The sequence below is a fragment of the Chionomys nivalis genome, chromosome 2 (genome assembly GCF_950005125.1).
Source record: "Chionomys nivalis chromosome 2, mChiNiv1.1, whole genome shotgun sequence".
Lineage (NCBI taxonomy): Eukaryota > Metazoa > Chordata > Mammalia > Rodentia > Cricetidae > Chionomys > Chionomys nivalis.
Window position 1 is genome coordinate 84,165,286 of NC_080087.1, and position 60,948 is coordinate 84,226,233.

General features: G+C 50.4%; 6 protein-coding genes across 8 annotated transcripts; 3 read left to right on the forward strand and 3 right to left on the reverse strand.

The window, feature by feature from the left end:
- Positions 1-14,528: 14,528 nt before the first annotated feature.
- LOC130866224 (TYRO protein tyrosine kinase-binding protein-like) lies at positions 14,529-18,805 on the forward strand. Of its 2 annotated transcripts, XM_057757442.1 has the most exons (5): positions 14,529-14,667; positions 15,132-15,158; positions 15,287-15,427; positions 16,099-16,142; positions 18,568-18,805. In XM_057757442.1, exons 1-5 carry the CDS (start codon positions 14,607-14,609, stop codon positions 18,631-18,633), a joined length of 339 nt encoding a protein of 112 aa, XP_057613425.1. In that variant the 5' UTR covers positions 14,529-14,606; the 3' UTR covers positions 18,634-18,805. The 2 variants fall into 2 exon arrangements, with proteins under 2 accessions (XP_057613425.1, XP_057613434.1); XM_057757451.1 differs by lacking the exon at positions 15,132-15,158.
- Tyrobp (transmembrane immune signaling adaptor TYROBP) lies at positions 14,607-18,633 on the forward strand. Its single transcript, XM_057761180.1, has 4 exons — positions 14,607-14,667; positions 15,287-15,427; positions 16,099-16,142; positions 18,568-18,633. Exons 1-4 carry the CDS (start codon positions 14,607-14,609, stop codon positions 18,631-18,633), a joined length of 312 nt encoding a protein of 103 aa, XP_057617163.1.
- A 109-nt stretch (positions 18,806-18,914) lies between the features above and the next one.
- Hcst (hematopoietic cell signal transducer) lies at positions 18,915-20,277 on the reverse strand. The gene is made up of 4 exons (XM_057757599.1): positions 20,183-20,277; positions 19,818-19,841; positions 19,279-19,410; positions 18,915-19,047 (listed from the first exon to the last, which is right to left on the reverse strand). The coding sequence occupies exons 1-4, from the start codon at positions 20,226-20,228 to the stop codon at positions 19,007-19,009; spliced, it is 243 nt and encodes an 80-aa protein (XP_057613582.1). The 5' UTR covers positions 20,229-20,277; the 3' UTR covers positions 18,915-19,006.
- Positions 20,278-21,311: 1,034 nt separating this feature from the next.
- On the forward strand, positions 21,312-31,095 carry Nfkbid (NFKB inhibitor delta). The gene is made up of 14 exons (XM_057752136.1): positions 21,312-21,329; positions 22,510-22,611; positions 23,054-23,136; positions 24,159-24,285; positions 24,448-24,508; positions 25,246-25,460; positions 26,165-26,352; positions 26,457-26,562; positions 26,665-26,811; positions 26,927-26,978; positions 27,076-27,224; positions 29,305-29,421; positions 29,639-29,803; positions 30,535-31,095. The coding sequence occupies exons 1-14, from the start codon at positions 21,312-21,314 to the stop codon at positions 30,586-30,588; spliced, it is 1,584 nt and encodes a 527-aa protein (XP_057608119.1). The 3' UTR covers positions 30,589-31,095.
- A 6,947-nt stretch (positions 31,096-38,042) lies between these two features.
- On the reverse strand, positions 38,043-48,524 carry Aplp1 (amyloid beta precursor like protein 1). Of its 2 annotated transcripts, none has more exons than XM_057756689.1 (17): positions 48,256-48,524; positions 47,273-47,416; positions 46,206-46,338; positions 45,913-46,025; positions 45,596-45,729; positions 45,321-45,511; positions 44,857-44,987; positions 44,186-44,260; positions 43,401-43,559; positions 43,195-43,323; positions 41,707-41,806; positions 40,210-40,317; positions 39,302-39,325; positions 39,056-39,126; positions 38,835-38,897; positions 38,565-38,708; positions 38,043-38,452 (listed from the first exon to the last, which is right to left on the reverse strand). In XM_057756689.1, the coding sequence occupies exons 1-17, from the start codon at positions 48,400-48,402 to the stop codon at positions 38,354-38,356; spliced, it is 1,965 nt and encodes a 654-aa protein (XP_057612672.1). In that variant the 5' UTR covers positions 48,403-48,524; the 3' UTR covers positions 38,043-38,353. The 2 variants fall into 2 exon arrangements, with proteins under 2 accessions (XP_057612672.1, XP_057612671.1); XM_057756688.1 differs by having other exon boundaries at positions 39,302-39,328.
- Positions 48,525-50,190: 1,666 nt separating this feature from the next.
- Kirrel2 (kirre like nephrin family adhesion molecule 2) lies at positions 50,191-59,526 on the reverse strand. The gene is made up of 15 exons (XM_057756656.1): positions 59,397-59,526; positions 59,048-59,197; positions 57,661-57,810; positions 57,321-57,481; positions 56,495-56,645; positions 56,276-56,381; positions 56,040-56,188; positions 55,690-55,817; positions 55,466-55,598; positions 55,121-55,221; positions 54,760-54,979; positions 53,320-53,418; positions 52,982-53,082; positions 52,279-52,344; positions 50,191-51,113 (listed from the first exon to the last, which is right to left on the reverse strand). Exons 1-15 carry the CDS (start codon positions 59,446-59,448, stop codon positions 50,778-50,780), a joined length of 2,103 nt encoding a protein of 700 aa, XP_057612639.1. The 5' UTR covers positions 59,449-59,526; the 3' UTR covers positions 50,191-50,777.
- Positions 59,527-60,948: the final 1,422 nt, after the last annotated feature.

Here is a 60,948-nt window from a genome sequence, read left to right on the forward strand (position 1 = left end):
TTACTGGCTGGCTTCCCATGGCTTTCTCAGCCTGCTTTGTTATACACCCGGGACCACCTGCCCAGAGACTGCCTCATCCACACACATTTGATAATCAAGAAAATGCCCCACAGGCTTGCAGGCCAGACTGTTGGGACATCTGAGGTCAGGTTGATTTAAAAAAAAAAAAAGACAGAAACAGATGGGAAATGTAGTCCAGGTGTGTGTGTGTGTGTGTGTGTGTGTGTGTGTGTAAGAAGACAGATGGGAAATGTAGTCCAGGTGTGTGTGTGTGTGTGTGTGTGTGTAAGAAGACAGATGGGAAATGTAGTCCAGGTGTGTGTGTGTGTGTTTGTGTGTGTGTGTAAGAAGACAGATGGGAAATGTAGTCCAGGTGTGTGTGTGTGTGTGTGTGTGTGTGTAAGAAGACAGATGGGAAATGTAGTCCAGGTGTGTGTGTGTGTGTGTGTGTGTGTGTGTGTGTAAGAAGACAGATGGGAAATGTAGTCCAGGTGTGTGTGTGTGTGTGTGTGTGTGTGTGTGTAAGGAGACAGATGGGAAATGTAGTCCAGGTGCACTGGAAGGCATGAGAGAATGAGTTCTTCCTCTCTTGGCCCTTATATTGGAATACACTGCTGAAAACCATGAAGAGAGGTGTTGTTTATACATTAGATTTTCCTTCCTTCTTTCCTTTCTTCTCTTTTCCTTTATCCTCTCTCATTCTCTCCTTCTTTCTCCCTTCCTTCCTCCCTTTCTTTCTTGACAGGTTTTCTGTTGCCCAGGCTAGCCTTGAACTTCCCACGTTAAGGAGAATGACCTTGAATTTCTGTGCTGGGACTCTAGGTTTGTACCACCACAGCCAGCCCTAGGAGTCCTTTCTGAGAGGAGAGCTCATTCAATAAATTGGAAAAGTGTTGTATTTTATCATAGTCACAGTTAATCTCTCAGTGCCTGATTTAAACCTTATTACAGATTTCTATGTGTGGGAAAAGTCATGGTATCTATAGGGTTCATTGGCTGGCAAGATGGCTCAGTGGCCAAAGGCAATTGTTGCTGAGCTGGAAGACCAGAGTTGAGTCCCCAGGGATCGCATGCCAGAAGGAAAGAAGGGCCTCTCCCAGGTTATCCTCTGGTCTCCACACAAGTCACACACACAAGCCGGGGGCTGGGGGACTGGAGGGGGATAAACTGTAGAGTTTAATACTGTCCCAGGTTCCAGGCATCTCCTGAGGTTTTGGAAAGCTGCACGGCCAATAGTTGAGGCCTCTGCTTCCCTCTTTGGATGCCCCCCCATCCCAAGGTGAGTGCCCTGGCCTGACTGGTGTAGGATGGCTCCCACCACATGTGCATTGCAGGCAGTAGGAATTGGATCAAGAAAATAGGCCCGGTTCTTGCTAAACACAGATGAACTGAGAAATGAAATCTTAGCCTTAATTTATTCTGCCCCGAGGACTGAACGGTTGCCTCTCCTGTTACTCTCCAGGACAAAAGACCAATGGATAGCAGAGAGGTCAGCTCACAGGGGAGCAACCAAAGGGGAGCAAGCTGGACTTCTAGGTTAATACAGTTTGTCTGAGTGATGCTGGGCATGCTAGTGCACATCTGTCATGCACAACGGAGACTTGGGCCGGACAGTGAAGCCATTCTGGGCTCTATACAATGAGAGTCCACCTCAAAAAACAAAACCAAACTACCAAAGTAGAGAGAAATTTAATGAAACATTAAGGCATATAGTCCCTGCCTGGCAGGAGACTTCTTTCTTTGTATGTTGGTGTATTTTCCACACATTATTAGCTCCTTGAATCTTCACTCACTGTGGCAAAAGCAGGGGAGATTAAATATACAGATTTTATAATATTTCTATAAATATGATTTATATATTTATATCATAAATTAAATATAAAAAATTTTAGCCAGGTATGATAGTGCATGCTTTAATCCCAGGACTGGGGAGACAGAGGCAGGAGGATCTCTGTTAGTTTGAGGCCAGCCTGGGGTACAGAGTGAGACCCTGTCTCTAAATAGATACTCAGACGTCTGACTCTTCATGAAGGAAGAGGTCATCAATGTATTCTAGAAAATTCTCTTTTTTCTGTTTGTTTGTTTGTTTGTTTGAGACAGGGTCTTCTATTTATTTTATTTTATTTATTTATTTTAATTTTTCGAGACAGAGTTTCTCCGTAGCTTTTGGTTCCTGTCCTGGATGTAGCTCTTGTAGACCAGGCTGGCCTCAAACTCACAGAGATCCGCCTGCCTCTGCCTCCCGAGTGCTGGGATTAAAGGCGTGTGCCACCACTGCCCGGCTAAGGGTCTTCTTTTTTAAATAATTTATTTTTATTTTATGAGCACTGGTTGGTGTTTTGCCTACATGTATGTTTGTGTGAGGGTATCAGATCCTCTGGAACTGGAGTTACAGACAGTTCTGAGCTGCCACAGGGTTGCTGGGAATGGAACCCGGGTCTTCTGGAGGAGCAGCCAGTGCTCTTAAACACTGAGCCATCTCTCCAGCCCCGAGAGACAAGGTCTTTCTATGTAGCTCTGGCTGTCCTGGAACCCACTTTGTAGACCAGACTGGTCTCTAACTCATGAGATCCACCTGCCTCTGCCTTGTGCATGCTAAAGGAGCACTTGGGTTTAAGTGGAGAATTCTTTTTTTTTTTTCTCCTGGTCTGGTTTTTGTTTGTTTGTTTGTTAGGCTGGCTGGTTGGTTGGTTGGCTGGTTGGCTGGTTGGCTTGTTGGCTGGTTGGTTGGTTGGTTGGTTGTGTAGTCTTGGCTGTCCTTGAACTCACTATCTGCCTCTTCCTCCCCAGTGCTAGGATCAAAGGTGTGCAACCACCATGCTGAGCTTTTTTTAAGACAGGGTGTTGATGTGTAGGTCAGGCTTGCTTTGGATCATGGAGTCTTCCTGCCTCAGTCTCCTGGTTGCTAGGATTGCAAACATTTGCTATCACATCTGGTTCTGATGGCCATCAGATAGCTACTAAAGTCCAGATGTTAGCTCTCTCTCTTTCCTTAAGATTTTTACTCTCAAATGTACTTCCTAAACACCATAGTCTAATTTGAGCTACTTTTAAATTCTCCCATTGTTTTTTCAGTGCTGGGGATAGAAGCCAGGTCCTTGGGCGTTCCAAGTCAGTGTTCTTCCACGGAGCTCCACCCTTAACCCCAAATATTGTGTAAATAGGAACCACACTGTGTGAACTTTTTGTATAAAGTTTATTCTTTCATCCAACATTATCTTTGTGAGATAAATCCAGACTGTGGTAAAGAGCACAAGAGTGTTTATTCTGCTTGCCACACAGTGTTACAGGAGGCCACTTATTCATTTCCCAGCTGCTCAGACTCCTGAAATAATCACACAGAAACTATGTTATTTAAATCACTGCTTGGCCCATTAACTCTAGTTTCTTATTTGCTAATGCTTACATCTTAATTTAACCTATATTCATTAATCTATGCATCACCATGAGGTCGTGGCCTACCAGCAAAGTTTCAGCAAGTCTATCTCCAGTTATGGCTCCATGGCGTCTCCCTGACTCTGCCTTCTTCCTCCCAGCATTCTGTTTAGTTTTCCCCACCTAACTCTGCTATAGGCGCAAAGCAGTTCCTTTATTCATTAACCAACAAAAGCAACACAGAGACAAAGGAACCTCTCACACCAGGCCAGCATAGAAATCATATTTTGTTGTGATCCAGCTGCCCTCACTCCCCTTGACCGACAACGGAACTTCCTTGTGGTCTGTAATTGACAAGGATGTTTGTGTTCTTTCTGGTCAGTGGTTTTCCACAGAAGCAGTCAAGATATAAAAGGCTTTAGCTGGGCAAAATAAAGGTTGCTGTTCTTCCACCTGAAAAGAAGTCTCCATGCCTCAATCCTGGCACCCCCTGCCAGTCTTGGCATCCAGGCCATGCTGGCGTGGCAATTTTTAAAATTACATTTATTTATTTATTGTGGGGGTGGTAGCATACATGTGAGTGCTCATGGGTGTGCATATGCCCCAACATACACGTGGAAGCCAGAGAACAAGTGGAGTTGGTTCTCTTCATCCAAGTCTTGGAACTTGAACCCGGGTTGTCAGGATTAGCAACAAGTGCCTTTATCTCCTGACTTTCACATCCATGCTGTGGCATGTGCATGCCTGGGGCACTTACATATATGAACACACAGACACATGAATGTAGAAATCTTTTGATGAATCTAGATTCTCCATTTTTTTTTTTTTGAGACAGGATCTGTATAGCCCCTACAACCTGTTTTGTAGCCCAAGCTGGCCTCAGAATCAGAGATTCACTTTGCTGGGATTAATGGCGGGTACCACTCCACCCAGCTATAAGTTCCCAATGCTACCTAGTCAACGCATCAAATGATTATATCCAGTATTTAGGGTGGGGGGCTTGATTCAGAACTGTTTGTTAATTTATTCTAAGCTAACCTTATTTTTTCCTTTTCAATTATAGGTCCATAATCTACCTGTAATGAATATATGTGTTGGGTACAATATGCCCACACATGTGTGGACGTCAGAGGACAACTTAGAGCAGTTCTCTCCTTCCACTGGATCCTGGGCTTGAACTCAAGTTCAGATTGTCAGACGTGGCAGCAACTACCTTTACCTGCTGAGCCATCTCCCTGCCCTAGTGTCATTTGTAACCATTTGCCCAAACTAGCTTAGCTTGTTTACTGAGAAGACTGCCTTTCCCTTCAGTGAGGAGGTCACATATACATAAATTAGACCATGTTAATTCCCATAGCTTTATTGTAGGTTCTTTTGTGTGTGTGTGTGTGTGTGTGTGTGTGATGTCTGCACATGTGTGTGTGTTCATGTATGTAAGTGCCCCAGGCATGCACACGCCACAGCACGTACATGAAAGTCAGATGGTAACATTAGTTGTCAGTCCTTGCCTTCTACCTTAAGCACTAAAACAAAAACATACTTTATTTTTAATGTGTGGGTGTGTGCATGAGAGTGCTGGTGTTGGTGGAGGCCAATGACATGGGATCCTCGAGAGCCAGAATTAAAGATGGTTGTGAGCCACTGATGTGGGTTCTGGGAACTGAACTCTGGTCCTCTACAAGAGCAGTGCATGGACTCAGCCATCTCTCCAGCCCCTTGCTTTCTTGTCTACAAACTTTCGGGGACTCTCCTGCCTCTGTCTTCCACACCTCCATAGGGAAGCTAGAATTATAGAAGCACATTACCTCATCTGGCTTTACATGGGTTAGTGCTTTGGTTTCCTGTATGCTATGAATATGTGTTATTTATCATTGGTTGATAAATAAAGCTGCTTTGGCCTATGGCAAGGCAGGATAGAGCCAGGTGGGAAATCCGAGCAGATATACAGGTGAAGGGTGGTGTCTGGGAGATACCAGCTAGCCGCCTAGGAAACAAGGCATCTAGAAAATGAGGTAATGCCACTACCATGTGGCAATACACAGATTAATAGACATGGGTTAATTTAAATGTAAGAGCTAGCTACTAAGAAGCCTGAGTCATTGGTCAAAAATATTTTATAATTAATATTAAGCCTCTGAGTGGTTATTCAGAAACTGGCGGGTGGGAAAGAAACCTCTGCTTACAGGTTAGGGATCTGAACTCTGGCCCTCATGCTTGTATTCCATGCTTTGTGCCCAAGGTGCCATTTTCCCAAGCCTCCAAAAGGTCTAGGTATCAGGTGGACTGAGACCCTACCTGTTCTTCCAGAGCATCTTTGCTGTACTTGAGTCCATATTTCTGTGTAAAATATAAGTTCCCAAGAGAAAAAGAACATTCCATTTGGATCATAAAGACACCAAATACATGGATTGAAACTGACATTAACCCAATAAAATGATATAGCACACTATTTATTTAGGTTTTTTAATTTAAAAAGCTTTTTTGTATAGGCTTTTCATCTAGTTTATTAGATTTATAACTAGATATTTGACCATCTATGATGATATAGATGGTTATTTTTTCTGCTCTTGTCTGGTTATGTGGCCAGTACATAGAAATAAAATTGGTTTTTGTATATCGATTTTTGAAACTCATTAACCTACTTAAACTCTGTTATGAATTTTAAGAAGTTAGTCTACTGAGTCTTGTAAATTCTTCTATAACACGGACTTTATCTACTCTGAATAATGGCACTGGACACTTTCACCTTCTTGTCTATTTTTATTTTATGTGTGTGGGGTGTTTGCCTGCATATCTGTCCATGCACCATGTGCATGCAGTGCCTGTGGGAGCCAGAAGAGGGCATCAGACCCATGGGACTGAAACTACACATGGTTGTGAGCTGACACATAGTGCTGGGAATTGAACCGAGGTCCTCTGCAAGAGCAGGCAGTGCTCTTAACCATTGAGCCATCTCTCCAGCTCCCACTTTCACCTTGCTTTATGATAACCTTAATGTGTTCAGGATAAAACCAACAAATAGTCTTTCTCATGCCCAGTTGTAACATGAAGGGGGCCGGCTTATTGGGGTTTCTGTCCTGCCCAGTACCCCACAGCCAGTAAGCCCCAAAGAAAATCACATAGAGAGTGTCTATAAGTTATAAAGCTGATTGGCCCATTAGGTCAGGCTACTTATTAGCTCTTGTAGCTTATATTAACCCATTATTCTGATCTATGTTAGCCATGTGGCTCAGTACCTTTTTCAGTGGGGCAGATCACATCCTGCTGCTTCAGTGGTCTGGGCAGGAGTGGGAGGAATCAGCTTCCTTCTTCCCAGAATTCTCCTGTTTTATTGCATCATTTCTACTTCCTGTCTGGTTTTCCTGCCTATATTTCCTGCCTGGCCAATCAGCGTTTATTTAAAACATGATTGACAGAATACAGACAATTCTCCTGCACCACCCAGCCTCAGAAGAAAAGTGGTTAGAATCGAGCTATTAAATGCTTCAATATTTACATAGTAGTGTAAGCTATAGTCCTCAGAATGCTAGTCATCAAATCAAGAGGTTCACAATTCTTCTAATTTTGCTGTTACTGTTTTTGAAGCAGGGTCTCAAGTGTCCTGGGATGGATTTGAACTCACTATGTAGCAAGAAGGACTTTACAATGGTCTTCCCATTTCTGTCTCTGGACTGCTGGGGTTACAGGCATGTGCTGTTGTACTCAGTTTTGTGAGGTGCTGGGACCAGACTTTGTACATGCTAGGCCAGCCATCTACGAGTGAGATACACCCTCAGCCTGTTTGCCGAGAATGTTAATCTTAAGTGGATGTTGCATTCACACGATGCCCTCACACTTTGCATCTGCTAAGTAAGCATATGACTTCCCTCATTGTGCTGATAGGCTGCTCATTTACATTTCATTACATAGGCTGCTGACTTTCCCATATTGAACCAAGCTTATTTTTTTAAAGTCTTTATTACAGGACTGGAGAGTTGGTTTGGCCATAAAGAATCCACTTACTTCTCCCAGAGGACCCAGGTTCAGTTCCTAGCATCCATGTTGGGAGGTCTGGCAACTCACAACTGCCTCTATGTCCAGCTCTAGGTGATCTTCTGGCCTCCGAAAACACTGCATTCAAGTGTGCAAGCCCATATACAGTTACACACACATGTAATTAAAGACAATAAAAATAAAAATTTTAGGGATTGGAGAGATGGCTCAGTGGTTAAGAGCACTTGCTGCTCTTTCAAAGGTCCTTGGTTCAACCCCAGTACCCACATGGCAGCTCATAAATGTCTCTAACTCTTGTTCCAGTGAACTCAACACCTTCTTTATCACCACTGTATGCACTAGGCATGCACACGATGCACAGACATACATGCAGACAAGATTAGTTGCATTAATTACCTTAGATAATGGGTTCCATGCTGCTTTCATATGTGTATATTTGGTCATATTCACCCTCTTCTTTCTTGGATCCTCCTAATCCTGATGAACTTTCTTCTTCCCAGCTAGTCCTTCTATTTTAGTTTATTTTTTAAGATTTATATTAGCAGGGCGTGGTGTTGACTGAGGTTTTTCTGTCATTAAATCCCAAAGAAATCACACAGAGGTCTACATTAATTATAAACTGATTGGCTTAGTATCTCAGTATCTTATTAACTCTTATAACTTATAGTAGCCCATAATACTTGTCTGTGTTAGCCAGATGGCTCAGTACCTTATTTGTCAAGGCAGTCACATCTTGCTTCCTCTGTGTCTGGGTCAAAGCTGCAGACTTAAACTTCCTTCTTTCCAGAATTCTCATTGCCCCACCTCTACTTCCTGCCTAGTTGCCCCTGTACTTCCTCCCTGGCTACTAGCCAATCAGCATTTTATTAAAAATAATACAAGTGGCAGGATAAAAGACCATTGTCCCACAGCACTCCCTCTCCTTTTTTTAAACGAGAACTCTGAATCTAATATCCTTGGTTTAGCTTTTCTCCTGACCATTATCCATAGCAACTTGTAACCAACATTCTAAACGAAGGAAAATGTCCATAGACCATTTTTTTGGGAATGTGGACATAGTTTTCCAGGATACTTCCTGCTGATTGGGGGTGCTGATAATCTTATGGGGACCTAAAGAAAATTTAGAATTATGATCAAGTTGTAACTAGAGTATCCTGTGAACAGCAGTCTTTGAACTGTTCTGGATGTAGAACTCAGACACCTGAGCCATTCCTCCTATCGGAGATTTCTCAGGGGATCTTCCTTGATCAAACCTGATTTTTCTTAACCCAAATGAATCCACAGCTTCTCATTTCCTGTGGAAACAAAAGCAAACCTCTTCTCCAAAGTAACACTTCTTTTGATTTCAATTTTGAAGTCAAGGCATTTTCAAAATACCTATCTTAGATTAATGCAACAGCATTTATAAACACATATCTTTCAGCAGCTGTTGCTCCTTCCTCAGCATTCAAACTATTCAGAGAGAACCTAATAACACATAGTATCCAGATTCTCTGTGTGTTTCCCATATTTACATGGCTTTATCTTAAACTCTATTTCTTTTATTTTTATTTTTACTTTTTTAATTTTTGAGATAGGGTTTCTCTTGTGTATCTTTGGTTGTCCTAGAATTTACTCTGTAGATCAGGTTGTCCTTGAACTCACAGAGATCCACCTGTCTCTGCCTCCCAACTGCTGGGATTAAAGGTGTTCCACAACACTTCCCCAGGCTTTCACTTTCCTTCTACCCCCTCTTCAGTAATGTTCTTTGGGCTTAGATGTGCTGACACAGAGGTCCCCCTTAGGGTGACCACCAGTCAACTGGTTCTCAGAACTTCGATCAGTTACATCTCTTTGGTAAACTATAGCTCACTACAAAAAAGCTACTGTGACCCCCAATTTACAGACATAAACATGGTGATTTAGAAGGCAATTTGGTGAGCACACCGAGCCAACAACAAACAGTACCAAAACAACAACAGTACTTTACTAACTACAGTCCATGGCCTCCCCTGATTTTGAATAGGCTTCTCAAACTGAGCTCCTGTCTGTGGAGCAGGCACCAAATCCAATCAGAAAGAGTTTGGTTATGCACAGAATGGTCAGGCCACTATTGCTCCTGTGGGCACAGCTTGTCTAACAGCCTACAGTGTAACACACTGGTCCCACAGATGAGAAAGACACTGAGACTCTTTCTGGTGCTATAAAAGCTGACCAGCAGGAGGAAGCTTCCAGCTCAGTTCTAACTTGGTTTTTCTATGTCCTGCAACACCCATGTGTGGTGTCTTCAGCAACTGGGTTTCACCACACGGTTCTGGTTGGCAAAGGCCTGTATTGTTTGGGGGCGGAGCTCAGAGCTTTCCACGGTGAAGAACTCATGGTGGGTAGCCCACAGCTGGTATTGTGGCCTGGCAGTCTTGCTGTAACCTGATTATGATCTGTTTGACTATTGCAGCTGCCCCATTCTTCTGTGAGTATGGTGAAACAAACTAGACATGCTCTTCTATCCCATGTATTTTCCATATTTTTTGTCTCTACTGAATTTTAGACTAGCCTTTTTTTAGAGTATTCATTTCTGTTAAATATATCCTTTGAATTTTAATTTTGGTAATTGTACTTTTTGTTTCTAGAATTGCTTTTTTGGCATCCCCTTTGCTTTTTATGGTTTCTAGTTCTCCAACAAGACTTTTTATTTGTAAGGTTTATTTTTATGTTCTAATTGTGTATGTGTATGCACATCTGTGTGTATAGCATGGGAATGCAGGCTCTCATGGAAATCAGAAGAGGGCATCAGATCCTTGTAGCTGGAGCTGTCTGCGGTTGTGAGCCGTCTGATGTAGATAGGTGCTAGGAACAAAGCCTGGGTTCTCTGCAAAAGCATTATAACTCTTAACTGCTGAGCCATCTCTCCAGCCACTTGACAATGTTTTTGGATTTGTGGTTGTTTGTTTTGAGACAGGGTTTCATTGCTGATCTAAAATTTGCAAAGTAGCTGAGGGTGACCTTGAACTCCTGATCCTCCTGCCTTTGAAATCAGAGCTACGCTCCACCTCACCCTGTTAATAGTGCGGGGGCTCAGACACAAGGCTTGATAATTGCTAGGCAACCATTTAGCCAACAGAGCTACATCCCCCAACCCATGGCTTCTCATTACTAGTGTCTTTGGTGCTTACAGTTTCCATTTCGCTAACACTCAAAAACATATTTTTTTAAGGCAAAATCTCCCCATGTAGCCCACACTATGGGGTCAAACTGGCAATGCCCCTGCCTTTGCTTCCTCAGGACTCAAGTTACAGTCACTCACCACAGCATCCACTCGGCTCCACACACCTTCATGTGAACCTGTGATTTCATTTCTTCTGGGTAAACAGTAGTGGAATTTCAGAATCACTGGGAGGTAAATACTCAGCTTTATGAAAACCTCCCAAGCCATTTTGCCAATTGTTAGCTCCCTTTCAGTCTCCTGCCAGCTGAGACTTCGAGCTCCACATCTTTGTCGCCATGAACGCTGTGTGGTGGTGTCTCGCTGCTTCTCACTGGTGTTTCCCTAGTGACTAATGATGGCTAATGTGTCTTCACCTCCTGCTGACTGGCCATTAGTGCCTCTCCTTTGTGAAGTGTCTTTTCAAAACTCTTGGGGCCACTCAAGTAAAGGCAGGTCTGGTAGCATGCTCCTGCAATTACGGCTCTTGGGAAGGAGAGCTTCCAGGAAGATTACGCCACGTTTGAGGTAATCTTGGGCTCTGTAGGTTGAGATACTGACCAACAAACCAAAACAAACAAGTAAGCAGAGCGGTTCATGCCTGTGATCCCAGCATTCCAGAGGTGGAAGTCGAAGGGTCGGAAATCATCCTTGACTACATAAGTTCAAGGCCAGCATGGGATACAGGAAAAAGAAAATTAAGCCAGACAGCGGTGGTGCGTGCCCTTAATCCTAGCACTCAGAGGCAGAAGCAGAGGCAGGAGGCAGAGACATGAGTTTGAGGACAGTCTGGTCTACATAGTGAGTTCTAGGGCAGGCTCCAAAGCTACACAGAGAAACCTTGTCTCCAAAACAAACAATCAAAAAAAGATAAAGAAAATCAGGCTATTTGATTTTTTTCCTTCAGTTGGGCATGGTTATTGAGCATTTTACCACAGAGCTACAGTATGGGCCCGTTGGTCTGGTTCTCAGAAGCTTCACAGGGTGCCCAAAGGACGGATGGACAGCGCGGCAGCAGCCACAGACCTGAAAAACTGCCTGGGAAAGTTGGTTTTTACACTCTGCAACTCTGGTCTACTGTCTAGGGAAGTTGGGCCATTGTACAAACCTCAGTCCAGCTTCCTGCACCCTGGCACCATCGCAGCTCAGAGCCCATCAGAAGATGGCTTGCACCACCTCCCCTTCCTTCACCCAGAGTTAGAACCCAGCCCACCATCTAACCTAGGGACCAGCACAGGCCTGCTCTCCGTGGCCTGCATCTGCACGGTGGTCTGAGCTGGTCATGGCGGTTCAGACTTAGCACTGGCGTACGGGATGCTAAGCGTGAAGATTGTGGGCTCAAGGCCAACTGAGATATAGAGTCTGGGCTGTCTGGAGCTGGAGGGTGTGGCTGACAGGCAGTTGTCAAGTCCTGTTGTGATCTTTGTTCTCATATGAGAGCTCATAACCGCCTGTGACTCCTGTTCAGGGATTTCCTTCACTCTCCTGAGGACACCACACACGCATGTGCTGTTCGTGCATCCACGAAAATAAAATAAATCTGAAAGTAAAGAAGGAAGATGGATGGATGATTGAGCAGTCTTTTGGTCAGTGAATGACCTGTCTGTCTTTGGATCTGGGAAGGAGGCTCAGTTGGCGAAGTGCTGAAGGACCTGGGTTTGGTCCTAGGACCTACATAAAAGGCTGGGTATCTTGGCTTATGCTGTGTTTGTAATCCCACAACTGTCTGGGACCAACTTCGACAAGTGTACCACTTACCAGGATAGGGATTAGAAAAATGTTAAGTAGGAGGAATAGAGATAAGAAAGAATCACTAAGACATAGGATAGTAATGTGAGGGCATCTCGGCGAATACTAAATGCTGAATTCACCTGCGTTTATTTTTCATATGCTTTTATATGAAAATGGGGAAGAAGACAAAAGACTGCTTTAACATGATACAAAGGACAACCAGAACAGTTATTTGCTTCACTACTTTGAGATATCAAGTCATTAGCATTCTGTTGTCTAGGCCGTGAACCCACCCTGACCATTTCCTGACCATTGGCCAGGGTGGAGTGGATCTACCTGCATGGGCCATTTTAATGTCCAAAACAGTAAGTAACCACACCCTAGGTCAGGCTGTGTAGCCACATTTGTCAACAACTTTGAGCAAGGTGCAGGCTCACATTTTTGGGCTACCAAACACAGGGAGGCAGAGACCGGAGGAATCCTGGGGGTGCAGTCTGGGATTTTCAGACTAGTAAAAGAAAAAAGGTAGACAGTCCTGCATAATAACACCCGAGTTTGCCCTCTGGCCACACCCACCCACATACACACCCACCCACACCCACACACCCACACATACACACCTACACACACACATCACACACACACACACACCTCAGCCTGTCAGCTCATATCCCACAAATGTTCACCAACATCTCTCCCTTGGGACCCCTAGAACTTCCCATATCCTAACAACTAAAGAGGACACCAGAACCTCAAACAAAGCCCATGACTACACATGCTCTGGTTTGGATGGTGCCCTGGTATCTTGGCTGTTCCATTGTGTGTGTTCTGGGGACAGGACAGGCATGGCTGGGGTGGGAGAAGGAGTCAGAGTCTCCTGCTGGAAAGCTGGGGAATGGGAGAAAGACTTAGAAAGGTTAGACCATAGCTCAGCTCTGGACATGCTAACACCACCCTGAGTACCTACAATGGATCTAGTGATCCTCACAGAGCCCTCAGGAGAAGCTGACCTTGCATCCTTCTCTGGGTCAAGTCCCCACGTTCTTCCCAGAGAAGCCTTGACCACTCCCAGCCCCCAAGTCGGGGTCCTCACTGCCCACAGCACCACTCAGGTCTCCAGCTGTCCTTCACTCAGCTCGCCCTCATATTAAGAGGCCTCTTTCTGCCATTCTAGCTCTAGACCTTAGGAAGAAACGTTTGGATTCCACCTGGCCTGGGCAATAGTGGCCATGATTATCAGAGACCCACTCCCACCCCACCTAACTCAAGAGTCCTCCGCTCCCACAGTGGCATCGACATCTGTCCCATGACCACCATCCAGCTTCCCCTTCCTCCTGCACGCGGGTGCCTCAAAGTGTGACATGAGGGTGGGGGAGGGGCTTCGTGCATCTGGCTGGTGCCCAGGGGCTCCAGCTTCAGGTTCCTCCTTCACAAGTTCCAGTTTAGGCTCCCAGTAGGACTAAAATAGCCCCTGCCTCTCCCTCCGCCCCCGTGAGTCCCCTCCTTCCTGGCTCCCAGCTGCTTCCCCTCTCAGCCCAGCCAGGCCCAGTGGTCACCACAGGGCCACCACCTGCCTCACCTCAAGCCCTAGTTCTGTCTCTGTGGCATGCACATCTGTGGCACAAATTCTCAGCCCCTTCGCTTTGTTGTTTTCTCTCTGCCTTTCATCTATCTTCCTCCTCTGAAATGGCCATTTTCAGGTCTTGGGTCCCCTATCTGTGCTTTCCTGTGTGACTATCCCTCTTTGTAAAACGGGAGAGAGAAAGGCATTATTTACTGTGGGCTCAGAGTACCGTCATGAGCGCTCCTGCCCATGCTTTCTCTTAATAGCCAGTGGCCATATTAGGGATTTGATTATCAAATAATCGTTGTAGCTGATGCTTACAGGACTGGGAAGTGTTGGACCCTGCTCTCGGAATGTCACTTAGCAAACGACCCTGCAAAAATGGTACAATTTTACTCTCAAGCTTGTGAATGAAAAGAAATCGAGACCCATAGAGGCTAAATGACTTTTCAAGGTTGCCCAGCCAGAAGAGGCTGAGCTGCTTTCAGTCATTGTCACCCATTGTCCCTCCTGTTATAACATCTGTCCTCTGTCTGGAGCTGAAGATCAGGGACTGTTGTGAATATCCCTTGTCCTTCTTGTCCAGCCCATCAGGTCTGTGGCCCAGCCCCTAGGCCGGCCGCATTCTTTCTATGTGTCCCTCCTCCCCGCTGCTGTCCCCTCCTCCCACTGCCACCACCCACCTCAGACTTCCTCCTTCACTTGGTTGGACGTGACACCACCAGCCCCTGGACTGTGGTGTCCAGTGCACATCTGGCCACCATGGGGGCCCTGGAGCCCTCCCGTCACCTTCTGTTCCTTCCTGTCTTTCTGACCGTGGGAGGTGAGTCGGGGGCTTCCGCAGCTGTCTGCTGCGTCTTCAGCTCAGGTTGGGGCCAGGGCTGGGCAGAGAGCAGGAAGGAACAGGACAGGACAACCAAAGGGGAGGGCTGGGAGGAAGGAGGTTCCTCTAGTGCCTGTAGGTCTCTCCCTGAGCTAGAGGCCCCAAGATTTGGAACCTGGCAGGAGCAGTAGGAGGGGGCATCTCAACCAGACAAACTGACATGGATCCTATGCACTGGCCAGTCGCCTCTGCACCATCGCCTGGGAGCTGGGACTCTCCCAGCTGGAGAAGTCTCCAGCTTCTCCATCCACTGTCTGATGGGCCACGAGTTACATCTTCCGTTTGGATATAGAATCTCATATAGCCCAGGCTAGCTTCAAACTTGCTATGTAGTTGAGGATAACCTTAACCTTCTGATTCTCCTGCCTCTACCTCCCTCAGTTTACCTAATTTTTCCTCTTTAGGATTAAGTCCCGTCCAGGCCCAGAGTGGTAAGCCATGACACCCTGAATCTTTCTCCCTTCCTCTCAAAGACTTCTTGTCACCCCCTTTTCCTTCTTCTAACCCTCTCTCTGCTAACACCCAGTCCCTGACTGTCATCCTCCTGTGACCTTCCCAGAGTGCAGCTGCTCTCCCGTGAGCCCGGGCGTGCTGGCTGGGATTGTGCTGGGTGACTTGGTGCTGACCTTGCTCATTGCTCTGGCTGTATACTCTCTGGGCCGCCTGATCCCTCGAGGCCGCGGCCGGGGCACTGCAGAGGGTGAGTGGGGTCTGCGGGTGCTGGCCTGCTGGAAACTGGGGAGTGTGGGAAGTTTCAAAGGTCATGGATATCTAAAGGGCTGGGGCTAAGGATGGGAGGGCTGCCTTGTGATTGCTGGTTGTTTTGTTTCTTCCCTTAATGCTGAGGGCCCAGACAGGGCCTCCCATTTGTGCTACAAGTACTTCCTACCAACTGAGTTACACCTTCACACACACACACACACACACACACACGTGTACACATACACTGCAGTCTTCCAAGGCCAGAAGGTGGCACCAGATGCCTTGGAACTAGAGTTACAAGTGATCCAACCACCAAGTGTGGGTGCTGGGAATTGAATTTGGGTCCTCTGCAAAAGCAGTACCTGTTTTTAATTGCTGAACCATCTCTCAAGTTGCCCGAAGGGCTGGTTTTAAAATACCAAAACGGGCAGTGGTGTCACACACCTTTAATGCCAGCACTTGGGAGACAGAGGCAGGTGGATCTCTGTAAGTTCGAGGCCAGCCTGGTCTAGAGTGAATTCCAGAACTGCCAGAGCTATACAGAGAAATTTTGTTTTGGAAAACCAAACCAACCAGTCAATCAACCAACCAGCCGAACAACAACAAAATAGTCCCAATTCACAGCTTAGTCCATCTTTACACCCTGTTACACTCTGTATCCCTCTGCAGGGACCCGGAAACAACGCATTGCTGAGACGGAGTCACCTTATCAGGTAAGAACATCAGATCTTTCTCCACCTTCACTCTTGCCTGCTCCTAGTCCCGCGCGCGCACACACACACACACACACACAACCCTTCCCAGCACCTTAAGGTACCTCCCCTAGCAACTCCTCCAATCTTGAAATCAAAGGAGGCATCTGTCCAACATAGTCAGAGATCAGCCCTGACCTTTATGCTCAGCCTCAGATGTGTGGGGGCAGATAGAGGGGCTCTGTCTTTGTTAGGCTGGCACTGATCTGGGGAAAGCCTGGCCCTCAGTCAGACTGGGAGAAGCCCTTGGTGAGGCAGAGAATAGAAGCCTGGCCCTCAGTCAGACTGGGAGAAGCTCTTGGTGAGGCCGAGAAGTTAATCTAAGTGTGGTGTCGCTAAAGAGAGGAGCTCCACCAGGGTTCTGGCGTTGTGCGACATGGGCATCGTCCATTCCTTTGAGCAGCTGGCCAAAGCTAGCGGCTCAGAAAACTCCACACAAAAAGCACAGTGATCCCAAAACTTGGGGGGCAAGACGATGGGAAGTTTGAAGTCAACCTGGGCTACTGAGAGAGTTTGAGGTTAGCCTGGGCCACAGAAAGAGACTCTGTCTCAAAAAAAGGGGTGAACCTAGGGGTGTCATATGGCATAGTGTGATACAGCACTTGCCTAGCGTTTGCAAAGACCTTTATTTAATACCCAGCACCAAAATAAACATTAACAACAATTAGCACACTGTCCCAGGATTTCGGAAGCTCGTCAGGAAGACTGTGAGTTCAGGGTCAGTCTAGTTTATATATAATATCTCAAACATATAAACCAGAGCCAGGCACGGTGGCTCATGCCTTTAATGCCGGCATTGGGGAAACAGAGGCAGATGGATCCTTGTGAGTTTGAGGCAAGCCTGGTCTACCTAGAGAGTTCCAGACCAGCCAGGGAGGCAGCATGAAACCTTGTCTTGTCTTTAAAAAAAGAAAAATAAATAAGCTCAAAGTGGAGTAAGATGGGAATGTGGCTCCGACTATGCTCATCTAGCATGCACAAGGCCCTGGATTCAACCCAGTAAATAAATAACAATTAATTCAAAGTAAAATAAGTCAAAGTTATATATGTAAGGTAGGGTCAGTGCAGGCTGTCATTGAACTCACTCCTAAATTCCATAATGTCATCAGTCATGTCCGCTGTGTGTGTGTGTGTGGTGGTTGTGTGTGATGTGTATGTGGAGCATATGTGTAGTGTGTATGTGGTATGTGATGTCTATGTGGTGTATGTGTATGTGTGGTGTGTGTGTGTGTGTGTAGGAAGGCCATAGGAGGACATCAAGTCTTTTCCTATTTTTAAAATCACATTCATTTTATTATTTATGTATCTTATTTGTGGGTGTTTGGGGGTGGGGGTGGGGAGCATCTGCTTTGGCAGTCATGTGGACATCAGAAGACAGCCTTTGTGAGTCCGTTCTCTCCTTCCACCTTGTGGGTCTCAGAACTCTAACTGGTTGTCAGGGTTCACAGCACGTGATTTACCCATTGAGCAGTCTCCCCAGCCTCAGGACTCCTTCCTGGCCTCTGGGATGGGAGTGAGGGGCAGAAAACTCCTTCTTGAGAGAAACACACACCCAGACTGGTCCTGACACCAGAGAGTCTGCCCTTGGAGCCGTAGACAAGGCTCTCTACCTCCCTGCCTGCAGCCACTTTGGCCCATTCACCTCCCTGCTGGAGAAAGTTTTCTTTGCAGAGTATAAGAATCTCAAGTTCGGTGCCTGGTGTGGGTGGTGCAAACCTTTAATTTCAGCACCCTGGAGGCAAAGGCAGGTGGATCTCTGAGTTCAAAATCAGCCTGGTCTACAGTGAGTTCTAGGATGGCCAGGGCTACAAAGAGAAACCCTGTGTCAGAGAGACAAGCAAAACAAACAAACAGAAATCCTTGAGTTTGATCCCGGAAGGCCCAGAAGACTGAGAAGACTGTCCAGTCCCTGAGGGTCAGGAAATTTTAGGGCAAAGTGTCAGCCTGATTTATTTAGCCTTCGGTGGATTGGTTGAGACCTACATGGGTCAGCTCAGCATCCTAACTGGAGAGACTGATTTGAAGCAATTAACAAAATCGTTTTGGGAGGACATTATGGGGAGAATAAAGCAAACCAATATGAAAATGATGGGGTTGGGAAAAAGACTAAAGATGGAGAAACTGAGAAATGCCCAAGATAGACAGGCAAGAAGGAGTTGAAGATCTAGGGAGTTGGTGCTCCAGGCAGAGGGAATTGCACGTGCAAAGGCCCTGATGTTGGGGCAGGGAAGCAAGGGGAACTCTGGGCACATTTAAATAAAATCGGGATCTCTTTTATGAGCTTAAGTTTAAAGAAGCTGCCAGGGACCTCGAAGGTCATTAGGAGGTTAGATTTTTTTGTTGTTGTTTGCGAAGACCACTCCAATGATGGCTTCTGTCTTTTTAGGAGCTTCAGGGCCAGAGGCCAGATGTCTACAGTGACCTTAACACACAGAGGCAGTATTACAAATGAGCCCACCCTATGCCGGTCAGCAACCTGATGCCTGGATCCAGTCACTCCTGATGCCTGCCAAATGCCCTCCCTGGGAGCAGGACCGCAGGGATGCAGATCCACACAGTGCCACCCCCATGAGATGTCTGACCTCTCCCCACTTCTGTCCCCAAATAAAAAACCATGACTGAGTTCTGCTATGTTGCAGTGAGGCGTTGGGTAACAGTGGGGCCCAGAGAATGGTATTAAATCAGGAAACAGCTACCTGGGAAGAAATCAGACATTGGGAAGAACAAGACTAGAGGTATTTGAAAGCTTTATTCCAGTCTGGAAGGAGTGTGTTCCCAGGTACCCTCACGTGATCCAGGACGGGGCGGGTCAGAAGTCCCAGAGGTCAGCCTCTGCCAGGCATGTTGATGTAGACTCTGCCATCGTCTGGTGGGTGGGGTAGAGGGAGCATGAAGCATGACCACCCACCACCCTTCCCACATCACCTTCCTGGGAGACCCCCTGCACCAGGGGCTTCCTCAGGGGTTCCCCAGATACCTCCCCCAGGGTTTCCCAAGCACCTCCTCCAGGGCTTCCCCGGGGACTGCCTTTGTGGGACCCCCTTCTTCCCTGGGGACTGCTACCTACTCTCCAGGCCCCACCCCAGAGTTTGCTCACCGTGGGCAGGCCTGTTGTGTTGGCGCAGACATACAAACACCACCCCCACGATCAGGAGGGACAAAGCCGCATCTGCAGCCACCAGGCCTGCCAGGAGCGGCAGGGACAGAGGCCCACATCCGGAGCAGGAACCTGCGGGTTAAAGCCCAGACCTGCAGGCAGCTGAGACCTTTCTCTTTGCCCAGAGAGTCAGGTAGTCCCGTCGTCGTCGTCGTTGGTCCGTCCCCCCCCCCCCCGCCCCCCGCCCCTTGCTCCTCCCAGCAAGATCCCGGAGAGAGGGTAGATTCCAGATTCTTTGGGATTAGGGAGTGAAATGAGAGAGGGAGTTTAGAGGGGCTGGGGAGTCACAGAACTCCGAGGGCTATACCCTGGGCACACCAGAAATCTGTTAAGAAGAGTCTCTGTTCCCATCACTTCAATTGGGTGGTAAAGAGTCGCGATGGACCGGAAAGGGCTGGGATTGGGAAATGTCGCTAGACAGAGGAGTGCTGCGGACCAGACTTCAGGATTGGAGGCAGCTGCCGAAGTTCATTCCTCACCTGCTGGCATCTGACTTGCAGCCACTGTGGAAAGACAGAGAAGGTGGATAGGGGTTGGGGGAGAAGTCCCCAACACAGTCGCAGGGCAGGTGGGATGCTTGAGACCTGAGCTCCACACTAGAGAGGTAAACGGGTAATGGGGCTTTCCTGGAGCACAGACAGTGACCAGAAAAGGGAACTAGAAGTCACCCAGCGATGAGAGGAGTGCACAGCTCCAGAACCCCACCCCCACCCTCAAGGACCCAGACCTTGAGACCCAGTGGCTCTCAAGAAAGAAAAGGGCACAAGGAGAAGGGCTTGCTCTCTGCACCCCAACATCAAATGGCAGCCTTTCTGTCCCCTCAACCCCCAACTGCTGGCTTCACCTTGGAGCAGAAGCAGGAACACGAGGAGGTAGCCTGGAGGTGTCATGGTGGACTGGGGCCTGAAGGGATCTGGCCAAAGACTGTGGTCCAGAGAAGTCCTCAGAACAGTAGAGGAGAAAGAGAGGTAGCTAGAACGGATGTCACACTGCTGGTGACTATACTACCTACTTCCTGTGTGTGGGTACATGTGTGTCCTTAAGACTTCCTTTGGGTAACAAATTTGGGGGAGTCAGACCACCCAGAGAAGCTTCTGTCATGATCAGGGCGGGAGTAGTAGGTGGACCATAGTGTGGGCATGAGTGAGATTCTGGAAATATTTTGGAAGCAAAACCAATAACATTTGGGGCTGGAGAGGGTGTGTGTTAGAAAGGGGACCAGGGTGACTGTGGCTTCTGACCTGAGTAGATTAGAAAGATGGAGAAAGGGTGACAGAAGTTTCGGAAGAGCTGATTTAGGAGGGAGAGAGGGTTGCCTACTTGTGGGCACACTGAGCTGGAAATCCTGACTGAGCTCTCTGGAGATATGAATGTCCACAGCTGGGTCCTGACATGTAAATCTGAGAGGGCTGATGGCTAAAAAACAGCATTTTTTAGCTTTCAGACTGCGTGAGCTCATTAAAGAAGTGTACACATAATACACACTCATACACACATACACACACGCACATATACACATATGCACATATATGCATGCACGCACACACATACACACACACACATACACACATGCATACACGCACTGCCAGAAGAGAGAGAGGGAACCAGCAATCTGCTAAGGAAGCTGCGGGAGGGAGAGACCCAAGGCTGGGCAGAATGTTGAAATCAGGAGAGACATTTAACATTACAGTTAAGTGTCAAGGAAGGTCACCAAGTGGGAACTGAGAATGTCAGTCCCTTGGTGGGCTGGGAATTCCTGTTTTGTTCACAGCTCTCTATCCCAAGCGCCCAGCAAAGTGTCTCCTCTATGCTAACAGTTTTTAAGATGAATAAGCAAGCTTGACAGGATGGTCCAAGCCTGTAATTTCAGCACTAGGGAGACCGTGGGGGAAGATGGCTCTGAGTTCAAGGCCATCCTGGCTGATTTAGCAAGTGCCAGGCTAGCCATGGCTATATAGGAAGATCCTAGGGAGATGGTTCAGCAGATGAAGGTACGTCTTGACCTGTGTTAGAGCCCCAGAATCCGTAGAACAAGGAAGCATTTCTACAGCAGACTTCAGAGTACATGTGTTCTTTGACCTTCAGGGAGCTCTCTCTCTCTCTCTCACACACACACACACATACACCTGCACACACACACACATACAACACACATACACACACACACACCAATTTTTTTAAAAGCAAGTATCAGAGTCATATATAGTGGCTCACACCTTTTAATCCTAGCATTTGGGAGACAGAAGCAGGCAGATCTCTGTGAGTTCAAGGCCAGCCTGGTCTACAGAGTGTTTCGAAACAGCTAGAGCTACATAATGAGACTCTGTCTCAAAACAAAGCAAAACAAAAACACTCAAATATCGGTAGTTGGATGTGGTAGCCTATATCTGTAATCTGACATTTGGGAGATGAGAGCAAGAGGGTCAAGCCGAGTTCAAGATCTTCTTCAGTCACCTAGAGTTCTAGGCCAGCCTGGGTTACAGGAACCTTTACTTCTCTGTACACCCCCCCCCCAAATCAAAACTGAAACCAAGGGCGCGGGGGGGGGGGGGGAGGAGTCATAAATGAAAGTTGACTCTAAAGAAGGGAAAGGCCACGTGCAAAGAGGTAGAGATTTAAACCGCCTAAAGGACCCTTGCCTGAGGACTTCTCCAGGAGACCATGGGGTCCGGACTCTTCCCCCAAGACCCAACAGCACTGCCCTGCCTATGCACAGCCAAGTCAAGGCCTCCAGCATCCCCTTGGCCACAGACTAGAAATTCCGGGCACCCGCCGGGCGATGGTGGCGCACGCCTTTAATCCCAGCACTTGGGAGGCAGAGGCAGGCGGATCTCAGTGAGTTCGAGACCAGCCTGGTCTACAAGAGCTAGTTCCAGGACAGGCTCCAAAACCACAGAGAAACCCTGTCTCGAAAAACCAAAAAAAAAAAAAGAAAAAAGAAAAAAAAGAAATTCCGGGCACTCAATGTCCCCCTTTTCTGGAGGCAGGACCCCTAGCACCCTCCTTCCCAGGAGACAAGGTGATCAGACCCTTCAAGGTCAGCCCCTCCCATTCAGAGAATAAGTTCGCTCTAGCGGTAACCCGGGGACTCCCAAGAACTGGGCGGGGTCCTCCTTGAACTGGGCGTGGTCAAAACCCCAATTTAAAAACTCGCGGGGATGCTGGCTTTAGATCGGGGACCCGGCGGCGGCTCCGCGGGAGAAGCAGCGAGGCTGGCGCAGCGCCGAGGTCGCGGCCCTGGGGGCCCGCAGTCTGCACCCAAGAATCCGCGAGGTAAGGATGGGGTAGAGCGAGGCACGCGACTTTCTGAGCGCTTGAGGGTTGACTGGAGCCTTGAACTGGGCCCTGAGAGTAGGGTTGTTCTCAGTGTTTAAGGGAGCTGGCTGAAGATTCTGGACTTCTGAGTCTTGGGAGTGTTGGAAATTAAGAGAGCGATCTGGAATCTTGGAGGTTGGGATGCAAGGGCTGGGAGGCCTGATCCTGGGGTCCTGTAAGAGGACGATGGGACCCGGAGTTTTCCTCCAAGGAGGAGGGAGCACTGCAACGTTGAGGTACAGTTATGGTTGCAGATTTGGGTTCCGAAGGTCCGGCACTGGACCTGAGGGGACCATTCTGGACGGGACCTGCCCCGCCCTGGGATTTCCCAGAGCACGGCCGGTGCAGGGTGCCCGGGCTGGACAGGAATTCCCCGTGAGCGGGGATTCCACGGGCGCAGCGCTTCGCTGAGCGCCCCGCCTCCGAGCGGGACACCTGCAGCGCGAGTCTGGAGCGGAACTGGGAGGTGGAAGATTCCCTTGCGTGAGCGCGGTGACGTCAGCGCGTGGCGTCCCGTCTCGAAGGTTTCCGAGTCGATCGGCGGCTTAACCCTTCTCGTGCCGGAGTCTTAGCTCGGAAACCTGAGCTGGGGGATTTTCTCTTCTTGGGTCGTGGGAACCGGACTTCCAGGTCCCCGAGAAGGAGACTGAAGATCCGAACTCCTGAGTTCTAGATGAGAGGATGCCGCATCTATGGGATGCATGGCCATCTGCGGGATGGTGGCTCTCCCGCAACTTCTGGGGGCGGGAACTTTGCCACTCGAGATCCCTGAGGATCTAGTGGCTACTGATTTCGTAGATCCTGGCAGAGTGGATGAGACAAGAGTGGTGGTCCCCAGAGTAGCAGCTCCCTTCTTCCGTGCTGAGGACCTTAGGCCGATACCTAACCCACGGAGCCACGCCCCCAACCCCACATGTCAGATACTAGAACAGAAAAATAATTTGTTGTTGTTTTGAGACAGGGTCTCAGATAGCTCAGGCTGACCCCTAACTTATGTAGATGAGACTGGCCTTGAGCACCTGATGCTCCTGCCACCGCCTCGAGAATGCTGGGATTGCGGGAGTACCTCCACTCCTAATTTAAAACAGAGACATTAGGAACCTGTATGTGCTTTTTCAGGAAGTAGAGATTAGCAGGACCCCCAACCCTCCAATCCAAGCCTCAGGATCTGATACCCTAGGTTGGGATTTTTTACGGATGTGGCGATGCTTCAGAGGAGTGGGGCGAGGAGGAAACAGATGCTTCAGAGGAGTGCTAGCCTCCCCACTTCCTCAGTTTCCACTACGCTGGTGGAAAGTTGGGGCAGAGGAAAAGCGTGGAGTAAAAGGAAGGAAGTGGCGGAGGCGGGCCCTGCACTCAACAGCTTCTATTGGCTTTGTAGTTCTCCGGCGGCATCAATGTGCCAGTTTTTCCGCGCGGGAGGGAAAGAAGGGCGCCCACATCTACTCTTCTCCGCCCACCGCTGCCGCTAAGGGTACATTTGTGTGACTTAAACATTCCTGATGACTTCCGTCTGTCTTCCCCCACACAGTGAGTCGGACTGAGCGCAGCCACTGTCCAACCCAGACGGTGAAGAAACTCTTGGAAGAACAGAGGCGCCGTCAGCAGCAACCTGAGGCTGGTGGGGTACCGGTGAGTCTGTGCAAGTCCTCCTCTATAGGACCACACATGAAGCCATGTGCGCTCGGGGATATGGGAGCTGTAGTCCTAACTCTGATGTTCTACAGGCGGGGAACAGACCTTAAATTCCAGATACATAAATTCACTCATGTTTGTATTTTCTTTACACTGTAGGGACACTTCTCCCCTCCCCTGGCCCAGCCACTGACCCCATCTGTGAAGGAGGCAGAGGCAGGTAAGAATAGAAAATTCCCAGCCCCACCAGCCCCAACTTCTTCTTCTTTTTTTTTTTTTTTTTTTTTTTTTTGGTTTTTTGAGACAGGGTTTCTCTGTAGCTTTGGTGCCTATCCCGGAACTAGCTCTTGTTGACCAGGCTGGCCTCAAACTCCCAGAGATCCGCCTGCCTCTGCCTCCCGAATGCTGGGATTAAAGGCGTGCGCCACCATCGCCCGGCCCAACTTCTCTTAGACACTTAGACACCCCAGCTCTTAGAACTTTGGGGACCGAGGAGTCCAGCCCTCATTATGGTTGAGACACAGGGGAAATTTTGATGGACAGCCTGCCATAGTAGCACAACCTATATTCCCAGTAGTTCAGAAGTTGAGCAGGGAGGATTGCCGTTGGGTTTGAGGTCATGATGTTTACTAGTGAGTTCTAGGCACCTAGAACTATCTAAGACACATCTCCAAAAAGAAAACAAAACAGAAACCCCTGCAATTTCACATTGGTTTTCAGTAGCCCAGCAGTCGGTGTGTATAGTCCTTCAAGGACCCAGAGTTTTGTGATTCCAGGAGTCCAGATCCCAGTTGCTTTGGACCAACTTGTTGATTTCCCAGGACTGGAGGACCCAGCTCCTCAGTGTCTCCAAAGTCCTAGCTCACAGTCCCTTGGGACAGTCCAGGTTCACCATCCCTGACCATGTCTCCCAGTCTCTGATGACAGGTTCGTCCCTGCCCATCCTCTCACTTCCAGGCCATACTCACTTCCCGACCTTCGAAGAGACCGTGGATTCAGGACCTGGCAACCTGGCTCCTCCTCCCTCAGGCTTTCCAGACTGGGACCCTAGCACCCATGCTGCCTACACAGACAGCTCTTGCCCGTACTCTGCTGCCGAAGGCTTCCTGACTCCTGACTTCTACCCACCGTCAGACCCGGGGCGCTCAGGCCCATTTCCTCTGGGGATGGAGGTAAACTATAGAGGGGACAGATGCTTAAGGGTCCCCTATAAAGGTCTCAGTTGTGCCAAGCCTAGTGGTGTAGGCCTGTCATCCCAGCTACTCAGGAGGCAGAGGCAGGAAGACCTGCCTGAGCTGCAGAATGAGTTCAGGGTTGCCCTAGGCACGTTAGTAAGACCTCATCTCTAAATAAGAAGTGAAAGACAAAGAGCGTTGGGAGTATTACCCCGTGGTCAAGCTCTCCCCTAGCCTGCGTGCGTGCGTGCGTGAGGCCATGGGTTCTCCGTGGGGCAGGGATGGGCAGTGGAGAAGCTTGGTTACATCCATGCAGTATTCTCTGATCTCAGGGACTGGTTAAGATCCCATGCCCAGCCGGGTATACTGCTTATGCTTGTAGTCTCTGCTCCTGGGGGGCAGAAGCAAGAGGCTCACCATTTTGGGCCGGCTAGTTATGAGTTAGAAGCCAGTCTAGGCTGTATAGCAAAGCAGAAAGGAAAACAAGCTAGGCTTCACAGTACATGATCATGATCTCAATAGTCAGACTGCTGGGGCAAGAGAATTGAAGAAAAAAAATTCCTTCTTCATTGTCGCAAACCTGATGTCTCAAGGTTCAAAGTCAACTGGCAAATGTAGGCTCCTGGTCTCACCCATTTGACCAGGGGCTGTGTGTTGTGTGATGAGGGTTCTCAGCTGACTGACCGCCCCCAATTCCCCAGGACTCTCTGGATACCCGGCTGTATCCAGAACCTTCCCTGTCACAGGTAGGACCCTGGAGAGTCTCTAGTGTCCCCTCAGGATCACCACAGCTGTCTCCATCCACCGGACCCTCCCTGGAGACAGCCCGAGCTCACATACTGGCTTTGGGGCCACAACAGCTGCTGGCCCAGGATGAGGAAGGAGACACGTAAGTATTAGGGGGACAGGATGACCTGCAGACTCCTGGCTTGCCTGCGGGGCGGGGCGGGGGGGGCTGTTCTCAACACTGCCCCCACCCCCACCTGTGCTCAGGCTCTTGCACCTGTTTGCTGCTCGGGGACTGCGCTGGGCAGCATATGCTGCGGCAGAGGTGTTACAGATGTACCGACAGCTGGATATTCGTGAGCATAAAGGCAAGGTAAGGGCCAGGAGTCCAGACTTCTCCACCTGCAGAAGAGGGCACCTGACTTTCAGAGGGGAGGACTCTGGGAGTCCAGGCTGATTTGATTGTGACTTACAGACGCCGCTCCTGGTGGCAGCTGCTGCCAACCAGCCCCTGATTGTGGAGGACCTGCTGAGCCTGGGAGCAGAGGCGAACGCTACTGACCATCAAGGCCGTTCTGTCTTGCATGTGGCTGCCACCTACGGGCTCCCAGGAGTTCTTTCGGTACGGTCAGCTGGCAGATCCGGCATGTCAGGGGTGGGCTAGTTTTCCAGATCCTAGTTTCCAGGACCAGGTTTTGGGGGACCCTTCCACAGCTCTCTTCCTCGTCTCCTTCCAGGCTGTGTTTAAATCGGGCATTCCAGTGGACCTGGAAGCCAGAGACTTCGAAGGTGAGCTGGTCATGGCCAGGGCTGGTGTGGCAGGCAGGCAGGGGGACTGGTCAGGGTGGATGCCCAGGTGCAGCTCCCTCACTTTTCTGTTTCACAGGCCTCACCCCCCTCCACACGGCCACCCTCGCTCTCAATGCTGCTATGCCCCTACCTAGCGTCTGTCCGAGGATGCTGAGTCCCCAAGCCCGAGACAGACTGGCTTGTGTGCAGATGTTGCTGCAAATGGGTGCCAGTCATACCAGCCAGGTGAGCTTGGGTGGTGGGGGATGGGCAGGCATGTGCAGGGCATTGCCTGGACGTCCAGGGCACTAAAACACATGCTGACTTGGCCTCTTCTTCCTGTGTAACCCTGAATATGTTCCCCCACTTCTCTGAGGCCCTCATCCACGTGGATATTACTGACCATAGCTTAGATTTCTCAAGCACGAAGTGACCTGATCAGCCTTTTGCCTCCCTTTCTCCCCACTCCTTTAGGCATGCCCTCTTATTTTCTATATTTTACTGATGAGAAATCGGAGGCTTGAGGCTTCAGATGTCCTGGAAAGGGACTTAGGATCAAGTTGTGGGGTGGATCTGACCTTAGAACTCGGCTCCCAATTATATACTTAACCCTCTCTGTCCTGTGGTAGTGGTGCCTTCATAGGAAGACTGAGGGAATTCAATATCGTTTCATTTTCAACATTCGGTTTCTAGTTCAAGGGTTTTGAACATGGGATGGAGGTGGTACTGTGGCTACTGTCCGGCCCACTCCCCCTTGCCCCTATTTAATAAGCAGATGTGAAGGTGGATGGCGTGCAGAGGCTGTCGTACGGTGCCCTGTGAGCCAGCGCTCCATCAGGGCTCAGCCGTCGCAGGCGCGACCACTGTCCCATCTGCACCCGCTTTCCTTCTAGTTTTAAGTTTTGCTGGCAGTGGGGATTTCACCCAGCATCTAGTGCAGGCCAGGCAAGCTCTCCACAAACCTATATTATTATTTATTTTATTATTATTACGTAAGGCACAGTCTCTTTGTGTAGCCCAGACTGACCTCATACTCAAGCATCTTCTGCCTCCACCTCCCAAGTGCAGACTGATTGGCTGGGTCACCGGAGCCAGTCCCTCTGCTACGCTGTTTTTAAGCAAATACGAGCCTGTAATTATTTCCGTAACTGTTTGTTCTTCCTTCCTCTATTTTTTTCTTTTGATGTTGAGAGTGGAACCTAGAGCTTCCTCATGCTTATTACAGTGGTAGAGCCCCTATCTGGAATTCCCCAATGAGGGGCTGGGGTGTGGCTCAGTGGTAAAACATTTGCTTAGAATCCCCCAGTGAGGGGTTGGGGTGTGGCTCAGTGGTAGAGCCCCTGCCTAGAATGTTCCAGTAGAGGGCATAAAGGCTGGAGACCCTAAGCTCCTTTAAAGCTTATCGTGAAGTTTCATTATAGAAAACGTTTCCCTCTAAAACAGCAATTCTCAACCTAGGGGTCTCAACCCCTTCGGAGGTTTATATCAGATATTCTGCATGTCAGATGTTTACATTATGATTCATAGTAGCAAAATTATAGTTATGAAGTAGCAATGAAAACAGTCTTCTGATTGGGACAGTCATCACAGTGTGGAACTGTGTTAAAGGTCGCAGTATTAGGAAGATTGAGAACCAGTGCTCTGAAAGTAGGAAGCCCAGTGTTGCGCTGTATGTAGGTTTGTCTGCAGTACTTACGATACAGTGCAGTCCATATGAGACAGGGTGCATTTTAGTGTGTACAATAGTGTTGACAGAGCCCAGACCCATAGCCGTTCCATCCCAAAGAAACACACAGAGGTCTACATTAATCATAAACTGATTGGCCTAGTAACGCAAGCTTCTTATTAACTCTTATAACTTACATTAGCCCATAATTCCTGTCTGTGTTAGCCACATGGCTTGGTACCTTTCTCAGCGAGGCAGTCATATTGCTTCCTCTGGCTCTGGGTGACGACTACAGACTGACTCTTTCCTCTCCCCAGTATTCTCCTGTTCTTGTCACCCCACCTCTACTTCCTGCCTGACTGCTGGCCAATCAGCGTTTTCTTAAAATAATACAAGTGACAGGATAAAAGACCATTGTCCCACAGCACAGTAGGATATCAGGTAGCCAGGATAACTCCTAGCTCAGAAAGTTGACGGACTGGAAAATTGCCATATTGAACGTGACATATATACACAGGACATATATATTACAAATGGCCTCCCTTAGCCATGTTCTTACATAGTATACAACACATACAACTGTGTAAGGCACTCCTTGGGGCGGGGATGGGGGCTGTAGATGGAAGACTGGCCTGACGTCTACGGTTCTTCTCTTCTTAGGAGATCAAGAGCAACAAGACCATTCTGCACTTGGCTGTACAGGCTGCCAACCCTACCCTGGTTCAATTGCTCCTGGGGCTGCCAAGGGGGGACCTGCGGGCCTTTGTCAACATGAAGGTAGGACATAGGCTGAGGTGGGCAGTGGGTGGTTTGAGATTCAGTCACAGGGGCAGCATTGAGTCATGTGAGCTGTGACTGGGACAATGTGGAGGGTGGGTGGAGTGTGGCTATGCAGGCTGGTGCGAGCTATGGATGTGGCAGGATCCAGAAGTGCAGTTCAGGAGATCCAGGCACTTGGGTCTGGGTCCCCATCAGCCCCCCTTTGCGGTTCCAGGCCCATGGGAACACAGCCCTCCACATGGCAGCTGCCCTGCCCCCTGGACCACCCCAGGAGGCCATCGTGAGGCATTTGCTGGCCGCTGGAGCAGACCCCACACTGCGCAACCTGGAAAATGAGCAGCCCGTTCACTTGTTGCGACCTGGGCCGGGCCCTGAGGGGGTAAGCGCTGGCCTGACTTCTGAGCTAATTGGGGGCCCCCAACTGCACCCAACACTGATTTATTCTCAGAGAGTGACCTTGGTCCCTTTCCACTCTTCACTAAGAGTGACCTATGTCGAGTGCTGTCCTCCTATAATCCCAACTCTTGGAAGACTAAGGCAGGAAGAGTGAGAATTTGAGCTAGCCTGGACTACACAGTCTCAAAAAGAAAGAAAAAAAAAAACAGTGACCTCTGTCCTTAAGTCTCCCCCTCCTTCAATGTGGTGCCTCCTTCTGGCTTCCTTTGTACTCTCAACCCTGAATCTTGAGCTGAGACTGTGGCCTTTGGTCCCCAGTGAGGCTTCTGCATTACTGTCCCCAGCCCTGGATCCTGACCTTAGATGTGATTTCTGACCCTTGCCTCTGCCCTTTCACTCCCAAGCAATACTGAGCCCAAGATGGGAACCCCATCTAGCGAAATCTTTCTGACTTCTGACTGTCTACCAGGTTCACCCCAAAGCCCACATGGGTTTCAGTGTATAGCCCAGAATGACCCCTGACTCCCACTTCTCCTGCCTCAGCCACCCCAAGTAGTGGGATGACAGGCATGGACCACACATCACCAGTGACCTTCCAACCCGACTGACCCCATTCAGTTTCTCCTTGTCAGTAACCCCGCCCTAGGCACCCCTCAGCTTCCCGTATGTAACCCCAGCCTCCCACATACATCACTCCGCCTCTTTTGTCCCTAGCTCCGGCAGCTGTTGAAGAGGAGCCGTGCGGCACCCCCAGGCTTGTCCTCTTAGGACTGAAACCCAGAACCTGGACTGATTTTTCCAGTCCCCACCGTCCCGTGGGACAGTCAGCGTATGCTCATGTCGCAAATTCGTGATAATATATGTGGAATATCCTGCCATTAGGGTCTTACATTAAAACCCCGAAGTGGCACTGGGAGAGGTGAGCAGTCCCCAATATTTGGGGTCATGTGATCCCTCCTCCCCTACAAGGGGCTATCTAGATGATTTCTGTGAAATCGAGCCCACTTGTCTGTTTCTGTGAAACACCCTAGAAATCTTACCTCCCTCCTACTTGGATCAGACAGTACCACCTCCATGGACTCCAACTTAAACCCCTAGAAGTTCCAGTGGAGCCTCTGTGGGGTTTGAGGCATTCCGGGACCACCCCATCAGGGCTCCTTCCGAGGATCCGCACCCCTGAGATGTCAGTCCCCCTGAGATTAGTATGCCCCGAGTCCTGGCTGCATTATCATTTAGCACTCAATGCCCCGGCCCCCAGCCTTCCCAGTGAACTGTTCCCCTTGATCTGTGTATCATTGTAGCTCCCAATAAAACTCGATTTGGCCTCAAGCTGTGTGGTGTCATTCAAAGAGGGGGCATGGGTGCAGAAAGGGGGCCACATTTGGATGGTGTAAAGGCTGGGGAGTCCAGGATCAAGGTACCATCAAATCTAATGTCTGATGAAGATATTACAGTCTGGTTTTGAGATGGCTGTTCCTTCCTGCTACTGACATCTGCAGGCAGCTGGTGCCCAGCCCTCAGTGTAAAGCGTGAGAAGACAAGCTGAGTGTTGTGGTGCACACCTTTAATCCCAGCACAGGAGAAGCAGAGGCAAACGGGTCTCTGTGAGTTCAAGACCAGCCTGGTCTACATAGTGAGGACAGCCAGAGCTGCATACTGAGACCTGGTCTCAAACAAGACAGTGACAAAGGCTGTGAGAAGACTTGGAAGCTGGAGCTTCCCAGGCTGGGGGTGGCTGAGCCCCAGTGTCCTCTCTTAGAATCCCCTAGTGAGGGGCTGGCATTGTGGCTTAGTGTTAGAGCCCCTGCCTACCCACCAGGGAGGGCTGGGGTGTGCTTCATTGGCAGACTAATCTCCTCTATTGGCAGGCATGGTGGCACAGGAGGCAAAGGCAGGCAGATCTCTGAGTTCAAGGCCACCCTCGGCTGCCTAGCCAGTTTTAGGACAGCCAAAAACACATAATGAGGCCTTGTCTAAAAACAGCCAGGCAAAAAAATTGGGGGTGATGGCATGGTCATGTAATTCCACCATTCAAGTTTGAGTCGAGTCTGGACTATAAAGAAAAAAATCTCAATTTCTTTTTTAGTTTAATTTTAATATTTATTTTATGTGCATTGGTGTGAAGGTGTCAGATTCCCTGGAACTGGAGTTACAGACAGTTGTGAGCTGTCATGTGGGTGCTGGGAACTGAACCCAGGTCCACTGGAAGAGCAGCCTGTGCTCTTCACTCCTGAGCCATCTCTCCAGCACCATCTTTTTTAATTTTAAAATTAAAAGGAGGGAGAGAAGCTGGGTGGTGGTGGCGTACACCTTTAATCCCAGCACTCGGGAGGCAGAGGCAGGCAGATCTTTGTGAGTTCGAGGCCAGCCTGGACTACAAGAGCTAGTTCCAGGACAGGCTCTAAAACTACAGAGAAACCCTGTCTCGAAAAACAAAACAAAACAAAACAAAAAAAAAAAAAAAAAAGGGAGGGGGGAGAAAAGAAGAAAGGAAGGAAGGAAGTCAATATTATACCCACTTCCTGCTCTAACCTAAGAAATCAGGAGGTGATATGTAAAATGCCCCAGGTCCCACATTATTGCATTAAAAGTCTGAAGTGCATGTTTGCTCGGGCTCCCTGAAGCCCTCAACAGACTGAAGCTCCGACTCCCAAAGCACTTGGTAACACAGCCCTTCTTCCCTGGCCTTCCCTAGCTGTGGCTGTTTTCTTTGCCATTTAGGCATTCTCGGCATCTGTCCAAAGAAACTCAAACCAAGACAGGACCCCCGCCAACCCTCCTTCTCAGATTCTTCCTGTAGCCATTGGTCGGTCTACCCCACTGAGTTACCCAGAGTCCCCGCTCCAGATAGCCCTTTTGCCCACCAGAGTCTCTTGCCTTGGACTGTCTTGAACCACAAACCAAGCTATGTGCAATAGTTCGTTCTGTCACCGTGACTGGATTAGGAAGCATTTAGGAGATGAAGCACATCTCTGGGTGTGTCTGAGAGGGCGTGTCCAGAGATGAGGTGGTGAGGGTCCTGAGGGAGTGAAAGGCACGCCCTTTGATTGATTGCCAGTATATGACATTACTGGGAGATGGCCAAAGGTCAGGCGGAGTCTAGTTGGACAAATTAGGTCTTTGGAGACAGGCTCCTGGGGCCTCTTCCTATGCCTCTCCCAGCTCCCTGTTAGTCACAAAGAAGCTTTTCTGTCATGTGCTCCTAGTCCCTTGACAGCTGTGAGTCACAGTGGATCTGTGCACCAAATCTCTGAAACTGTGAGCCAAACACTTCCCTTAGGTGTTTCTCACAGGCCACAGAAGAGAAATAAGTACTACACCATATTAGTGCATCTTAGGGCCAGTGCAACCTAGCAGGGGGCTTCAAATGCTTACCTCACCACTGCCTGTGGCTCTGCTGGAAGCCTAGACTGGGCTCCCCTGGAAGCATCTTTCTTTGGTCACTCTGATGGCTGAGATCAGCTGGGAGCTTATGCTGGAACCCAAATACTGAATCAGTCACAGGTATGATAACTCAGCTGAGTACTGGCAATGGTTGGGTGAACCAAGAATCTCTTCGTGTAGTCCAGGAGGACAGGGGGGTCTCTACAGTGAGTTCCTAGGGTCTCTATTGCTGTGATGAAATGCCCATGCATGACCAAAAGCAACATAGGGAGGAAAAGGGTTCATTTGGCTTCCACTTCCACGTCCCTGTTCATCACAGAAGGAAGTCAGGACAGGAACTCAAGCAAGGCAGGAACCTAAAAGCAGGTGCTGATGCAGAGGCAAGGGAGGAGTGATATTTACTGGCTTGCTCTTTATGGCTTGCTCAGCCTGCTTTCTTATGGTGCCCAGGGATGACACCACCCACCATGGGCTCGACCCTCCCCCATCAATCACTGAGAAAATGCTCTACAGGCTTGCCTACAGCCCAATCTTATGGAGACGTTTTCTCAGCTGAAGCTCCCTCCTCTCGGAGGACTCTGGCTGTGTCAAGTTGACTTAAAAGTAGCCAGCACAGTAAGGGCTCCAAGAGATTGTAGCATCCTGAAAGGAAACATTCCTGCTGCATCAGACTTGCTGATATCCCTTTGACCAAAGTCACATGACCAAATCAGGTGTGGTGGTATGCTCCTTTCATTCCAGCTCAGGACTGAGGCAGGAGAATCGGAAGTTCAAGGAGATAGAAAAGAAAACTGGGAGGCAGAGTTCACATGGCAGCTACCTCACACCAGTGTGTGTTCCTGGATGTGGTGGTATTGTGGCTGGCCCATGAAAAATTCAAAAGAATGTGTTATACTTCATATAAGAACTTACCTGCGGCCGGGCGGTGGTGGCGCACGCCTTTAATCCCAGCACTTGGGAGGCAGAGGCAGGCGGATCTCAGTGAGTTCGAGACCAGCCTGGTCTACAAGAGCTAGTTCCAGGACAGGCTCCAAAACCACAGAGAAACCCTGTCTCGAAAAACCAAAAAAAAAAAAAAGAACTTACCTGCAATTGGGAATTCCTTGTACAATTGATCGTATGATACAGTTTAAGGACCCTGTTTCAAAAAAGAAATCTTCAGTTTAAGAAGAAGGCTGTTTCAGGGGTATAAAGCATCAAAAGAGCAGTGGTAGCATATTTTAATGATGGTATTTGCGGTAGTTTGAATGTAATTGGCCACCATAATCTCTTAGGGAGTGGCACTATTAGGAGGTGTGGTTTTGTTGGAGTGGATGTGGCCTCGTTGGAGGAAGTGTGTCACCATAGGGGCAGGCTTTAAGGTTTCTTGTGCTCAGGATATGGCCCAGTGTCTCAGTCAACTTCCTGTTGCCTGCAAGATTTAGGACTCTCAGCTAATGTCTGCCTGCACGCCACCATGCTCCCGCCATGATGATAATGGACTGAACCTCTGAAACTGTAAGAAAAACGATTAAACGTTTTTCTCTTATAAGAGTTGCTGTGGTCATGGTGTGTCTTCACAGCAATAGAAACCCTAAGACACTGTTGTTTAGAGTTTAATGTTTTGAAATATATGTGTGTGAGAGAGTATGGGTGCCTATAGAGGCCAGAAGGGGGCATCAGATCCCCTGGAGCTGGAGTTACAGGTGGCCGTGAGTTTCCTAACATGGGTGTTGAGAATCAGACTTGAGTCTTCTAGAAGGACAAGAAGTGCTCTTAACAGCTGAGTTATCTCTCCAGCCCCTAATAAGAGTATTTTAAAATTAATAAACAGGGGCTGGAGAGAGGGCTCAGTGGTTAGGAGCATTGCCTGCTCTTCCAAAGGTCCTGAGTTCAATTCCCGGCAACCACATGGTGGCTCACAACCATCTGTAGTGAGGTCTGGTGTCCTCTTCTGGCCTGCAGACATACATGCAGACAGATTATTGTATACATAATAAATAAATAAATGAATAAATAATTTAAAAAAATAAAAATAAATAAAATTAATAAACAGAGGTCCAGCATGGTGTCACATGCCTTTGATTCCGGCACCCAGGAAACAGGGGCAGGCAGATCTCTGTGAGTTTGAGGTCAGTCTAGTCTACACAGTGAGTCCCTGTCAAAAAAAAAAAAAAAAAAAGTCATAAGCAGGGATGGTGAGATGGCTCAGCCAGTAAAGGGGCTTGCTGTCAGGTCTCATGACTTTGAGTTCCACACCCAGGACCCACAGCAGGGAAGGAGAGAACTGACCCCTCCAACTTCACATGCACACATGAAAAAAAAAATCAAACATTGCCATTAGAATTTAAAATTAATTAGTTAGTTCATTAATTAGAGACAGAGTCTCACTAGGTAACCTGGGCTGGCCTGGAACTTGCTATGTAGACCAGGCTGGCTTTGAACTCACAGAGTTCACCCTAGTTCTGCCTCCCAAGTGCTGGGATCAAAGGTGTGCACCACCACACCAGGCTTAGAATGTGAATTTTATTACATCATGTGTGGTAGTGAGTTTTTTCCCCTCTTTGCATTAGTGGGGAATGTGTGCCTGCCTCCCCTGGGTTTAATAAAGATGTAATACATCTTTAGGACGATGATACAAACCAAGTCTCTAATGCGCCGTGGTGTGGTATGTAACTCACATTATCCAAGGGACTCCCTTTTACACTTAACTTGTGTCTATTTAATATACAAGACCTGTATTGACATGGATATTTTATGAAGAGACTCTGCTTGCTCATAAGGCCTTTGGGAGAGTTAGAAATCGGTATTCCCTTCCCAAGCCATCTGTCAGAAAAAGTAGGCGTCGCTAAGTTAGCATTTGGTGCATGACTGCCCCCTGCTGGGCATTTGTGTTAGAAAGGGAAATTTATCTAGTCCAAGAGAAAAGTCTGGAATTTGGCCATGCACGTTTGTTTGTTTGTTTGTTTACTTATTTACTTTTAAAATTGAAGCCCGGCACAGGGTGAGTACCACGAGTATTTGTTTCTAAAACATGGTTTGGGTAGTTTGGGTTTTTTAATGTGTTTTGAGATAGGGTCTCATGAAGTGCAGGTTATTATCAAACTCATTATGTAGTAGAGAATGATGCTGAATTTAAAGAAAATTTTTATTGGAATTAAAGAGTTGGCTCAGTGATTAAGAGCACTTGCTGTTCTTGCAAAGGAGCTGTGTCTGGCTCCCAGCTCCCACATGGTGGCTCCTGACCATCTGTAACCCCAGTTCCCAGTGATCCAGTTTTCTGGCCTCTGCAGCACCAGGCATAAATGTGGTTCCCGTACAAATGTGCAGGCAAAGACTCATACAAATAAAATAAAAATAAATAAATATTTTATCTGAGGTTTCATGTACTCTCAATTGGCCTGGAAGTTGCTATGTAGCTGAGGTTAACTTTGACCTCTCTCTCTCTCTCTCTCTCTCTCTCTCTCTCTCTCTCTCTCGTTTGAGAAAGACTCTGTGTAGCCCTGGCTGTTCTGGACTTTTCTCTGAAGACCAGGCTGACCCCTCTGCCTCCTGAGGGCTGGGGTCAAAGACGTGCACCATCCTGAACTTCACCTTACTGTTACATTGTATTTGCTTATTTGTGTGCGAGCATGTAGAGGGAGTGGGGGTGTTAGAAGCCGGTTTGTGAGAGTGATTCTCTCTCTACCATGTAGTTCTGAGGGGATAACTCAGGTCATCAGGCTCAGCAGCAAGCACCTTTTCTCACTGTTACCCACTAACCTTGGACTTGTGATCCTTTGCCTCCTGAGTGCTGGGATTACAGGCAGGTTCTGCCATATCCACTTTATACAGCATTGGGGGTTGAACTCCGGGCTTCGATGCATGAGTAAGCATTGAGAGGCTGAGCTATAGCCCCATTATCTTCCTAATGTTTTAAAAGTCACTGAACAAAAACTTGCTAAGTATCAGGTACTGTTAAAATACCTCCACATATAGGCCTGGGCTCCTCCTAACAGCTGTCTTGGCACAGGTAACAGCACTGGCGAGGGCTAATCCTAACAAGTCACAAGCTGGGTGTGAGAGCTCAGCGCATGCTGCTGGTGTTAAATATCTATCTTTGGGACACTGGTGTGGAATTGCCAGGGGCTGGGAATGTGGCTTCGTGGCAGAGTACATGACGAGCATGCACGGCTACTCCTTGGAATATCCTCTTAGGAGGAAGAGGCAAGTGGATCTCTGTGAGTTCGAGGCAAGCCTAACCCATATAGGCTGGCTTATGGCGGGGAAGGGGGGCGGGAGGGGGCGGGGAGGGAGGTGCTTGCCTCCAACCCCAAGACCTGAGTTGTGTCCCCAGGATCCACACGTGGAAGGCAATTCCTGCACGTTATCTCTCACCACCACTCATACAGCGTGACACGTATTCCCCGCCCCGCCCCAACATTCTTTTTTTAAAGTTTAGAGAGGAAAAAAAACAAGAGGAAGAGGGAAGGGGGAGGGGCGAGGCGGATGGTCCACCCTGACGACTCTGAACTTGGAGTAGCGACACATTCAGCACCACGGAAAGCTCCCTGGCCGGCGTGGGAAAAGCCCAGCCAAGGCCTCTGGGTCCCGCCCCGCTACGCGGTAATCTTCCCACAGGCCCCACCTAGATTTAAAGCACCCTCAACTAGGTTTATTTGGTTTGGTTTTGGTTTTGTTTTGTCTGAGACAGAGCCTCTCTATGTATTCCAGGGAGTCCTGGAACTCTCACGGAAATCTATCCGCCTCCCTCCACCTCCTAAATTGTGCGCCACCACACCCACCCCTCACCCAGTTTAAAGAAGCCTGGGCTGAAAAAGATGAACAACGATTCTCCAATAGGAACGCGGGACGGCTGGTGGTGGGGAAGACGACTTTATTGGGATGTTAGTGAAGAAACATGGGACGGTGAATTCCAGGGAGCGACATACACTGGGACCCAGGTGGTGGTCACCTTAAGGAGCAATAAATTAACATAAAATAAATTAAGGTGAGGAGGTCCCTTTTAGGGCAGCAGCTGGGAATTTCTAAGGGGGAGGAATTTGGAACTGGGAAGGGGAAATAAGAATGAATTTGTCAAGATCTCCCTCCCCCACCGGAGGCTGGGAGTTGGGACTGAGGGCCAGGAAGAGGAGCGGTCTGGGCTCAGCTGAAGGCTGCTGGGGCGGGATCAGGGTCGTTCCTCCAGGAAACGGTAGGTGGGGTTCTCATAGCCATGCCGCTGAAGTTCCCGGAGTTGCTGCTCCTCCAGAGTCAACATGGGGTCCACCTGCAACAGGACCAAGGGAGGGCTCAGGGCACAGGGGCGGGGAGGGGACGCTGGGGGCGGGCGCGAGTTCACTGCTTACTACTACCCCCACCGCGATGTCTGCACCGCTCACCTCCACCACTCCATGGCTGATAGTCCCATAGGGTTTCTTCTTACGCAGAAGCAGCAAGGATAGAACAATGAGGGAGCCCCCTCCAGCTCCCATGATCAGCAGACCCGACACAGCCTCTCGGGACACTCCAGTCCCAGCTGGTGCCTATGGGGAGAGGCGGTGAGACCAAGAGCATCATCATCAAGGCCCACCAGGATCCGGGGCAGCACTGAAGGCCACAGCCTGGACACTGACCTCCAACCTCTCCCCCCAGGTTCCGCGTCCTCTTACCAGTTCATCCCGCTGGATATCTGATGCGTGGAAGGGAAAACCCCTTGGGACAGATGCATTCACCTGGGGGAGCAGGAGACATCACCGACCCTGATTTATGGCCCCAAGGCCCAGAGGTACCCTAAGGTACACTGAGTCCACGTCCCCAGCAAGCTTCCAGAACCTTCCCTCCACCGAGGGTCCAGACCCTTATTGTCTTTGGAGCCCGAGGCCCCACTCACCTTTTGCTCATACTGCTCCAGGGGGGCTAACTTCTCTTTGCCAGAGGAGGAAGGGTCTTGATCTGTGGACCCTACCGAGCACAAGTCACCTCTCACTCTCAAGGGTCAGACACCTCCAGAGGGGTCAGAAAGGGCACCACACTCCACCCCAGCAGGCCTGGGCTTTTTGCTGTACACAGTCCTTTCCCTTCCTGGCTTAGGGTTCAGTGGGATTTAGGGCTGGGGTGTCTGCCGTGTGACACTTACCTTTTGGAAGGGTCACTGGGGTGTCTGCTGGCAGAAGGGGACAGGAAGATGAGAAAAACAGTCAAGAGAGGAGGCCATGAGAGAAAGAGTAGAGAACCCCACCCCCAGGACCAAGAACCCCACAGAGGCCCTGCAGCCCCAGCTATCCCTCCTTATTCCTTCCTGCCATCGTGTGGCACAGACACCCCAGACCTTGGAGAATTAGAAAGAAGGTTGCATGATGGGTCTGATGGTGCACACTTCTGCAACTCCAGCGCTTGCAAAGCTAAGACAAGACCATGAATTTGAGGCCAGCTTAGGCTAAACAGTGAGGTCTAGGTCAGCCTGAGCTACAGAGTGAGACCCTGTATCAATCAAGAACTTAGTGGGGCCTCATGACCTATAATCTGAAGTGGCAGGATCAGAAGTCCAAGGCCTACCCAGGCAACTTAGACTGTCTTTTCTGTTTGTTTGGTTGTTTGTTTGGTTGTTTGTTTGGTTGGTTTTTCGAGACAGGGTTTCTCTGTAGCTTTGGAGCCTGTCCTGGAACTAGCTCTTGTAGATCAAGCTGGCTTCGAAATCAGAGATCCGCCTGCCTCTGGCTCGGGCTTGTTTGGTTTTTTTAAGATTTACTGATTTATGTATATGAGCGCTCTATCTGCATGTACACCTCTGCACCAGAAGAGGGCACCAGATCCCACTAAATATGGTTGTGAGTCACCTCATGGTACTCTTAACCACTGCGCCGTCTCTCCAGCCCCAGACTGTCTGGCTGGGCCCAGCCCTGAGTGGAGGAACTCTTGCTCAGCACACGCACAAAGAGCCCTGGGTTCCTCACCAGCTCCTTCCCTCAGGCCAAGGACTCCAACACCGCAAAGGAAATGAGGCTCGGCTCCCAAAGGCGGCTGTTCTATTTCAGGCTCACTCACCATCTCTGGATTCCACAGGCTCAAGTCCACCCTTGTCCTCACTGCTGCTCCCGGGCACAGAGGCTTCCAGTTCGCTGGGCCCCAGGTGTTCAGAGTGGAGAAGCTCCTCTGAGGGAACACGTGGAGAGACGGCGAAGGTGAGTGTAAGACACTACAGTGCACAGGCGCAGGGCACCCGCGTAGTGGAATGGGGGGGAAGTAGGGGAGACAACAGAGACGGCTCCAGGCCGACAACCCTAAGGGTGACCTGCAAGATGGGGAGCTGGGAAGATGTGCCCCCAGCAGGAAAGATGGAGGCTAAATTTGCAATACCCCACCTCTTTAAATATCAGGGAATTTAGAGCTAGGCCTGGGACATCCAGAAGGAAGTCACAGCAAACTGAGGGTTGTGCAGGGAAATACTCTCTGGTCCTTTTGCTCTTGTGAATCTGGATTTGACTTGTGACTTGTTCTAACAAGAGAATATTGACTCAATAATCCAGGGGAGTAGCGTAGTGGTGCACACGCCTGGTATATAAAAGGCCCTGGGTTCCATCCTAAGTATTATCCAATTAGTTAGTTGGTTGGTTACCTTTAAGACAGGGTTTCTCTGTGTACTCTGGCTGTCCTAGAACTGGCTCTGTAGATCAGGCTAGCCTCAGACTCAGAGATCTGCCTGCCTCTGCCTCAAGTGTTGGGATTAAAGGTGTGTGCCACTACGCTGGGAACTATCCAGTTTTTGAGGTGGGTATGGCCAATGCACACCTGTATCCCAACACTGAAGAAACAGAGGCAGGAGGACTCAGAATACGAGGCTGGCCTGGGCTACATGGTGAATTCTAGGCCAGCCTCAGTTACAGAGCAAAACTTTGTCTTAAAAAGCCACTAGTCGATGGTGGTGCACACCTTCAATTCTAGCACTCAGGAGGCAGTGGCAGGTGGATTTCTGTGAGTTTGAGGCCAGTCTGATCTATGGAGCTAGCTTCAGGACAGTCATGAAAGACTACACAGAGAAACACTTCTCCAAAAAACAAACAACAAACAAAAAAGCCAAAAGCTGGTGATCTGAGTTAAGGGAGAGCATTTGCCTAGCTGGGTTCTATCCCAATATCATACTAAAAAAAACAAAAAAACAAAAACAAAAACCTAGCCAGGTGTGGGGGCACAAGCCTGTAACCCCAGCACTTGGGAGGCAGAGGCAAGAGGACTGCTCAATGTTCAAGGTCAACCTGATCTACAAAGTGAGTTTCAGATCAGTCAGGGCTACAAAGTAAGACCCTGTTCTCAAAAAAAAAACAAAACAAAACAAAAAAAAAACCCAAACTGAACAATTGACTAGTAGCCTTACCACCAAAAGAACCAGAGGAAACTAATCAAATTAAGTGCAAAGGAAGATGGCTCTTCATTAGAACCGCCAAGTTCTGGAGAGATTTAAATGAAGAATGAGAGATTGAGGGTTGGGAGTCAAAGTTTGCCCTCAGAGAACTGAAACTCAGGACAAAAGTAATGGGCACTCACGGATCTGGGGCCGCAGTTCCTGAGCCAGGGGAGGGTTCTGGTCAAGCAGCCCCAGGCTCTGGTTCATCCGCTCTTCAATCACCTGAAGGTGGGTCTGGACCTGTGGGGAGTAAGTGTGGAGGAGAGTGAGGCAGGCCATGCAGCCCGGACAGGAGCAGGGGAAGGAGGGGCTCAATAGGATCCAAGGAAACAGAACATGGAGAATAGGCAGGAAGTGGGGCACAAGGGTCAGACATGCAGCCACGGGGGAAACTGAGGAAGGAGAAGCAAGATCACAAGGGTCAGACATGCAGCCACAGGGGAAACTGAGGAAGGAGAGGATGGTCCAAAAAGAAGGAAGAGCTATGTATACGATCAGAAGTTGAAGGCTTGGAAAAAGGGTGGCCCCAGGAAAAGCAGGGTACCAGAGACAAGATGAGGGTAAGATTAGAAAAACAGGATCTAGAGCTGGGTGTTGTGGCACAGGCCTCTTTAATAGCAGTGCGTGGGAGGCAGAGGGTCCGAGGCCATAGTGAGCTCCAGGCCAGACAGCCAGGACTACACAGTGAGACCATCACTCCAAAAACAGACAGACAACCAAGCAAGCAAGCAAGCAAACAAAAAACAAAACAAAAGAAAGAAAGAGAGAGATGGTACAGATGAAGAAAGTAGATATGTGGGTCAGAGGGAGAAAGCTAGAGGAACGGATTGCAGACTGTTTTGAGAACAGGAACTGGTATAGAGGACAGGCTCAGGGCAAGACTTGAACATTCCAGAGCACAGAGGAGAGGACCTGTGCACCAGAAGAGAATGTCCAAGAGAGCAGAATTAGAATCGCAGGGTATATAGCAGGGGCTCTAGGGAAAACACGTAGGGCAGGGGAGGAAGGCTGAAGGCCAAGCTCCAGGCTCAAGGAAAAGTATTCTGGGAAAGGAAATAAAGTCCCAGGGGTAGGAAGAAGGAATCCAAGAGACAGGACAGAGGATTCCAAAGGACAAGAAGCAGGAATCCTGGGGACAAGAAGAGAGTCAAAAGCACAGCATGAATGGGTGTGTGTGTGTGTGTTTAGGGGCAGTGTTCCATCATCAAAAATATGGGATTTGAGGAATAGGAATGAAGGGACTGGAAAGGTTTGGGGACCTGAAAGGGAAGTTCCAGGCAGACCAAAGGGTTCTAAACTGAGAGTGAGGGTCAAGGGGAAAATCTGGGGCCTGGGGAGACAGCTCAGCAGCTAAGGCACCGGCTACTCTTCTAGAGGACTCATGTTTAATTCCCCCCACATGCATGGGGCTCACAACTGTCTGTAACGCCAGCTCCAGGAGCCTCAACACCCTCTTCTGGCCTCCTCAGGGACCAGGCAAGGATGTGATGAATAGACACACACGCAAGCAAAACCCTCATCCACATAACATTTTTTTTTTTTTTTTTTTTTTTTTTTTTAAGAGAGAGAAGAGTCTGAGAGAGGAGTCTGGGCTTGCAGGGCGTCTGGGCCCGGAAGCATGCCTGTACCTGAAAGCGCATCTGCTGGGCCTTCTCGGGGTCCACAGCGGCCACGTGCTGGTAGTGCCTCAGGGTGTGCCTCTGCTCCTTCTGCTCGGCCCGCAGATAGCGCCTCAGGGCCGCCAGAACTCGCTCAGCCTGCGGGAGGGAACCAAGACTGTCTCGGCTGATCCTAAGACTTCCTCTCCTGTTTGCCCCCACCGCTACCTCCATACCTGGGGCGGATCGCCCTGTAACGCTGCCAGGAAACCTTCCAGGGCAGCTCGCCGCTGGTCGTTGATCAGAGCGACGACTCTGGTGGCGTGGGTCTCCACCAGGCGCTGTCGCTCACCGGACACTTGTTCCTCCAGGGTCTGCAGAATGGACTGGAAGTGCTAGCAAGGGGTACAGAAGCAGGAAAGGGGGTGTGTGAGAGTCTAGGGCAAGCAGAGTGGGCTTCAGTGGGGGTCCTTCCTGACAGCAATGTGGGGACGGAGGTCCAATGGAGTTGGGGGTAGGGCTGGCCTACTGGGACCTGGTTTGAGGGTGTAGGCTGTAAGATTAGGTGGGAACAATCTGAAAAATAAAAACTGGCCAACTTAAGGTATAAAGCAAGTTTTGGGCAGCTCTAAAGCAAAAAACAGGTTGAGCCTCCACAACGCCGATGGGGTGAGGCCCGGGTCTGGAGGCTGATCGAGAGAAGTCTACATGAATAGGTTTGTACAAAGACAAAGATAGGGACAGAGGCAGGAGCATGAGGCCAAGAGTTAGCAAACCGGCTTTGCTAGGCAGGGACTGAGGACAAAATGAGAGGACAGGCTTTGAGAGAGGTTCCAAAGTCAGCCAGCAGAGGGCAGTGCTTGCTCAGCGGCATGCATCAGGCACGGACTGAATCCCAGGCAGCCGCAAATAAAGGCGCTGGACGGGCGGGCCCAGGGTGAGTAGGAGGGGGTTGAAATGGATGCAGCGGGCCCCGGAAGTGGATAGAGGCGTGAGTGAAACTCAGCGAAGGGCGTCCTACCTCGTTCAGGGCCTGCCTGTCGGCTTTTGGCAAGTTCTTCGACTGGTTGTCAGCCATGGCCCATTCTCGCATCACCTGGGGGTGAGTAGGGGGGCTTCAGGATCCCAGGTCCTCACAGGGAGTCCCCCACCCATCTCCAAGGCTCAGGAGGATGAAATCACCTAGGGCCACTGGACTTTGGATTCCCAAGAAGGAATAGCCAGAGATTTTTTTTTTTCCCAGGCTGGTCTCAAACTCTGTTTCATTAGAGGTTGGCCTTGAACTTCTCATTCTCTTGCCCCGGCCTCTCAAGTGTCAGGATTAAGGCACAAGCCATTATGCTCAACCAACTCCCAGGTTGTGCCACAGACCAGAGTTTCTATAGCGTCTGGTGGCATTTCAACGATCTGCTAGGCGGTCGGGAATCCAGTGTCATCTTAGAGAGAGGTGTTGAGGGCTCAGGTAGACAGATGCTTGGGCGTTCTTTCAAGGCAGTGTCAAGATAGAATTTCCCATGCCTTTAATCCCAGCACTTGGAATCTCTGTAAGTTCGAGGCCAGCCTGGTTTACAAAGTGAGTTCCAGGCCAGACAGGGCTAAATAGAGAAACCCTGTTTCAAGCAATAATAAAGAAAAGAAGAAGAAGAAGATAAAGAAAGAAAAGAATCTCCCTGGGTTTCCTGGAGTCATCACCTCATTAATCTGGCGCATCCTTCGCTCCTCCAGGTCCATCTTGGCCCTCAGGAAACCCTCATGCTCACTGATTTCCCCAGGCATGCCAAAGTAAACATCCACTCCATCGGTGGGCCTTGGGGTGGGCGTGACTGCAAGACAAAGGACCAGGCAGGCAAGTCATTTTTCCTCTCCGAGAAGTAGATTTCCCAGGATGTACCAGAGACCAGCACGCATCCAGTTTAGTCCTGACCTGCTTTGGCAAGATTCTGGAACCTATCACACCATCTTCTTCAAAGCATTGCCAAAAATGGAACGACCCCCTTCTCCTCCGATTGCCCCTTTGCAGGCCTCTCCCTCTTCATTCTTCATGGGTTAATCCACCTCTAACATATCCAAAGCCACTGACATCTCTTCCATCTCCCGTCCTCCCCCACAGGCCCCCCAACCACAAATGGTGAAGAGAGCCGGGGAGACTAGATCACCTTTGCCCATCATGACCGGAGCGTGGGAGCTGGGAGGTGGGACCCGTTTCTCTTCCTCCTCCTCCTCCTCTTCAGCCTGAGGGTGCTCCACGAAGTAATCATCTACTGGCTGAGGGAAGGGTTCCACCTCTTCCTCGTCCTCGCCTCCCTCTGCTCTGCCCCCCAGGGGCCAGGACCGGGTAGAGGGGTCACTGAAGGAGAAGACTTGGGCAGTAAGGTCTCCGGCTAGGTTCCCACGCTTCTGGGAAGGGTACAGAGAGCCTCTTGCCACTCACCCAGATGTGGTCCCGGAAGGGTTGGGAGTTGCTGGAGGCGGGCAGCACACATACTCCACACCTCGGAACCGATCGGAGCCACAGGGCAAAAGCATGCCAGAGCCATGCAGGATGAAGCCCTGGGAGCTGCAGGCCTGCAGGAAGACGAGGCCCGGAGGCCAGAATGACCTGGTTGGAGGGTGTGGACAGGGAGCCTGGATGCTGGCTTCCAGGAGGAGGGGATGAGGGATGGAATTGCTACATCCCAGCTGGAACTCTTGGGTCCTGGAAAGAAGGGCCTAGAGTTCTAGGTTTAGATCTGTGAGCCAGGGTCTCACCTCCTGCGCCTCCTGATGCCTCTTGCCTGAGCTCTCACACTGGTCCATGCGCTCCTGGTGCAAGAACCGACAGCCTTCGGGCACTAGCAGGGCTTCGCTCACGAATTCACCAGCTGCAGAATGGGAGACACCAGAACCCTAACAGCCTGGCCCTGGCCTCCTCAGAGTCCGGGCCTCCTCAGAGGTCTCTACCTGACACCCAGACTTCTCATGTAGGTCTGAGTCAAGCTCAGAACCTCACCTCTGAGAGACTCCCACTTCACCTCAGTTCCCACCCCCCACAGGTGACTCACGCAGGCAGTGGAAGGGCACAACCTCGTGGTGGGGGTGGGCACATCTGCCGCTGCGGGTACCACCACACCAGCGCTCCATTGGGATGGCCTGTGCAGCCTGCTCCACGCGGGCTATGTGTAGTTCTGGGTACATCTGTGCGGATCAGGAAGTGGAGATCAACCCACTGGCTACCCCAGCTCTCTCCTGCATGCCAAACCAGTGCTCTGTCCCTGAGCTACATGCCCAGCCCTCATTCTGCTCTCTGTTTTGAAACCAAGTCTCAATAAGCTTCCTAAGTTGCCCTTGAACATCCTGTAGCCTAAGAAGGCCTTCAATTTGCTTTCCTTCAACCTTAGCCTCTCCAGCAGCTATGCTCACTGATCCTTCCCTTTTCTAGTTTCTAGTATACATAAGGATATCTCCTGGGCTTTCCTCCCTTGTCTATAGCACTAACAGGTAGCTAAGCCTCGGGTGCCCGTTGGTCATGCCCCTAGTGCTGTCCCTTAAGTTCGCCATTCTCAGATGGTCTTGGTGAAGGTCCCCAGGCCAGGTCATGAAGCTCAACTTCTCAGGGCCACCCTGCCCCCATCAGGTTTCTTTCTTAAAATATCTCGCCCTCTCGCCTGGCCTGCCTTTCTGTTTAGCTTCTAAGTAACTCTTCTCACGGAGTTAGGCCCGCCTTTTCGTTTCACGCCTCCTTGGAACCCACTCTCATTGGGCTCATCGCTTCCCGCATCTTGTTGGTTTAAAGGTCTTTTTAATCTAAGCCCAGCCTCTCGTTTGACCACGCCCACTCACACTCCCACTTTTTCTAAATAGCTCCACAGATTTCTAAGCCCTGCTTCAGGCGATCTTGATTAGCCGCCGTTTTTTGCAGTTTTTCCCCTCCTAGTATCTCAAAATAGGTTCTGCCCTAGACCCGGCTCGCCTCCTCGCTGACCACAGACCCCGAACTTCCCTAGGCTTTCCAGATCCTCCCACCTCCCTGGTTTTGGCCTTTCTCAAGTCTGGCTTCCTCAAGGACGACCCCGCCCCAGCTTGGACCTACTGACCACAGACCACGCCTCTACCCATGGGTCCCGCCCACCTGTCTGCAGTACTCCAGCACACGCTGCGGGTCCAGGAGACAGCGTCGTGATCGCTGTGGGTCTGGTTCCCAGCGGCCGGTGCGCAGGTCCCGGTGAAGGGTTAGACGCCCACATAGTCCAGCCACTTGGGCTGACCCCGGAGCCTGGAAGTGGAGGCAGATGGAGCAGTGAGGGCCCGGGGAACGTTGGCATCTGGGTCATCTGGTGCCTTGCTCCCTAAAACCCAGATGGGCACCTGTCCCTAGCACCACATCCTTCTAAGCTCTCCTGGGTGGAGGGACCGTTCCCCGGGAAACAGATCCCGTGGGGCGAGAGCGCCCCAGCTCTCCCGTTGCTATGGTGAACCCGGTCCCCCTCCCTTGGGTTTCTCGCGGCCTTGTTGCTGAGAAGACAGGCTCCGCCCCCGCCCCAGCGTCTTGGTTCTGGAGCCCGAAGGGGTTAAACTTGAATCGTGGGTTGGGGGGCAATCTAGGCGTTCTGGACCCACCTCCCCCCATTTCCAGTTTGGGCTCCCATTGAGGGGGTGCAAAGACGAAAGGGCCTGGCTTCCCTGAAGGCCTGCACATCAGGCCCGTAAGAACTAGGGAGCTATATCTGTATTGAGTAGTGGGTGGAGGCCTGGACTCCTGGATGTTTAGGGGGCAGGGGGCTTGTGTGGGTCCAGGGGATACAAGGGACCTGGATTCTAAGATCCAAGCGCCTGCTGCCTTGTGGGTCCTACGTTCAGGTGGGCAGGGCTTGGGGCTTTGTCGGCTAGGGGTGAGCTATATTTCTAGGACCAGGGGCTCTTGGAAAGACAAATCCAACGATGCGGGTGGGAGGGGGCAGGGAAGTCAGACGATGGAAAACCTAGAGTTCGGAGCTCACGGAGCAGGCCACCTGGCTAAAAGGACAGCGCTTTCTGAGGTGGCCGCGCCGCGTCCAGGTCCAGAGGCCCGGTCCCGCCCCTTCCCCCCATCCCCAGAACCCGGCCGGGCCTCACCTCGGCCGCGCTGGGGCTCCCACCGGCCAGGCTCCCGACGGCGAGCTGCGCGCGCAGAAGCAGCAGCGACAGTGGCAGCAGCAGCGGCAGCGGCGGCGGGCCCCAGCGGCGACCCTGGCCGCGAGCGGCGGGGCTGGCGGGCCCCATGTCCGGGCCTCGCGCCCTCAAGTCCCGTGCGCTCCCGCCCGGCCCAGCCCGGCCCCAGCGGTGACAGGAGCTACCAGCGCCACCGCCGCCGCCGCCACCTCCTCCCGCCGCCCCCGGGCTGCGCCGGCGCCGCCAGCCCCGCCCCGCGCCGGCCCCGCCTTCCCGGCCAGGACAATAGCGTGGCGGCTCTGCGCACTGAGCGGCTTGGGAACCCCGGGAGGGAGCCTGCGCCAAACCCTAGCCCCTCGAGATTCCTGGTGTCACGCCCGACGTTAAGGCCCAGTCTCCAGGCTCAGTCCTTGGGCTCAGCAGTTTTGGAGTTTGAGTCCTGTCTTAGGACTTCACCCTTAGCCTTGTCTTCTGGCAAGCCAGACACCCACCATCACCTTTGTCCTCCTCCAAGGATGCAATAGGATCCATCGGATGTGTGTGTGGCAGGGGCGTTGGGGGGGGGGGGGACACCCCTCCATAAACTCCTCTGTTGAGGTCCTAGGAATACAGGCCTCCAAAATTTCCCCAGTCTAGAACATAGAAGCGGAGTGTGAAAGCAAGTCTGTAATCATAGCACTTGAGAGGTGGGGGGCAGGAAAAGAGGAGTTTGGGCCTAGCCTACACTACATGAGAACCAGTCTCAAAAGACAAAGCAGTAACTTAGGCCTGGTGCCTTCTAACCAAGTCTGTCTCGGTCTTTCCCTCAGACCTAGGAATTCAGTCTTCCTGCCTTGACTGTCAGGTCTCTGGACCTTGAAATTCTCCATCTAAAACAAACAAACAAAAAAACCGTTCTTTAAAGATGACTCAGGTCAGGTGCAACCCAGCACCCGAGGACCACGGAGCCTCATTTCCACTCACTCTAAGGGCCAACTCGAGTCTTCTCCCTGAAGGGCTCACTATTTTGTCTCTCAAGTGAGTGTAGAAAATTCTCCTTTTCCTGGCCGACTGAGGCAGCCCAGCTCTGTGTGGACTTCCAAGTGTGCGTCTTGTGGGAACCTGCCCACATTTGTCTGTCTTTTGTTTTCAACTATGTGTGCACCAGTGTGGCTGTGGGTAAGGCCGGGGTATGTTATTAAAGGAGTCTACAGTGGGATGGTGGTGTAGGCCTATAATCCCAAGAGGGGCTAAGGATGGAAGATCAAGAGCTAAACTCTGTTGAGAGAAGCCTTGGTAGTTAAAAATACTGGCTGCTCTTCCAGAAGACCTGGGTTCCATTCCCAGCACCTACACTGTCTGAAGTTCCAGTTTCAGAGGGACCCATTGCCTCTTCTGGCCGGGGGGACCAGACACATATGTGGTGCACAGAAATACATGCAGGCAAAACACCCACATATGTAAGACAAAAATAATAAATCTTAAAAAAAAGAAATGAAGTGGCCTACAGGAGCAAGCAGGTAGCAAGAGGCGGAGAAAGGACTGAGGATTTAACTCCTATGACAGCCTAGGCTAGGGTAGGACGATGGGACAGACGACTCTACAAACACGTTTGCCTGTTTGCCTTTTTTTTTCTAATTAAACACAAATATTTCTAGCCCAAGAATCCCCTTCATCTATTTATTTATTTATTCTTTATTTATTTTTAAAGATTTATTTGTTATATACATAGTGTTCTGCCTACATTCATGCCTGCAGGTCAGAAGAGGGCACCAGCTCTCATTACGGATGGCTGTGAGCCACCATGTGGTTGCTGGGAACTGAACTCAGGACCTCTGGAAGAGCAGCCGGTGCTCTCAGTCTTTTCACCACTCACCCACCCCACACACTGATGCCTCCTCCTTCACACACACACACACACACAAACACACACACCTTTTATTGCTTTTATTCTCACCCCATCCCCAGTCCTTGATTCAATTCTTTCATAGTTTTAAGGGAGGAATCAAGATAGTGGTCATTTTGAGTTCTCGTAGAATGAACAGCCATATTGGCTATACTTTTATTGGCCAAAGTTCCCTTTCTTGGGAAAGCCAGGAGTTTGTGGGGGGATTATTTCATTCATCTTGATTCGTCTTTTGCTATCATATTTTTGGTGCAGATGGTCATTTTCAAATATCTTATCTACTAGTTAGAAAAGCCTCCCATCCATGGCCCTGACTCTCATCACCTCCTGTCTTTGTCCCTCTGCAAAGAATTTGACTGTCTTTCATTCAAACTTGAATGTCTTTCTCACAGGAGAATAAGTGGGTATAGTGGTCGTATTGCTCCCTCTTGGAGCATCCCCTTTGGCTGAGCCAACCACACATCAATGATCCTGGAGGTTGTTTCCCTCCTCTGGTGTTCAGTTTTGGAGGAGTAGGTCATCAACTTGGTGATTCCTCAGAACGCTGGACAGCACACGACGGCAAGTTGACGCTCTTGAGACTCTTCGATCAGAGACGTCTTCACACGTGAGTCTGGAGACGCTGGTGGCTGGGTGGAGACAAGGTAGCATAGGGGAAGGGGGGAGTCCCAGAGCTCAAATCTGGGGGTCCAAAGGATGTGGGTTTCATATAGCTTGTGAAAGCACGGGGATGGGGTGTGGTGAGATAACCGGCCCGCGCTCTGTACAGTCTGCAGGGAGGTACTAAGTCCAGGTGTGGCTTGAAGTCATAGTAAGTAGGAGTTCCTGGAAATCCAATTGGAGAGGGGGGTGGCAAGAAGAGGCCTCCTCCGGGGGCTTCCCCAAGGCTAAGGCTCACACTGACTCCTCGAACCTTGTAGTAACCGTTGGTTGGATCCTGGGGAGCCAGTGAGACTTGGTAAGGAATGTGAAGGTATAGGAAGGCAGGGATCGTGGGTGGAGAGACACACTGAGCTACAGCCAGACCTAGAGAGAGGCGATGGCAGAAAGAAACAGCAAAGGTGGAGGCAGAGAGAGCTAGGCACATAGATGGCAGAGATAGGGGAAGTGCTGGCTTCCTAGAACAAGCAAGGTCTGACTGAAGTTGGGGAGAGGGAGGGAGGGAAGGAATGTGGGAAGGTGAACCGCAGGTCAAGAGAAAAGCATGATCAAGTACAGACAAGAGGCTTTAGCTGGGTTAGGGATGTGGTTCAGTCGGCAGAGTCCTTGGCTAGCATGCTCAAAGCCCTCGGTTCGATTCCCAGCTCTACATAAACTTAGTGTGGTGGCACATGCTTTAATCACAGCACTCGGGAGGATAATCGGGAGCTCCAGATCATTCTTGGCTACATACTCAGTCTGAGGCTAGCCTGAGATACACAAGGGTCTGCCTCAAAGAAAAGTCAGGGAGCGGGGCTTTAGAATGGGAGCCGGGGTTGGAACCGATGCATCTAACCTAAGGTAGGATTTCAAAGCAGGACCATCTCTGGGAAATGTGATGTTTGGGTGGGTGTAAGGCTGGTAGAGAACAGCCAAAAAGACACCTACAAGCAGGAAACGTGGCTGGTGGGGAAAGAAGGCCTGGAAACCAAAGCGAAATGATAAATAAGATAAGAAGAGGCTGCGGAGACTGTGAGCCGGTGAGCTGGCCCAGGAGGAGCTAAAGGCTTTTTTTGCTTCTCTTTTCTTTTCTAGACAGGGTTCTGTTTAGCCCTGGCTGTCCTGGAACTCGCTCTGTAGACCAGGCTGACCTCATCTCAGAGCCTCTGCCTCCGGAGTGCTGGGATTAAAAGCGTGCACCACCACCTTGCAAATATAGGTCTTAAGGTGACAGAAACCAAAGAAGGAGACTGAAGCAAGGAAACAGCCAAGTGTGGTGCCCAGATCTGAAGTCCTAGTTTGTAACCCCAGCATCCAGAAGCTGCAGGAGAAAGCCTGCTAGGAGTGCAAAGCCAGCTACAGTGCGGGGGGGGGCCCTGTCTCCAGAAAGCTTTTTTTAAAGCACGCAATTGGGGAGAGGTGGAGACTGAGTGACCAATAGTCGGCTCCTCCCCAGTACTCACCGCTGCTTCCAGAGCCTCCTTCTCATCAAGGATCAAGTCACCGTGGTCGGAGTGCACAATGGGACCCTGAGGGAGGGGAAAAATGAGAGGTAGTGCTCAGAAGATCACCCCATCCCGCTGCCAAATCCCAAGGGCCTTCCTTTGGAGATCAGGCTGAAGGAGAGGCCTGGAGGCTGGACTTAAGAAGTAAAGAAGGCTATGGGGACATAGTGAGTATTTGTATTTGTGAGGATCCTGTGGGTCCAGGGTCCTCATGTTTAAGACTGGGACCAAGCTGGGATAATGGCACACACTTTTAATCTCAGCATTCAGGAGGCAGATTGGAGGAGCTCCGATTTGGAGTTTATGTAGAGCTCGGAATCGAGCTCCTCAGGGCTTTGAGCGTGTAGCCAAGCAGTTCACCACCTGCCACAATCCTAGCCCCAGTTAGGGCCTCTTGTCCGTGCTTGATCATGCTTGTCTCTCGACCTGACCCCCACCTCTTTGCCTCCTCCTCCTCCTCTCCCCAACTCATCCAGACCTTGCTTGTTCTAGGAAGTCAGCCTGGTCTACACAGCAAGTTCTAGGGCAGCCAGGGCTACATAGAGAAACCTTGTCTCAAACAATAACAAAAAGGCTAGGCTCATACTTGAGTTTGAGGGTGGGTTAGACTAGGTTATTATCTTGGTCTGGAAACACAGATCTAGGGAAACTTGTATCTTACCCGTTCCTCACTGCCACCTGCCTCCTCTTCAGGGCCGCGTGAACTGGAGCCATCACTGCTTCCTGGGATCCGGACCAAGTTCTTTTGCTTGGAGAAAGAGCCTGAGGACCAGGAAGGTGAGAGGTGAGCGACAAGTGAGGTCATATTTTGTGATGACCAAGACTTGGGAACAGAACTGACTGGGTAAAATGGGCTAGGGAAGGCTGGAAACGAAGGAGAACCATGGCCAGGAGGCGACGGAAAGGAGATGGGAAGACCGACCCTGAGGAAACCGAGTCAGGGCTAGGGAGAGAACTTAGTGGCCCGGAATGGAGCCTGGTCCCAAGCCTGATACTTGCCATGGCGCCAGCAGCAGAGAATCACTCCAGTGATGACCATAAAGAGAGCGGTGGCTGCAGAGACTGCTCCAGCCACAATCCGTACAGTGGGCAGCAAGTCTGTAAGGAGCATATGAGGTCTCCTGAGAAGGCTGGTCTGAAGATGGGGTAACAGGGAAATGGGCTCAGGGCTTGGGTTCCTTGGTTCAAAAGGAAGCCAGGTTTGGGGTTTCCCAAGATTTACAGTGTGCTATATTTGGTTGTCTAGGGGCATTTGGGCATTCATAGGTTTTTGAGGTTTTTTTTTTTTTTTTTTTTTTTTTTTAAAGATTTATTTATTTATTGTGTATACAGTATTCTGTCTGCATGTATGTTTCCACACCAGAAGAGGGCACCAGATCTCATTATATGTGGTTGTGAGTCACCATGCGGTTGCTGGGAATTGAACTCAGGACCTCTGGAAGAGCAGTGCTCTTAACCTCTGAGCCATCTCTCCGGGCCTAGGGATTCACAGTTTGAGAGTTTAAATTCCCTGGGCGAGCTGCATCTGTAACCCCAGCCTGTAAGTTCAGCGTGGGCTATCGGAGACCCTGTCTCCCAGACCAGAACACCTATAATAAAGAAACAGGGCTGGCAAGACGGTCCAGTGGGAAATGGTGCTTACTATCAGGGCCTGAGTTCGATCCTGGGGACCCACAAAATAGAAAGAGAGAACGGAGTCCTACAGAGTTGTCCTCTGGCTTCCACATGTGCACTGTGGCAGGAGTGTGCCCCCATAAACAAACAAACACCCTAACTTTAGGGCTGCTCAGAACTTGAGAGTCTTCTGTTTCAACTTCCCGGGTTTGTGGCATCCAGGTGTGGAACAGCCTTCCCACTCAGGGCTCTGTATTTGAGAGAATTATTGATTTGGGGTCCTATGATTCAAGAGATTCATACTTTTTTTTTAAAAAAAAAAAAAACAACTTATCACCTTTTTTAAAAAAAATATTTTATATGCATTGGTGGGAGGGTGCAGGTCTCCTGGAACTGGAGTTACAGACAGCTCTAAGCCTCCATGTGGGTGCTTGGAATTTAACCCAGGTACTTTGGAAGAACAACCAGTGCTCTTAACTGCTGAGCCATCTCTCTAACCCCCACTTATTTTTATTACATTTCAAATGCTATTGTATGTATTTATATGTGTGTGGGAGTGCATATCATGGTGTGGGAACAGAGGTCAGAGAACAACTTTTGGGTATTGGTCCTCTCCCACCATGTGGGTTCTGAGGGCTGAACTGGGGTCATCAGGCCTGGTGGCAAGTGCCTTTACCTGGTGAGCCATCTCACTGACATAGTGCTGAGATTTGGGGAGTCTTTGCATTTGGGGACCTTATAGTTCGGTGGCTTCAATCTTGGGAATCGCTGTGTTTGTGGGGTTTGGAATCCCCAGGTTTCAGGGTCTTTGGGTCAGTAACTCACCTCTACGACCCAGGTGGACCTGGGTTCGTCCCTCACCCAGCCGGTTCCTGGCACTGCAGTTAAAGCCCCTGGTAAAGTCGGATTCCTGGGTCCCGGAAATGTGTAACACAGAAATAAGGCCTGGGCCCTGTCCTCCCTCCTCTTCAGGGGATGAGAAGGTCTCCACCAGGAACCTGCCTAGTGAACCTGCCTCCAAAAAGCCCTCGTCCCAAGACCAAACCTAGAAAACAAAAGAAAAGGGTATCAACTCGGAGCCTGAGGAAGCAGAGAGGGGCTGGTAGGATGTGGGAGATGTCAGTGTCAGGCGTGGGGGACCGGATCACGGCTGATGTGTCAGAGGGGTGAGGGTTCCTTTCCTTACCACGGAGTCCGGGGCAGGGGAAGCAAACACCACACACTGGAGTCGAGCAGGGCCCCTCAAGAAGGCAGGCGCAGGAATCAGGGCCTTCACTACGGGGGGAGCTGGAATGGAAACCATAGACCATGAAGCAGAGGTCTCGACCTCTCCAAAACCAGTTCTGAATGAGGCAAGGTCAGATATGGTCACTGTGGTTTCACCCCTGAGAAACCAGGCCATAACAGTCTGTAGAGTGTCTCTCCTTCAACAGGTCCGGCTCTACTCCTCAGTCCCACAGCCTATAACTTCCTTTTCAGGAGCACGCCCTCTCGGCCCACCCCCTACCCCAAGACCCTCGGAGTCTCTCACCGTTCACCGTCAACCTCGCCTGTGCCGTGCCGCCTCCTAAACCCGAGCGCCGAGGCTCAGCCCTGCACACATAGTCACCCGCATCCTCCAACGCCACGGATGGAAGACGCAACGTGGGCCCCGAGCTCAGCACCTGGCACAAGGAAGGGGTATCAGAGACAACACTCGGGGAGGCAGCCCGGACCACTTCCAGCTAACGTCCAAGGCCCCAGATCGAACTTCACCTGAGAGCTACCGAGGCGCGTCCAGGTAATTCGTGGAAGTGGGTTCCCTCGCCAGGCGCAGCTGAAGGAGGCGTCTTTCCCCACGTCCACGGACACGGGCTTCGGTTTTGCCGGCAGAATAGGTCCATCTGCAGGAGAGAGAGGAATGGGTTAGAATGAGCCCCTGACACAGGACCAGCTGCTAGGTACGCCACTTAGAGTCGGCTACCACAAACCCCACCCTTTCCCCCCGCCCCAGCCTCGCTTAGAGGTTCACCTGACCCAGCCAAACCTCGCCCTAACTGCTCTAGCCCCGCCTTACAGCCAGCCACGCCCACCTCGACCACACCCACGGGCCCGCCCCTGCTCACACAGCACTTCCAGCACGGTGCTTCGGTTGGCGCTTCCCACCGCGTTGCTGACCTCGCAGGACACTGGCTCAGTCAGGAACGTAGCGTCTGCTACGACCTCCAACCTTGGCCCACGTGCCCCGAGCACTGGGGATCCCCCTTTCGCCCACCTGCGGAGACAGTGGGGATATTAATGTCGTCCTACCCCTCCTCAAGCTCCCGGAACTCTGCTAGAGACAAGGGGCGTTTCTCCTCACCTGTAGCCGGTGACAGGAGGCTGGGCAGTGGCTTTACACAGGAAAGTCGCCTTCTCTCCCTCCTGCACAGTCTGGGGCTCAGCAGACAGGGTCACCACGGGGGGATCTGTGAGGGTAAGGCAGGAGCTGGGCTTTCAGTCTCCATCCAATCCCCCTCCTGTTGTGTCAGACCCAGGAGTCCAGGCCCACCCTGGTCTATCCAGGACCAACTGCACTCACACTGCAGGATTAATGTAACAGCTGTGTCCTTCCCCGTGGGCAGGACCTGGCTCCGGGCTCTGCAGATCAAGGTGGCTCCATCATCGTGACTGGAAGGGGTCAGGAATAAGGTGTTTTCCACTGCCCCAGTGGTCTTGTCCTTCAGCGTGGTCTGGAGGTGATAGATAGATGACACTTTTTTCTTTTTAGGACAGAGTCTCACTCTGAAGCCAAGGCTGGCTTTGAACTCATGACCCTCCTGCTTCAGTCTCCTGAGTGCTGGGGTTATAGGTGTGTACCACACCCCATACTAACAATGATTTTATCTATAGCTTACATAGGTAGTGTTTACAATGCATTGTATACTTTTAGACATTCACATGTTTATTTAATTCTCTATATTACCCTATGAAGTTACCCTACTATTTTCCCCCTATATAGATAACGAAAACGAGGGACAGAGAGGTTAAACGCCAATACATGAGGAAGTAATTAGCAACGGTCTGAACCAGGAAACCTCGCTCTTGATCTGAATCATAGTTCAACCCTGAATGGCTGGCATTCCCTCTAGATGAGCCTGAGATCAAGGTGGACCCCGAGTCTCGCTGAATGAACAAAGAATGGCAAAGAGGGGCTGGAGAGATGGCTCAGTGGTTAAGAGCACTGTCTGCTCTTCCAAAGGTCCTGAGTTCAAATCCCAGCAACCACATGGTGGCTCACAACCATCTGTAATGAGGTCTGGTGCCCTCTTCTGGCCAGCAGGCATACACACAGACAGAATATTGTACACATAATAAATAAATAATTTAAAAAAAAAAAAAGAATGGCAAAGAGATTTAAATACAACCTGGTGGAAGGTGGCTCCATCCAGCCGGATCCCATCTCGAAACCACAGCAGTTCAGGGGCAGGTTGGGCATCCCCTCGACTCCGGCAGGTCAGATTCCCAGGAACTCCAGCAACCAGAGACACAGAGGGGCCGCCTAGTATCTGGGGGGCTTCTGGGGGCACTGCATGGCAGAACTGGGGTCAGAAATGCATCCTGGAAGCAGAGCCTCTGATCCTCTCAGCTCCACCCACCAGTCCCCCAGGGTTCTTAGACTGCACCACTCAGGAGCAGTTCTAACTGCCCCACTCCCCACCTCCAGCTCCCAAAGCCCAAATGGGCTGGGTCCTCACCCATCCTCACCCATCACACGCAGTTGGGCAGGTCGTGATCGGAGGCCCGCTTGTGAAGCCTGACACTCATATGATGCTTCGTCTTCCAGTTCCACGGGTTTAATGTGTAGGTCATGCTGGCCACTGGCTGCATTCCCTGATATCCAGTACCGGGACCACCCTAAAGACAGAGAGACCATAAAAAAATTCTGAACTCCTGGTCTCAAGTCTTTATCTCCAGGAATCCCACTCCAGGGAGCAGATAAGAGTCACACATTTGATGCTAAAACACTATTAAAACATGCATGCTGAGGCCAGGCGGTGGTGGCGCACGCCTTTAACCCTAGCACTAGGGAGGCAGAGGCACGCGGATCTCTTTGAGTTCGAGACCACCCTGGTCTACAAGAGCTAGTTCCAGGACAAGTTCCAAAGCTACAGAGAAACCCTGTCTTGAAAACCCAAAAACCAATCAAACAAACATGTGCTGGAGCTAGGTGTGGTGGAGCACACGTTTAAATTCCAGCATGGGCAGGCACACCTCTCTGAGTTCGAGGCTATTCTGATCTATATAGGAAATTCAGGCTGGCCAGGACTACACAGTGAGACACTGTCAAAGAAAATAAAAGAAGGAAAGAGAGAGAGAGAGAGAGAGAGAGAGAGAGAGAGAGAGAGAGAGGTACTGGGTTCAGAGAGATTCTAAACCTCCTGTCAATTTATAGTCACCATAAATTTGTGAGTTAAAAAGTCAGAAAGGAGGGGCTGGAGAGATGGCTCAGTGGTTAAGAGCACTGACTGCTCTTCGAGAAGTCCTGAGTTTAACTCCCAGCCACCATGTGGTGGCTCAAAGCCACCTGTAATGAGATCTGATGCCCTCTTCTGGCCTGCAGGCAGGATACCGTATAAATAAATAAATAAATAAATAAATAAATAAATAAATAAATCTTTTAAAAAGAAGTCAGAAAGGAATACAGGAAAACAATTTCCATCAAAGTTAGGTTAAGCCAGATGTGGGTGGTGCATGCTTGTAATTTCAGCACTCAAGAGTGAGGCAGGAGGATTTCGAGTTTGAGGCAAGCCTGGGCTGCAGAGGGAGACCCCAACTCAAACAACAAAACAAAACAAATACCAAAAAAATTAGATAAAATACTACCTTTTGCCCACCATAGAGGAACGTTAAAGGGCCACGGCTTCTGAGAAGCTCACAATAGCCTGTGCATTAATTATATGACTATAATTATTGTACTGGCAAAATGTCTATGCTTTTATATGATGTTTTAGAATAAAAATAAGTCTCCAAACACAAGGAATTACATCCCCGCCCCCAAAAAACAATCGTTTTAAAACTTGGAATTCCCAAATATTCACTGGGAGCCTACCAGTCTCTAAAGTTGAAACCGTCAGATGCAGCCCAGACTCACCTGGAAGGTCTCTTTCGCCCCCTAGAGCCAGCCCATCCTTAGTCCACTGCACGAGCCCCCGGTAAGCTCCCAGAGCGCAGGGCAGCCGGGCTTCCGCCCCCAGCAGCACCACCATGTCCTCCGGCTGTTGCAGAAAATGGGGCAATGGGCCTAGGAGAAGAGGGACAGAAGAGTTGAGATTAAGTCAAGAATTCCCTTATGCAAGACCCAGGAGGTCCAGTCCAAAGCCCTCCTTCCTGCGATCAGAAGCTCTAGCCTCCAGAATTCTTTCTCACACCCAGGACTAGGAGTCCTTAGTCTATTTTTCCCAGAACAGACAAATAACCCTCCTTGCGCCCTTCGGGGGTACCTGCAAGTCCTCTGAAGCTGCAGAGGAGGACGAGGAGGGCGGGGCCCAGCATCCTGTGTATGTTTGTGCGTGCACCCCAAGATTTTAGGTTGCACTGATTCCTCTCCAACTTCTTCCTCGACAGCACGCCTCTCTCCACGCTGGCCTGGAACCCCTCTTTGTACCCCACTTCCCCTGTCCCCACTCCAGTCTGGAGGATTCTACGTCTGGCCTGGAGTCCCCGAAATCTGGCTCATCCGCAGCCTCCGTTGCTCTGTACCGCTCGCGGGTTGCACAGCCTGGGTCTGCGAGAGACCCGCGGGAGGGCGGGATCCTACTCGCCCCGCCCCCTGGTTACCCGCCCTCTTCCCATTGAGAAACTCGGGCTGCTTGAGTGCCAAGACTATGGGCTCTCCGGGTCGCGGTTCGCGCAGCAGGAGGGCACCCCTGCGTTATCAGGGGGTCTGAGAGCTGTAACACCTGGGTCCAAGGAGGGGGCTCTGCTCGTGTTGGACACCTGCGCCCTGCTGAGGTTGAAGGGGAGGCGGGCATGAGGAGGAGGAAAGAAGAGAGTGGAAGAAACTTGCTCAGCCCGGGCCCAGGAGGGACTGAGCTGAGTGGAAACGGAGCTATAAATGGGAACCCCTGAGACTTCAACAGTTTTCGCGCCCTGGGGAGGCGGGGCTCAGGCTCCCGTGGGCCTGTGGGTCGGGGAAAGGGCACCCAGGTCCTGAAGGACTACTTGGGAGTCATGAGAAAAGAAGGATTCAGCCCCCCACTTCCCCAAATACATCCCTGCTGCCTTGTTATCTCTGCAAGGCCTAACACACCGTAAGTTGTAGGAATCCAGCCCCCACCCTCCCCTTCCCGCCCCGAGTTCCTTCTTTCCCAGAACTCGGCAGTACCCACCCGTCCCCTCTCTCCGCCTAGCTGTCCCGGGCCCCTCGAGTGGTTGCCGGGCGACGGCTAGGAGGCAGCAGTACCCTGGCTCTAGCAGGCAGGGAGGCTGGGAACCGCACAGCTTGTCCTGACAGCTCCCGTGCAGCCCAGCTGGGGCGTTCCCACGCTGCGCAGCTGGCAGGGCAGGTGGGAGGGACCCTGAGCCTACAGAAGGAGCTTGGAGAGGGGGGCTGGCACCCCGGGTCTGACATTCCTGGAGCTATCAGAATTAAGCGATATTCAGGGCTCAGAGGGTTGGGTTTCCAGGGAGGGGGTGGTTCAGATCTCTGCAGGCTGAGAAGCTGGTGGCCCTTGCAGCCTGTAGTATGGTGCATTTGGGCCAGGTTCGGAATATCTGGTCTTAAATCTTAGGATTTCACAACCAATCTCACTCACCCCCACCGGCCCAGGAGGATTGGAAAACTAACAGCTGTGCTGAGTCGTATAGAAGGGAGTGGGGGAAGGCAGGGGGCTGGAAAAGAAGGTCCTGGGAGGTCCCGCGCCGAGCTCTGGAGCATCTGAACTCCCGGCTTCAGATTCTCTGTTTTGAAATAGGACAGGCTTGAGCCCAGGACTCCTGAGTCTTGGGGAGGAAGTCAGGTGATGAGGTGTTTTTCCAGACACTTGACATAGC

Coding starts and splice junctions, on each gene's coding strand:
- LOC130866224 (XM_057757442.1), top strand. CDS start 14,607: ATGGGGGCCCTGGAGCCCTCCCGTCACCTTCTGTTCCTTCCTGTCTTT. Junction 15,428..16,098: donor CGGCCGGGGCACTGCAGAGG/GTGAGTGGGGTC, acceptor ATCCCTCTGCAG/GGACCCGGAAACAACGCATT. Junction 16,143..18,567: donor AGACGGAGTCACCTTATCAG/GTAAGAACATCA, acceptor CTGTCTTTTTAG/GAGCTTCAGGGCCAGAGGCC.
- Tyrobp (XM_057761180.1), top strand. CDS start 14,607: ATGGGGGCCCTGGAGCCCTCCCGTCACCTTCTGTTCCTTCCTGTCTTT. Junction 14,668..15,286: donor TGTCTTTCTGACCGTGGGAG/GTGAGTCGGGGG, acceptor TGACCTTCCCAG/AGTGCAGCTGCTCTCCCGTG. Junction 16,143..18,567: donor AGACGGAGTCACCTTATCAG/GTAAGAACATCA, acceptor CTGTCTTTTTAG/GAGCTTCAGGGCCAGAGGCC.
- Hcst (XM_057757599.1), bottom strand. CDS start 20,228: ATGACACCTCCAGGCTACCTCCTCGTGTTCCTGCTTCTGCTCCAAG. Junction 19,842..20,182: donor GTTCCTGCTTCTGCTCCAAG/GTGAAGCCAGCA, acceptor GTCTTTCCACAG/TGGCTGCAAGTCAGATGCCA. Junction 19,411..19,817: donor TGCAAGTCAGATGCCAGCAG/GTGAGGAATGAA, acceptor TTTAACCCGCAG/GTTCCTGCTCCGGATGTGGG.
- Nfkbid (XM_057752136.1), top strand. Junction 24,509..25,245: donor TGTGAAGGAGGCAGAGGCAG/GTAAGAATAGAA, acceptor TCTCACTTCCAG/GCCATACTCACTTCCCGACC. Junction 27,225..29,304: donor GTGCCAGTCATACCAGCCAG/GTGAGCTTGGGT, acceptor TTCTCTTCTTAG/GAGATCAAGAGCAACAAGAC.
- Aplp1 (XM_057756688.1), bottom strand. CDS start 48,402: ATGGGGCCCGCCAGCCCCGCCGCTCGCGGCCAGGGTCGCCGCTGGGGC. Junction 47,417..48,255: donor GGAGCCCCAGCGCGGCCGAG/GTGAGGCCCGGC, acceptor CTCCACTTCCAG/GCTCCGGGGTCAGCCCAAGT. Junction 38,898..39,055: donor TGGAGCAGTATGAGCAAAAG/GTGAGTGGGGCC, acceptor CTGCTCCCCCAG/GTGAATGCATCTGTCCCAAG.
- Kirrel2 (XM_057756656.1), bottom strand. CDS start 59,448: ATGCTGGGCCCCGCCCTCCTCGTCCTCCTCTGCAGCTTCAGAGGACTT. Junction 55,599..55,689: donor CGCGCCTCGGTAGCTCTCAG/GTGAAGTTCGAT, acceptor TCCTTGTGCCAG/GTGCTGAGCTCGGGGCCCAC. Junction 53,083..53,319: donor TCTCTGCTGCTGGCGCCATG/GCAAGTATCAGG, acceptor CCTGGTCCTCAG/GCTCTTTCTCCAAGCAAAAG.